This window comes from Sinohyriopsis cumingii, chromosome 3 (genome assembly GCF_028554795.1).
Source record: "Sinohyriopsis cumingii isolate HCF-2022 chromosome 3, ASM2855479v2, whole genome shotgun sequence".
Lineage (NCBI taxonomy): Eukaryota > Metazoa > Mollusca > Bivalvia > Unionida > Unionidae > Sinohyriopsis > Sinohyriopsis cumingii.
In genome coordinates, this window is record NC_142963.1 from 60,399,732 (window position 1) to 60,471,820 (window position 72,089).

At 36.3% G+C, this 72,089-nt stretch overlaps 1 protein-coding gene and 1 long non-coding RNA gene across 3 annotated transcripts; one reads left to right on the forward strand and one right to left on the reverse strand.

The window, feature by feature from the left end:
• Window positions 1-6,502: 6,502 nt before the first annotated feature.
• On the forward strand, window positions 6,503-52,723 carry LOC149802945 (sodium-coupled monocarboxylate transporter 1-like). Of its 2 annotated transcripts, XM_089952460.1 has the most exons (15): window positions 6,503-7,431; window positions 27,252-27,317; window positions 30,896-30,947; window positions 31,685-31,752; window positions 32,188-32,342; window positions 33,633-33,773; window positions 34,689-34,818; window positions 38,007-38,095; window positions 38,983-39,098; window positions 40,825-40,892; window positions 42,526-42,612; window positions 43,400-43,671; window positions 45,105-45,205; window positions 50,396-50,514; window positions 51,632-52,723. In XM_089952460.1, the coding sequence occupies exons 1-15, from the start codon at window positions 7,057-7,059 to the stop codon at window positions 51,791-51,793; spliced, it is 2,001 nt and encodes a 666-aa protein (XP_089808586.1). In that variant the 5' UTR covers window positions 6,503-7,056; the 3' UTR covers window positions 51,794-52,723. The 2 variants fall into 2 exon arrangements, with proteins under 2 accessions (XP_089808586.1, XP_089808587.1); XM_089952461.1 differs by lacking the exons at window positions 6,503-7,431; window positions 27,252-27,317 and adding an exon at window positions 27,587-27,720.
• LOC149802946 (uncharacterized) lies at window positions 7,309-12,619 on the reverse strand. The gene is made up of 3 exons (XR_016420113.1): window positions 11,857-12,619; window positions 11,078-11,241; window positions 7,309-7,407 (listed from the first exon to the last, which is right to left on the reverse strand). It is a non-coding gene; the product is annotated as an uncharacterized LOC149802946 (long non-coding RNA).
• Window positions 52,724-72,089: the final 19,366 nt, after the last annotated feature.

A 72,089-nucleotide genomic window follows, 5' to 3' on the forward strand; every position in this document is an offset into this window, starting at 1 on the left:
TAACTATCATCAGAGGGCTAATGCTAATGCTCAAGGTTATACTGGAGTATGTGTTTATAGTGTAAACAGCCCTTTTTCGAAATTCTGGGTTTTTCCGAAATTGCGCAGTGGTTGGATTTATTACTGATGTTTAGAGAGATATTTCTCAGTTTGTGCTTTTACCTTGGACACGGAAAGTGTTTGTGACTCGTTTGGAGTTATATTTTAATTTTTATTCAAATTATGTGGATTCTAAAAGATTAATTCTTTTTCTTGAAATATCTGAGTGCTCATATAGAATTCTTGGACAAAGACATTTCTCTAAATTTCATTCGGAAATTCAAACACCGCAATATTATTGTTTGTGAATCAGCAAAGAACTCTAGACACAACATCACAATACTGACTACAGTATACGTCATCGCCTTTCATTTTGAATTCTTCTTCGGGACTCGAACTCAAATTTCATTAGAACATTTCATTACTAGGACTTCTAAAATTTAATTCGTTGATTATTCATGGTTATTTTTGGATTTGATTCTTAAAACCGTAAGGTTTTATTTTTTCATTTTTTACCTTGTTTGAACAGGGAAATATATTAGTTTTCAAAAAGTTGTCATATTATTGAGAATACTGTAAATTGTTGTTGTTGTTGGGTTTAACGCCATTTTTCAGCACACGATAGGCTATGTATGGCGGCCAGTATTAATGGTGGAGGAAGAACCCGTGAAAACCCCGGGAAGAACCACCGACCCACGAGAAGCTACTGGCAAGCTTTCTCACATACCGACATTGGTCGAATCCTAGACTCGAACTCACGCAGACAGAGGTGAGATGGCAGTGATCCGTAACGGAGAGCGCTTTAAACCACTCGGCCACTCGGGGCCCCCGTAAATTGTCTAAGGCAGATTTGGGCGACTTATTTAGGGATTTTGGCACAAATGACTGCAGCACGTTTTCAGATGATCCTGACTATTCACTTAAAAACTAAATTAATCTCGGAACAACAAACATGGCGCATGACACACGGCATGTTCCGTCATCTGTATTCTTGTCTACAACTACTGAAAACAAAATAGAATTTATCCAAAGACAATTAACTTTGACATATTCATACTTTTGTAACAAGAGTGTAGTACTCATTAAGATGCATTCGCCTCACCACATTTTATTACTCTTGATATAATTGTAAGCAAAGATGACCTAAAAGAAGAAAAACCGTTTGTTCGTGAGCTAAACGCAAAAACATAACCTAAGCCAATAAAATGTAATGTATTAGTCAAACTGACCGTCGTTTTTTTCCCCCAGTAAGAGTATGATACTAACAGCGATGCATACAATCAGTAATTTTGATGATGTCATCACGAACCGAGTCTGAGAAATAAGCTTATAATGCACAACATAACCAAGCAAGTGAAAGTGTCAAATATAGGTCACAGTGGCCTACTTTTGTGATTAGGGAGCAGTGCACAAGATGCATTATCTCACCAGGTTTCACGATTACAGGTATCATAATACGTATAACAAGGCGTAAAAATCCGGGGTCTAACGTAAAATCTTCACCAGGAATGTACCACTAACATACATAGATAAAATAACTCTTTCCCTCGGGATGTATGTATGAAGAAACGCACTACAGACTTTTTAGTGGGACCTTCTTATGAAATAATGGTTGAAATATAATGAGATTAGACTTAAGTCTATGATTTTATGCTGCGGACGCCTACGGATGCTGTAGTACAATCAATGGCTTTCTTCGTACATGTGGGTTATAGTGGTGCTCTACAGTGTCGTGTTTTTGCACTTAAAGAAAAAGAATTTCACCAGGTTTCCTCTCTGGTTATTCTGGCTTTTTAAAAAAACTAGTATATCTTAGAGAACCTTTAATTTTCTTTATTTTGGTGTATGATTGATGGGTGTAATATGGGTTATAGAGTATACAGCTTGTCTTTAGTCCAGAAGTGCATCTTTCAAAAAAATGCTATCTCGACTTGGTCATTTTCACTTCATTTCAGAGGTACATTGTATGAAAAAGAGCCAATAACTGTTTTATATTTTATATATTTGGTAACTCATTCATTGCACATTCAGAAGCTGTTATTGTTTAGTCAGGCAAAATTAATTTTCACTATTTTAATAGCTGCTAAATATAGTGTACTTTAGACTAATTCAAGCTGATTTTTAAGAACTAGGGAACAGTCATTTTAGTTAACATTGTGCTTCTATCATGTACAATTTCCATAAGTAATATATCCAAAGAAAATGTCAGCCACATTACATCGAAACAATACAGACGTATGCCAACCTTCTATCTATTGTATGTGTTCTAAATGCACACAACTTCACCTTGTATACGTAACTCTCTGAAAAATATATTTTAATTGGTGAGCGCCGCTTTGAAATCCATCTCTGTATCTACCATAATTCTAACGAAACATAGTTCACATAGCCTATTACCATTCGCAATATTGAGGTCAATTTTACTGATCATGCCTCGAATGAATCTCTGATACTTAGTTCACATAGCCTATTACCATTCGCAATATTGAGGTCAATTTTACTGATCATGCCTCGAATGAATCTCTGATACATAGTTCACATAGCCTATTACCATTCGCAATATTGAGGTCAATTTTACTGATCATGCCTCGAATGAATCTCTGATACATAGTTCGCATAGCCTATTACCATTCGCAATATTGAGGTCAATTTTACTGATCATGCCTCGAATGAATCTCTGATACTTAGTTCACATAGCCTATTACCATTCGCAATATTGAGGTCAATTTTACTGATCATGCCTCGAATGAATCTCTGATACTTAGTTCACATAGCCTATTACCATTCGCAATATTGAGGTCAATTTTACTGATCATGCCTCGAATGAATCTCTGATACATAGTTCACATAGCCTATTACCATTCGCAATATTGAGGTCAATTTTACTGATCATGCCTCGAATGAATCTCTGATACTTAGTTCACATAGCCTATTACCATTCGCAATATTGAGGTCAATTTTACTGATCATGCCTCGAATGAATCTCTGATACATAGTTCACATAGCCTATTACCATTCGCAATATTGAGGTCAATTTTACTGATCATGCCTCGAATGAATCTCTGATACATAGTTCACATAGCCTATTACCATTCGCAATATTGAGGTCAATTTTACTGATCATGCCTCGAATGAATCTCTGATACCACTGGACAACAAATTTTTACAAAAGTCATGTTACTGAAATAAAATTAGTCAATTCTTATCAATTTTTATGTGCTGAACACGAATATGACAGTCAAATTGCAAAATTGGCTCTAGTTTTTTTGTAATCTGCAAGAAATTAATGTTTACATAACGAAATGCATTCCAATAGTAAAAGGTCAACTGTAATAGCCTACCTATAAAAAATCAAGTCATTGACTACATCTTAGATTTCTTCGCCTGTCTCTTGTACAGCTGTTCGGGAGCATCTCTGAGGAGTGTCCAGCAGTAGTCAGCCAGCATTGTAGTGGACCATTTTCCCTGGTATCTTTGTTCCATTGTTGCGATATCTTGATGAAAACGTTCGCCGTGTTCATCACTAACAATACCACAGTTGCTAGGAAAGAAATCCAAATGGGAATGAAGGAAGTGAATCTTTAGAGACATATTGCAGCCAAGTTTCTTATACTTCATCAACATGTCTTCTACTAGTTCCTTATAGTTTTCTGCCCTAACATTTCCGAGGAAGTTTGTAGAAACTAGGCGAAAATCATTCCATGCTTGTTTCGCGTCACCTTCCAGCAAGTTGTTGAACCGGTCATCTTTGAAAAGCTCTCGAATCTGAGGACCCACAAAAACTCCCTCTTTAATCTTTGCTTCGCTGAGTCGAGGGAATTTTTCATGCAGGTATCGGAATGCTGGCAAAGTCCGGTCAGTGGCTTTCACGAAGTTCTTCATCAAACCTAGTTTGATGTGAAGGGGTGGTAGCAAGATTTTCTGAGCCTCAACCAGAGCTGGGTGTTGGATATTCTTCTCTCCAATGGCTACATTCTGCCTGTGAGTCCATTCCTTCCTCATGTAGTGCATTTCCCTTGCTCGGCTATCCCACTCGCATAAGAAACACATGTATTTTGTATATCCTTGCTGCAGTCCCATTAAAAGGGCAACTAGCTTCAAATCACCACAGAGGTGCCAGCTGTACTTGTTATACTCAATGGAATTCAGTAGCTGCCTTAAGTTATCGTATGTCTCTTTCATGTGGACAGCATACGCTACTGGAATAGATGGAAGAATGTTTCCATTGTGCAAAAGCATAGCCTTGAGACTCATTTTCGAAGAGTCCACAAATAGTCTCCATTCTTGTGGGTCATGAGTGATTTTTAAAGCATTCATGAGGCCCTCAATATCGGAACAGAATATCAGATTACTTTCCTTTCTGAAGAAAGGCTTCAATTGCTGGTGGCGCTTTCGATATGCAGTAATTGTGACATCTTCTTTTAGAAGATTCCATTGTTGGAGTCTTGATCCTAGCAATTCTGCCTTGTTCTTTGATAAGTCCAAATCACGAATCAGGTCATTTAGTTCTTCCTGTGTTATTCTGTGTGGGGTTGATGATGCACCACAGTGAAAATCTGGATCACTGCATGCTGATGGACCAGGAGAAGAACAGGTCGACTCACCTTTGTCTTCGTCAGATGAATCAAGAGAATATTCTGCTGGAGGTTCTGGAATAGGAAGTCCCTCACCATGTGGAACTGGTCTCAATGCAGACGGAATGTTTGGGTAGACTATTCTCGACTTCTTTCGCTTCGTTATTCCGCCGGAAAGAGGAGGAACCAAGCAGAAGTAACAGTCATTTAGGTGGTTGCTTGGCTCTCTCCACACCATTGGGACTGCAAACGGCATTGATGACCTTTTGCAATTCAACCACTGTGAAAGCTGTGTTGTACATGTAGCACAGCATATATGCGGAGCCCAAGGCTTGTCTTGGTCACCAACCTTGCATCCGAAGTAAAGATGATATGTCTTCTTCACTTGAGAATTGATACTTTTCTTCTGGTTGGCAAATGTCACTTCCCCACAAATATAGCAAAAATTGTCCGCGGTATTAACACACTTTCGAGGCATTACTGTTCTTTATTGTACGTAAATGGATAAAATAATAAGTTTTATGTAACAGTAGCTTGAACTGTCTCGCACAACGTCTAAAATATTTTAAATGCTGAACCTATCTGATTGGGCTTTATATAGTACACTGCTTACGTAAGCTTCAGCAGCCGCCTGGCATTAGTATAATAGGCCTACACATGTATAGTACACTGCTGACGTCAACTTACTTCAGCAGCCGCATGGCATTAGTATTGCATTGCATCAGAAAATGATGCAATCAACTGTGGATGATGTGAGCATGATGGTATTATGCAATGTTACATCATTATTCCGGATGTTGCTGCAGTCCTACTGGAGAAATTTACACAGTGAAACATAGAAAATGAGGTATATGAATATCTTCAAAACGAGAGCCAATACAAATTTTTCACGGTTATATTCGTGTTCGGCACACCAAAATACTACAGATTAGGGCCTTTTCAAGTCAGTAATGATTTCACTGTTGACCAGTGTACTTAGTTCACATAGCCTATTACCATTCGCAATATTGAGGTCAATTTTACTGATCATGCCTCGAATGAATCTCTGATACATAGTTCACATAGCCTATTACCATTCGCAATATTGAGGTCAATTTTACTGATCATGCCTCGAATGAATCTCTGATACATAGTTCACATAGCCTATTACCATTCGCAATATTGAGGTCAATTTTACTGATCATGCCTCGAATGAATCTCTGATACTTACGATACTCAATTTGATTAAAATCTGATCTCCACTGTCCTACAGCAATAGCTTAGGGGTCATGTTGTGGTGACCTAAGTTATTACCATACTCGCTTACTGTATCAGCCAATCAGATAAGGTCTTAGATTTCGGCGTTTGGGAGACTGAGTAGTATGACTGAAGTGCATGAATGTGTGACGAACGAGTTTATTCACTTTTCAAATTTCTGAAAGGTGCGTTTCCACTGGTTAATTCAAAGGTCACCAGAACATGAATCCTAAAGGGTCGCTGTCAGATCTTCATGTAGGACAATGATTGCCCCAAAAGTTGCAAATGCATCAAAATCTCTTTTCATAATTTCTGGTTTAAGTCATACATATACATATCCAAACTGGTCCCAATAGATTGCTGCTGTTTCTTTGTAAATAATCGCCCCGAAATTCGTTTGAGGTATAGCGCTGTCAGTAAATACCGATGTGGTCCGAATAAACCTATCACCTCGTTATTTTGATCTTATCGACCCGTTTCTATTCCATGTTTAGACGCTCATTAGTCAAATCACATGCAATTGCTTTATTTGTAATACAATGAATATAATTTTCTTGTTCTAAAAAAAAGCGTATAATTTCCCTATAAAATACAAGCTTTGAATTTCCGCATAAATCAAAGCTCCTTTCTTGTTGCTGTTGTTGTTTAAAATAATAATAATTATAATATTATCTTTGTTTGAATACAAGTATAGAGTGACAACTCTAATTTCTAAATGGGTCAAAACACGTGATTATCCAGGCAACTTCAAGTTCTATGGTTTAAGTGACCATAAATGGGAAAGCGCAACGTCCTTTGTGTCATTGACAACTGTAGGTTTGACATTTTAGAAGTATATGTTGCTTTGTCCCAAATTTAAGCAGTATGTTAATGTGCTAAATTTACCTCCACCATTTTTGCAGGTAATATCATCATCATAAATCTGTAATGTTGACACGTGTTCTACATAATTAGTACCGCTCGAAAGAAACCATGCAGGTAACGCACTGGTTCCTTAATAGTGACCAAGAAAGTATCCGATTGACATCCATATGAACCGTATATCTGATGCTTTTATATATTTGCGATTAGTGTAAATAATCCTTCTTAGGCTTACGTGCTTGTCTCAATGTGATTTACCAGATTACAGTCCCACTTTGAGCTAACTAATCAGTGTCTGTATTTTTAGTGGATTTGAGAGTCACACTACAAAAACGACTTGTCCATCATGGCCAATGAAGGCAGAAGTTTCAGTTATCAAACTGGGCAAAAGAATTCTTTTTCGGTTGTGGATTACGTCTTATTTGCAGCTACATTGGTTATTTCCACATTTATTGGATTCTACTATGCATTCAAGGACAGAAATAATTCAAGCACGAGGGAATTTCTGCTGGCTGGAGGGAAAATGCACGTTTTCCCCGTCTCGATGTCGTTACTAGCCAGCTTCATGTCTGCCATTACGTTGCTAGGTACGCCAGCTGAAATGTACAACTATGGCACGATGTATTGGTGGATTGGACTTTCGTATGCAGGCGCCGTCGGCTTGGCTGCTCACGTCTACGTTCCAGTCTTCTACAATCTGAAAGTCACGAGCGCTTATGAGGTCAGTTAAAACAAGATTTAAAAAAAAATAAATAAAATACTTTATACTATTTTACTGCGAAAAACCCCATAAACACAAAAGACTGCATCATTCTGTATACAAAAACTGCGTTTATGTATCAAAATAACATTTGTAAAAATTCTCTACGCTGTTCAATGCAAAGACTGAAAACTACCAGTGTCCTTCAGAACGAATTGCAAATGACAATACATTTTGTATGCTTTATCTTTATTGAAATCACGATCTGTTTGATGCGTAATAAACAAATTTAAAGTTATATTGTGACGAAGCAGCTAGAGTAAAATGCCTTGACCAGATACATACCACGACGGACACGATTTGAAGACGTACCCTTCTGGTCAAGAGTATGACACGCTAGCCGGGGGGGGGGGGGCAAGTGTCCCGGCCATCTACCCCTAGGGTGTCTCAGTTTTTGTATATAATATTATAATACTAAGTATACTTCGTTGTGTACTTATTTGTCTTTTAAATCTTTATATAGTGAATTATATGGCCTTGTTTTGACATTCAATTCATTTTCAAATTTCAATATAAGCAGGGACTAAGGGTCGCAAGCCTTCGAAATGGCCTGTGCCTCTCTCAAAACCTGAAGGTGTTTGAGGATAACCACTTTGCCAACACGGATCCCAAGTAAATTCTCGAATTATAAGAGAGTGATGCATTTCCTTTGGTAATCAAACGGCCCTTTAATAATCGTGACATGAGCATATTTATTTATTGTTATAAATATATTTATATAAAGATTAGTTTTCTCTTCTCATCCCGGGTCTGTAACTTGAGTGTCAATTTCCATTTGCATGTTTGTCTGCCTGTCTCTCGTCGATGACTTCACATTGCGTTCATCTTTACGCCGCTAAATCTTGTCATAAATTGATGGGAACGGGCTTACTCATTGAATAGGTAATAAATGGGGTAAATAGGTATAAGCTGTTTTAATGTACTATTAAAACTTGTGCGATAATTGTTTTTTTTTTAAATTAAAAATATCGATCGAAAAAAATTTGGCACGAATTTATCAATGGGTTTGAGAAATTTATTTTTTCGATATGTTGGATCAGCATAAAAGTGCTTCCTTTTCTACAGTAAGATTCTGGATGGTGAATTCAATTCTTTTAATGATTTAAAAAAAAATGCACTTTGAAGTTAGATATATGTCATTGCTTAAAGAACCCTCATTTGAATGTATTATTCTTTTCGCCCATCGCTCCAGTCAGTGCTTGAAAATTATTTTTTTCCTCACTGAACAGTGGAGTTTTCTTTTTTAAATATTAGACTTTGTCATATGGTTACAAGGTACAAATAAAAAAAAATTCTTCAAAATACTTCACCAAGAAAGGTTGAAAATTTAAGCGGGAGATTTAGCCTTAGTCTTCCTCCACTAACGACAAAATGTGCCTCTCTACCTTTCTTGACAATTGGCTTGCTCATAAACACACACGCAGACACGTACGTGCGTGCCTGTTAGTCAAGCATCAGGAAAAATTGGGTCAGTCGTAATTTCTAATTTCATTCTGGGATATTAATGGAAATGTTTCCACATTGATCAAATTTGTGTAGCCTGTATTTTGGCCACATGATTTCATATATGCGCATCAGAAACTATACATTGGAAATAATTCTAACTGACAACAGTTCCCAGATTACGTTATTGTAATTGATAACATATAAAACTATTAAGTAAAATATCACCTGAACAAACATTTTATACTTTGAAAGTCACTTAAACGTTAATAAAATAAAACGGCAATGTCCAAAGCATTCCAAATGCTATTCTAAAACTACTTACGGCAAAGCACATGTAGCAAATTTCTTCCCACCACTAGTCATGAAGTCACATTGTAATTGTTACTATGTTACGGCTAAGTAAATGTACAATAATTACACGTGCCGTGGTTAAATTAAGAATGTGATTATTTTGGAATTGGTAAATGTTTGGTGAATTTTGAGCAATTGGAGATATAGACAATACAATGCCCCAATGAAATTTAAATCTTAATAAGGGAAGGATTAACCCAAAGGTTAATAAGACTATGTGAGTCGGCCAGGGGAGTTGGGCAGCTGCCCGCCCCTTTGCTTTAAAATAAATCAATTGTGCAGTATATAAATATAACCCTTTAATTCGGTTTGCCCCACCCCCGTTCGAATTATGGCTCTCTCCCCCACCTCGGAAACGTTCATAGCCTTAGGCCCTTATATTTTGTACGTCGTCTTTTAGACCCCCATTTCAATATTGAAGTAACGGCTCAACGGCTTTCCATCCTATTAGCCTTAGGCCCAGACATAACTTTAATCTGGCCCTAATGGTAATAAGCAAGCTGGATAATAAACATTTAAGTATGCCGTCGGGTTACGACTGATCCTAGCTTGGATAGGAACAGGGCACTTGACCTTTATCTTGTAGATCACACTGCTAGATGAAATATGAGTTTGAAAGGTGTCAGGGACCGACTATTCAGTTGTTAAAGGCGGTGAAGGTGTCTAGTATTATTATTATTATATTATTTTTTTCTTTTTTTTTGGGGGGGGGGAAACAAAATTCAGGTCCTGAAATTGCTTTAAATATATTGCTGTTCTGATTTATAGAAAATAAAGAACCTATTACATATATTTTGGTTAGTTGGGGAAAACATAATCTTCAGGTTAAAGAAAAACTAATTATCGTGGCTTCATGAAAAATAGAAACTTTCCCCCTCCTCCCGAAAATTAAATGGACAGTCAGATCATTTCCTTTGCTTCATATCATCTGTTTACCGTCTGCTAAACATCAATCCATGTAGTTAAACCTCTTACAACCGAAACCCCGGTATACCGAAATCCCTTCAAGATCGAACTATTTATTTGCTCCAGGATTTTTCCTTCTTGCATATCATCAATTTTTCACCAGTAAACCAAAACCCTTCTATTCTGAAAACTGGATCAAATTTTCGGCAGCAAGTTTCAATTTAACACTAAATAAAGACCCCAACCCCCAACTCATTCCACATTCCAAACTTAGAAATAAAAAGTAGATAATTGGTGGTCAAGAAATAGCCTATGGCACTGTAACTTCACCCTCTTAGTAAAAGGGGTGGTTAATTAGATTGGCTGGAGTTATCTAGGAAATGACCTCACTCAATTTTACAGCAGGGTGTTGGTGGAAAGATAAAAGGTCAACTAGAAAATCAGGGATGAAAATTTGAAGACGGTGAATGAAACCGATTCGGAAAATCTAACCTGTAGAAAACACTAGGGCTAAAGAACAAATACCCCGACAAAATTACTCCAAATAAGATTTTGTATGGAATCCTTTTCTAAAGAATACAAACAACATATCAGAGGATTAACAAACATACATAAAACAACTTTATTATTTTGGTTAAGTGGGGGGGACCTGTCTGGTGCCCCCCCCCCAAAAAAAATAAAATGTCAACAGAAAATTGAGCAAGACTATTGGAAAGAAATAATGCAATACGAGCCCCCTTAGACAAGAAAAATAACAAAATTTAATCAATAACAGTTAATAGCAGCTACGCCAATTGAATCTACGTTATGACAACAGATTTTAATTGCCGTGTCTAATTGGGATTTATTTCATCATGATAACGATTCGTGAAAAGAGCGCAATGTCCATGAATGATTGCATCACCTTCCTCCCTTGACCGTATATCAATGTCTTCCTATTTCTTCGAGTCTTCCTATTCTGAACGCTTCTACCTTTCCTGTACTACATAGTCGTTTATTCTGAACTCGTCACTTGTTTCTTTGGACTTCCGTCTTCGGACTGTCCCTTCTCTCCTCAGAAAGCTGTTCCTTAAAGAACAAAATTACCCCTAAATCTCTGTACGTATCACTTTCTATACGTACATAAAATTCCCTAATTTACGTTACACCGAAGCATTCTAGCTATACACTCTACATAAATTCTGGCTTAATCCGATAGAACATCACCCTCGCTTCACAGTGACGGTCCATAAATTAACACGTGAGCGGTATATCTAACATTATCGCATCTCTTTATCTATGCTACCACATGCTCGATTACTATTGCATAAAATTCACACATTTCTAGCTCACCACACTCCCGAACTTACAAGATTATTCAAACATTATAAAATCGGATATAAATGCCCGAGTATCGTTAACTCACGATAATCAGTATCGTCCTAACAGACAAAGGAAGTTATTTCATATAACCCTGTAACATCCCACACATACGAAAACTTGGATAGCATGCAATCGTCAATTTTATCAATAATCTAGTAACTGTAAAATCAAAGAAAGAAATTGCATAACAACTATAGAATTAGCAGATTTCCATGAAACTGAATAAACGATACATAATATGGATCCTAGTCATCTCAAACACATTTGCATAAAATAAACCATCAAAAATAGAAAATTACGTGAAAATTTAAAATCGTGTACCTTAATGCTATTCTCTTTCAGAAAGTGTGCGTCCTAGCACTAAATTCTGCCTTTTCTTGCAAGTCTGCCACATGGTCCCCTTTTCTCGTTAAACGAGGAAAGCACTATTCCTTTTAGGTTTCCAATGTTCATTGGTGTAGTCCCTCTCAGACTTGCATCATAGAAGGGACCCATAGTGCTGAAAGTTAAAGGATTTTATGTGTTTTTGTTTTCCCCCATCGCGTAAGTGTTGTTTGTATTACGTTTATTAGAATTTCGGTTTAATTAATTTTGATATAGGGTATATACACCGCCCTACTATAGTGTTTAGAATTTGACTCTGGCTGGTCTTGGATCGAGGTTTTTTTTTTACAAAGAGTGATCCTTACCACGGATCAGTGTTGTTCCGTGTTTGGTATATGTGTGTGCTATTTGTTTTGCAAATGATCCTTTTTTTTTCTCTTTTTTTTACGGACTGGCTATTAGAGATCAAATTCTTTAAGTTATTACTTAATTAATGGTTACGCTATGACTCGGGTAGTTCGGTGTTGACACTTGTGAGCTCTTCGTTTTGGTACCGTGCTTCCCGGTCTTTTGGAACCAATACTATAATTTTAGTGTATGTGCTTGTGTAGGAGGAAAGATAGATAGAAAATGGTTGAAATAGACATTTGCATGTTAAGCGTGTGCATGTTTTGTGTATTTATACCTCGTCTTGTTTACTAGTTTGTTCCCCGTGTTTCTGTTTTCGTAATGTTCTTGTTGCTGACCTTGCTTTTGGGGGGATAAGGTACGACCCTTACTACCACACGTGAGTCACGTAGCTTAGGCGTCATACCATCTGTTTGTTCATTAGTCAGCAAGGACAAATCCCTGTCCCTTGCACGTGTAATTGTTGTTCTAAATAATGTGTTAATTATACGAGGTATTTGTTGTAGATAGTTTGTTAGTTAAGTACAATGACCTCTTTAAGGTATATTATTACTTAAATTGCTTTAAAGGTGGATATTATTTGATTTTAAAGTCTTCCCTTAGTATATTCATTATGGAGTTAATATAATTTATTAATAATTATAAATCTTTCTGTCATTAATATTATTTGTAAATAGACTTTTTATTTCTTATCTTCAAGTATACCGTATTTATCAAAAATTGTATTGTTTAACTCCTGTCTTTTATGTTTATTTTAGGACATCTGAGTATTAAGTGATCCTTTCAATCCAAATGATTGCCGCATAATCTACAATGTGGTATAACACTTATAATGTGAAAACAGTCTAGCACGTCAGCCGCTTATCGTGAAGAGGCTGCTTTGTATGGAGGCCAATCATATACCTACCCACTTTTTCCATATGGCCGACCAGTTTAGATTTGGATAGCGACATTCTATATCTTGTTTCTTCTGGGAGGCCATATACTTTAATATAGCATAAATGTTCTTCCCTCTATCCCATATTCCTATATTATCCCTGTATTTATATATCAGTTCACTGATTCTTCTACAATATCCAGGAGGTTCTAATTGTTTAGTTCATTTATCATTTTTGTAGATTGCAATGTTAAAACGACATAGATAACCATAGATGTAAATGTAAATTGCTTCCCATGGTAGTTTGGGAGAGTTATTCAGCTGTTTAAATATATCTGAAAATATTGGACTTTTGTTTAATAGTTAAGCTAGGTAGGGCTAGCCCTCCTTGCTCATTCGATCTGCATATATGGTTTTTCCTTACGTAGCGAATTGTGTTGTTCCAAATAATGCTCAGTATTTTCCTTTCTATTAATCATGGCTTTTGTAAGTGGTACCGTGCTCCTTATATAATTTAATTGGCTGTAAATGTAGGTTTTAGCTACCTGAATGCTGTCCATTAAGTTAATCTTCATGTGCGACCAAGTTCCTATTTGCACTTCTGTCTTGATTAGTAACTCACTATAGTTCTTGTGAGTAGAGTTCTTCCCAAAACTTATTCTTAATTATTTTACTTGTTCCCTAATTGGATTAAGGGAGAGATTAGTCCGAATTTCCTCTGACCCTTGCCACCCCATTTTTGATATTTGGACATGCATGTTGGGGTGTATGATCAGAGTCCATTCCCTATCGAAATGTTGGAATTCGCCGACACCATTTGGTCTCGGCATGGGGTAGCCGCTTACTAGCCGGCCCAGCAAACATGAACGACCTTTCATCGAGATATACCTGCATGAAATCGATAGGAATATGATTTATTTTCACAGAAATTGCGATCATACATTCGTTATGTCTTTAATCAGCTGACAGATGAGAAGAAATTTGACGTGGATCTGACCATTTGCATTCCTAGTCACGTGACTACACAACTCTCACAACCTACATGTCAATGATATCAGAGGTCATACAGTAACGTGATATCAACAATAAACTATTTCTAGCGTTGCTGTTGGAAAACAAATCGAACAAACAAATGAAAGTCACGTAATTGTTATCGAGAAAATGAAAAAAGTTTAAAAAAACAAACTTCTCAAAATATTTATTGTGAAAACAACTACCAAAAATCTGTAAATGTTGCAGCAATTTGAAGAAAACCAGATACACTAGGCAGAGAGCCCATGTCAATGTGGCAGTCACGTGACACCAACAAAACTATCGCTGAAACGTGCTCGATACTTCCCGAAAATGGTTTTCTCCACCTGCTGCGACATGGACATGTTTCTGTTCGTTGTTTTCAGAATAAATATGTTGAGAATTAAATGTGCATTATATTTATTTCCAAACATTAAGTGACTTCTGTATAATGTGTCCAAATTCTATGTACAACAACTTTGGAAATGTGTTTATTGTCGATATCACCCGACTGTATGACCTCTGATGTCATTGACATGTTGGTTGCTAGATTTGTATAGTCATGTGACTCGGGATGTAAATGTCCAGATCCAGGTCAAATTTCAGCAACGACGTACTTTCGTTTCGTCTGGCAGCGAATTAAAGATATGACGAATTGTTTTCACAATGTTTGAGAAAATATGTCGTATTCCTATCGATTTCATGCAGGTATATCTCGATGAATGGTCGTTCAAGTTTGCTGGGCCAGTTAGTAAACGGCTACCCAATGCTGACACGAAACGGTGTCGGCGAATTCCAACTTTTTGATAGGGAATGGACTCTGACCCTTCACCCCAACATAAATATCCAAGTATCAAACCTGCAGTAGCAAGGATCAGAGGAAACTCGGACTGGGGGGTGGGGGGAGACTAGGATGGTTACACCGCCAGTTGCCTATTAATAAGATTTATGTCTTTTCATGGTTGAGTGCTGAACCAGAGGCCTTTCCAAACTGAGTGAATTCATGATGTAAATGTTTAAAAGATGACCCGTCTCTGGTAAAGTTATTGCAGTCGTCTGCATGTAATATAGTTTTTAAATCTTGTTTCATATTTGGAATTTGTATTCCCTGAATGTTAGTGTTCTTATCAATATTTATATTCAGAGATTCTATTACTATCGTATATATCAGTATAGACAGGGGGCAGCCCTGTCTTACTGAGCGTTTTATATTTATTTCTATTGTAAGGGTACCTATAGTAATTAGTCTAGAAGTAATATATTTATACAAAGCCTTAACCCAGTTAATACTGTTTAAGCCAAAGCCACATTTTTCCAGGGTTTTAAAAATGAAGCCATGTTTTATCCGATCAAAGGTTTTTCTTGATCGAAAAAACACATGCCTCCTTTCTCGCTTTTAATATTTAAAAAATCAATTATGGCAGATATTGATATAGTATTATTTATAATGTTTCTCCCTATCCCCCCCAGCTTTGGTTTATATAAATTATTGTGTCAAAACAATTTTTTATTCTGTTAGTTATCATTTTACTTGAAAGTTTATAGTAATTATTTAGTAATGTTATAGGTCACCCGTTTTTGGTTAATTTTTCTTATCCCCTTACTATTTTATATATTTAGACTGCAAGAACAAACTTAAAGACCTAATAGTGTTCCCTACCTTAAATATTTTCAGTATGTTTTTTTATGTCTTATAATTTCATGGTGTTTGTTTTTTGTAATAATAATAATGCTGTCGAGCATGAGAGCACTGTTTATTTTCCACACACTCTGTCCCCACTTAATTGTATTCGTGAGATACAAGTAAAGTAAAACCAATTTATGATCATACATTTGTTCCTGTATGATAACACAATTTTTAATTGCATTAATTTCCCTTTTGATATATAGAATGTATCTAAATGGCTTCTTTTATTATTAAAGTATTTATATGTATATTCTCTATTCTTTTTTATGTCTAAAAGCATCTATGAAATTGTTAGATTTTATAAATATTTAGATCCATTTTCGCAGTTTTTTGTTATATAGGATTCCGTGAGCCCTTCGCTTTTATCTAATTCTGTCATTATCGAATTAAAATCGCCTCCTATTACACAAGGTTCTAAAGCATATCTCTGAATACAGTGATTTGCACTGGTAATGAAGTTAATTTCCTTGGATTTATGCCTCCCGGTGGTACTAATATGTTGAAAATATTCCATTTGTTCATTTTTATATGGAATAAGCGCCCTTGTAATTCATTTTGGTAATTTAAAATTTTCAAGGTTTAAGCCCTTGGTGGTCCGCCAAACAATTATAGCCACCCCAGCTTTACTTTCTGTTGGGTGATTACTGGTAAAGACTAAAGCGTCAAGATCTTTTTCTAGCTTCCTCACCACATGCTCTGGCATTCCATGTGTTTCTTGTATTAAAATGATGTCATAGTTTTTAGATTGTACTACAACTTTATCGACTTTGTAATACCAATAATGTTCTTTGTCAAGATTTGCAGGTGTAATCCCTCCATCTTGGCTATGTATTTGTATTAAAGTTTACATAAGTGTTTACAGTATAAAGTAATTAGACATTGTGTAAATTTGCAAGTATCTGAAAACTTAATAATTGGTAATTTCTAGTGGGCAGTTCTCTCTGCTTTATATTCATTTAGACTGATGATTCTTTTTTTTTTATTTTCATCTCTCGCCAAGGAGACAGTACGTCTAATTTGTTCCTTTCCTTAGATTCCCGGCTAGACTCTCTTTTCCGGTGACTTGTGGCTCCTTATAAATTCTAATATGTCCGATTCAGAAGGAGTTCTGGGGGTAGTTTTGGGGTATATACCTTTCTTTTCTTTTCAATGGTATTATTGTAGTAGACGTGTCCATTTTCTGGCCCTGGTTTTCATCTTTCCCTTTCTCTTGTAGATGAGTTGGGGATTCTTCTTCTAATTGATTCTTACAGCTGGTGTTTCTTCTTTTCCTTTTTCCGGACTAGCTTGTATGCTATCACGGGCTGTAACATCTGGATTTTTATTGATCTCTCCAAATTGCTGTTCTTCTAGAATGAGGAAGGGAGTTGTGTTTTTCTCTATCAGCTTTCACTTGGTTTGACTCTTTTATTTTTATGCTTTGAAGTTTCTTAACTCTTGCTTTTGCTTTCCTCTTCTCACTTTGGCTTGTTGGTCTGCTGACTCCCATTTATCCGACTGGTCTTGCATTTGATTTTCTATACTGTCTAGCTGTAAAGATGTAAACGTCTCCTCTACTTAGTCTTCTATCGGTTCCGGCACTGTTAGTAGCGTCTTTTCCATCTCAGTATCCTGTTTCCCTGTTACCGTTTTGGTTACTGCTGCGGCATATGTCTTCGGGGACGTGTTTGTGGAAATGTTTCGTTGTGCCTGGTAGTTAATTCCCTGGGTAGGTGGCCGGTGACTCCAGATTTGTAATGTTGGCGGTGGTTCTAGTATCCCTTGTACCAGGACTTAAGCATGAATCCCATAATGTTGAAAAATGGGGGAATCTTCTTAGCATCTTCTATCGAAAAGCTTAATACTCTAACTCCAATGAAAACTGTAGGAAATCCCTAATAGGTGACCATATACGATCGTAGTACACTGTCCCTGTATTTCCTTTCCACCTTGCTCGTGAGTTCACTAGTTGGTATTTCTAGGGGCAGTCCAGAGAAGTGCACCTCTACAGCTTTCTCTTCCAGAACCTTGATTAGGGGTGGAGGGGCATATATCTTTACTGCTTTATCTTTAAACTCTATCCTCTGATTATTTCCATACAGAGGAGTTTCTCTCTTCGCAAAAAGGAAACAGAGGCCTTGATCTCCATTTTGCAGACCTCTGATGTTACATGGCTTGGTTTCTCTCGTCACAAGGTACTGGAGGATTTCCGCTGGGCGTGGTCTCTCAGCATCGGTAAAAGTGGTGAGATCTAGGACCTGGCATCCAGCCGTTCTATGAGCTAGTATAGTAGGAGTATTTCTCGATCTGTCACTTTCAAATTTCTGGGGAAGTAGCTGCTTTTTATCCCACCTTTCTCTGCACCGTTTAGCAAGTTAGCCATAGTAGAGCTTTGAAAACTACCCACTATGAGTTGTTATAAGTATTAGGTATAAGAAAATACCTTCAGATAAATATTTACCAAAATTTGCAAAACACAGAAGATACTGAAATTTTACATAGTATAAATAAAGCAAGATTTACACAATGTAAATATACCTTTTTAGGCTTTCTCGGAGCCGACCTTCTTCTCTCTCAGGAAATTTAAGACTAAAGAATTTCGACCAAGGTCGTCACTTTAAATTCACATTACTTTCAAAGTGTACGCCTTAATTAACTCTGCCCAGTCGTAAGCAGTGGTTCCTAAATTATCCGAAGATAATAATTGCTTTCGTCAGATTTAGATAGCATAGACTCTCTGAACTACGGTGCATATCAATTTCCCTTTGAAAATGATAATTTGACACGAGTTCCTATCAAGCGGTTATGGTTGTTAGTACAAATGTTTTCTCAGGAGAGCGTTGCAATACCCTGTTCAAATCTCTATGAGTCATGAATGCTAGCTAGCCTTACAAGTTTTAACCCTGGCACGGGGGGGGGGGGAAAGAAGAAAGGTCGAAGTGACCTTTCACAAAGACTTTTCTGGCTTAAATGTGATAAAATTTTAATGCTCAATGCATTCAACTTCAAGGTTCAATACTATTCAAAATTCGACACTTTACAGGCACGCGTTAAATAACATACACCTGACACGCTGGTACAGAATATTTCCCATTCTAATATATAGTAAACTTCTGGGTAAGTCAATGACTCGGAAGTGTCACAAGTGAAGTAAAACTAGTAAACTACACGTGGGGCGACACTGATTAGGGCCGACAATAGGACAGTTTCAAGGCCTTTGCCAGCTTTAAAAGGTCAGACTGTTCATAACTAAACTTTTGTTAGCAAGTCATTAAGAAAGGTTTGATTATATGCTTATTACCTTATCGTGATTGATTGTATTCTTATTATAATGATCAACAGAATTTTGAAAAAAATATTAAATATATGGGTTAAATAGCCAGTCTCACGGGTTCCTTGCAGAAGCATATCGATAAAACAGTATTCCGAAAGAATATACGCTGTCCAGCTATTTTTTTCAGTAAATGTTAATAAAGCAAACATCTTTTTTTTTATGAAAAGGTTCTTACTCTTATAAGCACAGACACACACAGACGTGTATGTTTGCTCATAATTATATTCTCCCTCCCTCGAGTCGCATAATATTAGTTTGATTGGTTTTGGTAATCTAAGGGGTGGGGGTAAGGGTTGTCTTAAAAATGTATGCTGGTACCGATGATGATGATGCGCTTGTAAATATACTTATACATACATACGTACGTACGTACATACATACATACAGCACGCACGCACGCACACACACACACACACATACACACATACATACATACATACATACGTGTATACGTACGTACATACATACATACATACATACATACATACATACATACATGTATACATACATACATACATACCGTCTTAGTTTTCATTTTGGAAGCACGTTAGAAACCAATATCTCTCTTGATGATTACATTTGTTTGGAAGAATTTTTATTAGTAGTGTTCCCGTGCAATTATTGTTTTCACATTTTCGAATATTTCTTCAATATGAGCAATTTAGATTTTGACTATATGTATAGGTCGTGGCCTTTTATACCCCATTATTTTACATACGAGTGCATATTTTACGCAGGCGCGCTAAGATGTGAAGAGCCACCTCAACAATGTGAACGAAGTCAATTTACTGAGCAGTCAGGCCTGTATTTTTGATTGAGGCTATACTACACGTTTCTTTCCACTGTAGGAATGAGATTATTGATCACCACTACACTGTTTAAAATATTCTCCGTGTCAGAGTTAGTGTTATAATATTTTATACTAACTGGGTCAGAAACAGTATAAGGATAATTTATACTGACTGGAAGAGATGGCGTGAGAATATTTTAAATTGAATGTGGCAGATTTAGTGTGAGAATACATTACATTGACTCTTGGTTAACCAGTAAGAGAAGCAGAAAATTGGATATATGAAGAACAACCCAAACTGGAGAGCTTCCAACCGCAGTACTAACAGAACAGTGTTATATGCATAAAAGCAAAACACAATTGGAAAGAATTTTTGAAAGAAAGAAAACAAAACACCGAAAATATCGAGTTAAAAAACAATCAACACAGGCAAATAACTAAATCAGTTGTTTAGAGAAAAGGATGTAACAATAATTGATACAGCCAGAGCCACTGAAGTAGGTTTGACAATGCCAAGTATTCCTTGTTTATACAATTTTTGTTGGAGGTTTAATGGTAGCGGGGTGGGTTGGAGGTGGAGGACGTTGCACTACATTATTAGATGACTGAGATTAATACATATTAGTAATTATTTGCTTCGGTTTAAGGAAATAAGCATTGCGTGAAATGTAATGCTTCTGTAAAAGCTGACCTTCGAAAATAGCTGGCAAGGTGGTTTCTTTCCAGGCCGAACCTGTCATTTTATTTATTTGGGATTGGTGGGATTACTACTTGCATTTTAGGGTTCATAAACGCTTTTGAAAAGTAACTACAACAGTTCTTGCAACAATTAAGACCAACACAAATGATCTTTTTTTTTTTAAATTTAATAACACAGATTTTTGGGGCATTTCTAAATTATCAAGTGTCATTTATAAGCTCAACTAGTTAATTGTGACAGAGACATCCGGGGATGCAATATTACTTTACACAGGCACTGACAGTAGGACTCTCCTCATTTGAATCATGTTGTACACTTTGTCTTCCTATGTTTTTCTCTATAATTTCTTGTAGCGTCACAAATTGCCTAACAGTGTTTGGAATGCCTCTCTTTTTTATGCACAAGCATTAACAGTAAAGTTGAATCCAAGTTTATCCAGTCACTGGATGACTTTAAATTGTAATTTTGTCCTACGATACTTCCCAATTTAACGACAAAGTCACTCACTTGCAAAAACATACCGTCACCACAAACAGCATTGTTTTATCTTAAATTGGATAATGATATATAGTCCTGGAATTTTGTTGCCATGTTTTTAGTTGATTCGTCACTTTCGTTGTCCTAAACTTATTAACTTTATTACGTATTTTTGCAGTTTATCGAAAAGTTGTACCAGAGTAACGCAAGTTTTCTTTCTAACCATTATAAAACTTTAGATGCAGATTAGACATCTCCTAAAGCTTTTATTCAATCATGCTATTTTTTCATCTCTTAATCCGTTAATCAGTTAAACAGGAGTATATCTATCTTGTTGCAACTCGTTTAGAAGTAACGGTACTTTAACCCAATCCCTCCGTCACTCATCACAATGTATATTATTATAGTCGTTTCGATATATTTCCTTCTTTCGGTAATAGTCTTTATGTCAAAGGATTTTGAATACATAATATCATGTACAGTTTCTTTGTTCTTGCCCTTCGTGTATCTCCAGGCATACTTTGCTGGAAGTTTAACATTGTTAAAAATTAAATTCTTTCCGATCTATTATAATGATGATGTGAATATTAAACAGTTTTACACCAGGTAATGGTATTTCACGTTCAGACAGCAGTCGTCATTTTTGAAAATAAACGTGCAGTCTGACTTTACTAACTGTGGAAAATTGTATGTGTTAAATGAATGTACGATATCCTGCAATAAGTAGGAGCCCTCCATACAGCAGTTTACTTGACTCTGATAAAAAATCACATCATACAGCACCAGTATGCTCAGGACTTTGGCGTGATCTTCAAAAAACAAGTTAACCAAATGTTTCCTGGTTTGTAGGTGAAAAAATACAGTTTCAGTCTCAGAGTCAGCTGATGCTTTGAATATCTTATATGGGCATAGATAAGATGTTAATTGTTTTTTTTTTATAATAAAATAATCAGAAGTTCACCGCGTCTGAGACAAAATGTGACTAATTAGAATCCATTCCTATAGAACTGTTCTTAGGACTACCCCTTAAACGTTTTCCTGTGTTCTACAGATGAAACAATGTAATGTGTCTCCACACAATGTTCATTATGTAGATTTGCCACAAAATAATATAAAATTGACTTTTCCTGTGCAAATATACTACGCCTATATTAACATTTACTTATTTTCTTTTCATACGTTAATATCGGATATATTTCATCGTGTGGTATCAAAAGCATAATATTTTAACAAGTGGAGTAGCCACGAGTTAAAATATATCGTTTTAAGATTAAACTCGCTCTTGAGCGCAATCCCAACCTCTTCAGCACACCCCAACCCCCCTTGTTGTAAATTTGCTTCACTTCCATAGGATGGTCATATAAATATCAGTGACGTAAGAGATTAGTAGGATTGGGTTAACCTAATTTGTCGCAGTAAAGTATATTTTTGACATTTTGTAAATAATTTGACCCAACCTGAAAACAAAGCATATCCGATTCAACAATACATGGCAGCCAGTGTATCGTTGTTGTCAAGAAAGTAAGAGCAAATATTTTCAGAGAAACGCGAAAGGCATGTAGTCAGATTTCTCCAGCAACAGTTAATTTTCATTGCCGAAATATAATGCAGATTATATTTATTTGTTTTAGTTCACAAGATACTTATTTTCGTTGCTGCAGGTATAACTTCTGCAGGCACACACAATCATGCATCGCATGGCATGATGGGAAATCTTACATATTTAGATTTTTTAAAAAATTTACATTTTACATGTGAAAATATAGGTTGAAATGTATTTCAATCATTTCGCCAAAACGTTGCTACATTTCAGACTTAAGTATATGATAAATGTATATCTTTGCTGATCTCTCTCTCTCTCTCTCTTCGTTTCATTTTTCATTTATTTTTTTTATTTTTTTTTTTGCAGTCTTAACAACTCTGGTGTTTTGTATTTCGCTTTCTCATTTCCTGTACCAATTTTTCTCTGATTAACTTTTAACATTTTGCAATTGAGTGTGCTTTGTACACATGCATATGACTTTATTATGTCTCCTATTCATTTGTATGTTCAGTTTCAGTTAGGCTAGATGGCAGATGAAAGTTGTGAGACAATGGTATTTATAAAAACATACCGACTTTATGGCCAGATTTTAGTCTATATTTACTTTCGTGTTAGTAGACCAATATCATGTCATCCCTCAGTCTGAACTAACTAAAGATAAATCAGTAGCGTACTAACGGTGGGAGAAAGGAGGAGGCTGCCCCGGGTGCCAGAGGTATTGGGGCGCCAAAACCCCTTTGGGTCATCATCATCGCATCTTCACTAGGCAAGATTCCAAAAACCCTATCTACATCTTAGCGGATCGAACAGTTATTTTGCTTCTTTGTCCTAGCGACAGCTGTTGGATTTCATGTCTTGCCTTCCTTAGTATGTAATGCCAACTAACCAATAGCGTGGTGCATTGTACCTTGGCCGAAAACGGTGGTGGCAATTGACCTAAAACGGATACTTTGTAAGTTTGCCATCGAAAGAATGACTATGTATGGATTAGTATGGCTTAGTGACTAAGCCACTACAGGTGTATTTGAGTGAAAGGTATTTGTGCAAACACGGACCGGCACTGGAAAATTGCTTATTTATCAGATCATTAAATTTGTGTAGCCCCCCCCCCCCCCCCCACCGTCTCGATGACGTAAGAACAGTGTTCAAATTTGAACAACTTAATTTTGATTGGATGCGGTGGCTTGCCGCCGGCGCATCCAATGAAATTCACAGACCCGAAGCACAGAAATATTCGTTCGATATGTCAAGGTGGAGATAGGGTTATCGGAACCATGGCTAGCGAAGATGTCATCATCGCCATAGGCGCCATTTACTCTTAGTAAGTCACTGAAATAAATTCTCACATTAACTCATTTTCCTTACACAACTAAATTAGTTTGTTGTTTGATGCACTTCAGCATTGTCTTTTGTTATAGAAGAAGGAAGATGACGTAATTTAAATTTAGAGGAAAGGTTGTGTGCCTTATGTGATGCAAACAATATTGGAGTTGAATTTTAATATATACTTGAAGAATCATATTTTAACACACACAGTAAACTATATTTGCATAAACAAAGTTACAAACACAATATGGTTTAAAACTAACTTGACCAGTTTCAAATTACAAGCGGAAAATGTGTAAGATCTCTTTAGCAGATTCACACAAAGTAATTATAGCCAGAGAGGACAATGCATTAGGCTGTGTTGTACAATGACATAATTTACAACCGAACAGGGATAGCAAGTAAACTGAGAGTTTTGACGCCAAATCTTTAACAAATAAGCAGATAATTATTAATCGTTGTACATCGCACTTATCTAGATTAACTTTTATACTTCCTGTCAAAAGTCTGTCAATTTAAGCGCCCTACAGTAACGGATACCCAATACAGGGCAACGCTACCCACGAAACATGCCTTGTTAACGTGACTAGGGCCGAGGATATGTTGTCGCTATTGCGTTCTTTAAAACATATTCAATATGATCCATCCATTATGTACCGACAACCCATCTCAGTATTTTGGTAACTCAAGCATTCTATCGTGCGAATTATTACTGGATTTCACCACTTTTGTGACACAAGAGACTGTCTGTACATAGCATAGTAAGGAGAGTGTAATGCAATATTAATGCAGAGAAATTGTTTGTCATTGTTTTGTTACCGTTGCCCTACCTACCTCACGTAGTCACATTCTGAGGTTAAAGTGTACCGTCCAATTTCGCCTAAAAGTCGGATAAAAAATGCAACCTTAACATACGTAGATATGTCGTCACATTATGCGCCGTGTCATTGTCGTTTGTTTGGATTAATCAGATAAACAAACAACATATATTTCGATCTACCGACGCATCATGTGCCGGCAGGTCAGAGTCTATGTTGTTTGCATTATAACCCGACTTGTATGCGATTACAGTCGGCATGAATGATCACCGAATAATTATGAACAATATATTTTTATACGCAGCAAAATCAAATGGAATAGTTTTTTTTTTTTTTTTTTTTTTTTTTTTTTTTTTAAACTGAATTCAATGCATAAAAATGTGTCTTGAGGCACTAAATGTAGATGGCACCAGTGGCGTACTATGGATAAATGGCGTGCGGGGCCAATGGCGTAAATGGCGCCCAGGCGACGATGCTAGCCCAAAGGGCCGAAGCATGGGGAGGGTCGTTGGGACCTTGTGCCCCCTCCCACGAGCTAGGAGCTTAAATGGAGCGCTGTGAACTTTCTCAGCGGGGCTCGGGGAGGAGCCTCGGCTGCTAACGATTTTCCTGCAATTTAATGCCGTTTGTTGGCTTTCCCTGGCATCAAAATTCTATTACTAGCAAACAGTCAGGCATCACTGTATGCATGTCTGTCATTTCCACGTTAGGCCCCTTAATTTCACCTCAATCCTATTACTGTTAAGCATGTAAAGAACCCATACATTTTAGCAAGGTCCATTTATTTATGGACTGTTTCTTTACAAAAATATAATCCCCACATACCCCTTTCCATAAATCTTACTAGGGGTTATCTGACGGATTTGAAGACAGACGTCTATTTTAATTTTTTGTTCCCAGGTGATATCATTGGTCTTTGTCTGAATCCCTCTCACTCGCTGTGATGCGAAGAAGGAGTAGCGTGGTGTTTGGGGGCACCGATGGATAAAGTATCAGTTTGTTCATGAAGAGCACATTGGCAGCAGAAATGAGTTTGCAACTTCTTTTTATACACCGGCACGTTATGCAGTTTACTGAATGGCCGGGATTCAAGAGTAACAAATTTACAAACACACAATTTTGGTAATTTTCGAGAAGAAAAAAATTGTCATATATTTTGGCACACCAAGCTCTTTGGCGCCCCACCCACCCACCCCCGTTAGTACGCTACTGGTTGGCGCTACTTACTTGACTCTCGCCACGGCGAATGTTCGCGCCTTTTATGATATCTTCCCCAAACTCTTTCCTGCCGCCGTTTACTTTCCAGTTACAGGATGGTATCACAGGGATATATTTTTGACTGCTGGTATAATGTCTGATCGAAAAATAGTTTCAAATATGTAGTTGTTATTGTTTGCACATTTGACGATTGAGGCCCTTCTAGAGACCCAAGGGCAGGAGAACAACAATTATAACCCTCTCACATATGATTACGACGAGGGGAACCTTAGTACACGTTTGATGAATTCCACCCACCGGTTTATGAAAAAAAAGGTGTTAGGAGAGACGGACGGAACGATGGACAGACGGAATGTATTGCAATGCCTTCCGCTAAAGCGTAAGAATATCGAGAGAAATAAGATGAAATAGCGTAGGAAAATGATTTCATAATCCACATAGCTCAAACACAGTTTTAATGGCTAATACACACAATTGTAAAATTAGAAATTCATTATATTCTGAGAAGTATAAGAGCGGAAACACAATACAATTTATACCAAATGAGCGTTTATTTATTTTTAAATACTCACAAACAAAAAGAAACACACACACACACACACACACACACACACCATCATCATCATCATCATCATCATCATTTACATGTCCTTAACTGGTTTTGGAACAGTTCATTGTTACTGACACCAAACCAGAATGTCAGATTGTCGTTGTTATCATATGATACTATGGGGCTGGGAGAGGCGGATTTTTTGTTGTTTTTGTTTTCCTTCATGTGGATATTCTTGTAGATCTTGAACATGAATTTCCTTTACGAAGCGTGGAGAAAATACGTTACGCCATTGCGAATTTCAACCGTCGACGTCTGTTTCCAAAGATTTACACTCTCTATCTCAGGTAAACGTAGCTGCAGATATCACACGTAGCTTGTGTGCAATTAATGCTTGTTATTGCATTGATATTGCAGTTTTATAATGTGATCAATACTTTTTTAAATTTCATGATGGATTACCGTACAGCATTCAGAATATGTTTACACTGTCTTAGAATCATCGAGATGAATATCAGTTAACGTTGCAAAGGTTTAAAGTGTAGGTCCATATTACTTTTATGAAAAAGTGTACTGATGCACACGCACATGTGCAAATATAATTTATGAATTTATTACAACTAAAATACTTTGCCATATTATACTATTTATGACCATATTTCCCTGTTTTACAGTATCTGGAGAAGCGATTCAGTAAGGGTGTACGGCTGTTAGGGACATGTATTTTCTGCACACAGATGGTGAGTTAATATCAATGTTAATTCATTTATTTACTAAAATTGGAATACATTTCAGAAACTGTCTGAAAGGCACCTTTTATCTTGTATTACTTTATTTCACCATACCTTAGGAAACGTATGTTAATATGATAGGTAAATAGCTGTTCATCTTATACACGCATACGTTTAAATACGTGCGCATTTACGTGCATCCCCAAGCGTCAACAATACTGCCTTATCCAAATTTCACCTTCATTTGAGTTCACCAGGTTATACATACTGTCTAATAATGAGATATATTTCACCAACATAAAGACTTCAACCGTTTAATTGGTCAAAACTGGGGCAGACTTGGATTTTATCTAATGAAATTACTGGATTCTAGCAAGAGATGAATTTCTGCCAATAGATGACATCCAGGCCTGTATGTTCAGGTTTAGTGACCTTATTTTTAAGAAGCTGCATTCATGATGCATTGTTTGTCACGTATTTGTCAAAATCTGCAAATATCATCATCGTAGATTTCAGGACTAAATTTGATTGAACTGCAAATAGAAAACCGTGTCTTTAACACCGTTCATGTTAGCACATGAACTGCTCTAAAAAATATCTGATGTAAAGCGCTGACGTTTTATTTTACTTGTAAACAAATTTAAACCAACTTTGCACATGATGTTTGTCACTTTATTCAAGCTAGTTTCCGTGGCTTGAAAGTAATGTATGTCATGTTCATTCATCTAGTTTGTAATAAGTCCATGGCTCGAAAGTAATGTATGTCACATTCATTCATCTAGTTTGTAATAAGTCCATGGCTTGAAAGTAATGTATGTCACATTCATTCATCTAGTTTGTAATACGTTCATGGCTGAAAGTAATGTATGTCACATTCATTCATCTAGTTTGTAATAAGTCCATGGCTTGAAAGTAATGTATGTCACATTCATTTATCTAGTTTGTAATACGTTCATGGCTGAAAGTAATGTATGTCACATTCATTTGTCCAGGTTATAGCAAGTCTATGGCTTGAATGTAATGTATGTCTGATTCATTCATCCAGTTTCTAGAAAGTCCACAGCATGACAGTAATGTATCTTAAATTCCTTTATCCAGTTTATAGTAAGTCCATGACTTGAAAGTAAAAAGTATCTCACATTCATTCATCCAGCGTCTAGTAAGTCCATGGCTTGAAAATAATTTATCTCAAATTCATTCATCCAGTTTATAGTAAGTCCATGACTTGAAAATAACATATCTCACGTTCATTCATTTAGTTTCTAGTAAGTACATGGCTTGAAAGTAATGTATCTTATATTTCATTCATCATGTCTCTAGGAAGTCCATGGTTTGAAAGTAATGGTTTAAAAGTAATGTATCTCACAGTCATTCATCAAGATTCTAGTAAGTCCATGGCTTGAAAGTAATGTATCTCATATTTCATTCACAAAGTCTCTAGTAAGTCCATGGCTTGAAAGTAATCGATCTCAACATTCATTCATCTAGTTTCTAGAAAGTCCATGGCTTGAAAGTAATGTATCTCATATTTCATTAATCTAGTCTCTAGTAAGTCCATGGCTTGAAAGTAATGTATCTCACATTCATTCATCCAGTTTCTAGTAATCATGGCTTTAAAGTAATGTATCTCAGATTCATTCATCCAGTTTCTAGAAAGTTCATGGCTTGAAAGTAATGTATCTCATATTTCATTAACCTAGTCTCTAGTAAGTCCATGGCTTGAAAGTAATGTATCTCACATTCATTCATCCGGTTTCTAGTAATCATGGCTTCAAAGTAATGTATCTCAGATTCATTCATCCAGTTTCTAGAAAGTTCATGGCTTGAAAGTAAGGTATCTCACATTCATTCATCCAGTTTCTAGTAATCATGACTTCAAAGTAATGTATCTCAGATTCATTCATCCAGTTTCTAGTAAGTCCATGGCCTAAAAGTAATGTAGCTCACATTCATTCATCTAGTTTCTAGTAAGTCCATTGCATGAAAGTAATGTATGTCACATTCATTCATCTAGTTTCTGATAAGTACATTACTTGAAAGTAATGTATCTCACATTCATTCATCTAGTCTCTAGTAAGTCCCTGGCATGAAAGTAATGTATGTCACATTCATTCATCTAGGTCTGGTAAGTACATTACTTGAAAGTAATGTATCTAATATTCATTCATCCAGTTTCGAATAAGTCCATGGCTTGAGTGTAATGTATCACATATTTCATTAATCCAGTCTCTAGTAAGCCCATGGCTTAAAAATAATGTATCTCACGTTCATTAACATAATTTCTGGCAAGTCTATTGCTTACATATAATATCATTAACTTTCCTTAATGTAATTTCTAGAAAGCCATTGTCTTGAAGGTATTAATTGCCATATTCATTTATCTAGCTTTTCGAAAAAATGTGGTTTGAAAGTTAAGTATCTATGCTTGAAAGTATGTTCTGCCATTCGTCTAGTTTCTAAGAAGTTCATAGCCAAATAATGTATCCATGGCAATGTCTATCACAAGATTCGTCAGTCTTGTTTCTAGCAAGTCCATTGTTATATATTCATGATTTGAAAAAATTGTCTGTCATACTCAATTATTTTGTTTCTAGCAAGTCCATTGTTTGAAGATAATGTATACCTGATTTGAAATTATTGTCTGTCATATTCATTCATTCAGTTTCTCGCCAATGGCTCAAATGTAATGCAACTGTACCTTGAAACTATTATTACTACTCTATGGTCTTAAACTAATTAATATAAAGGAGCGAAGACCAAAACGTTTTCTAACATTCAACTTAATGTATTTCCCTAGAGTACAAAGTAAAAATTAAAATAAAAACAACAAACTTACAATATTGCGAATTAAATCCTAAATAGCCCGAAAAGATTAATAACCAGCAACAATGAACAAAGTTCTACCTCCATTCCAGTGATATTCGAAATAAAACTCAGCGATGAAGGTGTCGATGAGCATGTAGTCTTGAATGTTCTGATGTACCAGTAGCCTGAAGTGTGAAGATGTACTCACAGTCTTCCAGTTAAACACAATAATATAATCCAAGATGTCATTGTCTGCATTCACTATAATTCCAAATTAATATTTGTGTCCCAGAACATTATTTAAAAGCACTTTGTATTTCCATCGAATAAATAATTTGAATGAATACATTCCACCCAATTGAAATACTGAACACAACAGTAATACTGATTATGCCTAAGGTATAGCAGGAATGAATAATTTCTAGATGATACGGCAAATGCATGGCTTGGAAGTAATGTCTCTCGCATTAATTCATATAGTTTATAGCAACTCCGGTGCATGAAAAGTAATATATGTGGCATTCTTTCATATGGTATCTGGCACGGCAATTACTATGTCACATTCGCTCATAGACTTTCGATCAACTAGCAAGTCCATGACTTAAAGATCGTCTGACGTGAAACGTAATTGATTTACTTCTAACAATAACTGTACAGATTAATTTATTTTGACTCGTTTTTATATGTTCATCTGAAAACTTACGAGTGTTACATGACGCGCATATTTCATTCCTTGAATCTGCTATGATATGAATAATTTGCCGTTTGGGGCTTTTTTGCAGATGGTTTATATGTCCATTGTTTTGTACGGCCCATCTCTGGCTCTAAATGCTGGTAAGCTTAAAATTCATACTTTCAGAACTGATATTCTCCGGCCATATGACACTCCTAGCCTCAATCTAAAGTGCAGATTTCATCAGCATAATAACTTAGTAAATATCATTCTAAAAGTATTTTCATCGAGTTAGTTTAAAGATTTCACTTTGAAGTACTATCAAGATGAAATATGGGAACGGCGCTGGTTGAGGCTGCTAGTTCACATGAAATGAAATTATAGCCAAATTATCATGTATTCCTTCCTTCCCTCTTTTATTTCTTTATCTTCTATCTTTCTTTCTTGCATCCGTATTTGTAAGGTTTGACTCAAAGAGAAACGAAAATATGTGTGTCATTATTAAGTCCCATTTCCGGAATTGTTTCAACCCACCTCTCTGTATAATCAGTTTTTATCAGCTTTTTTAAATATATGTTGCATGAAACTCTTAATGTAATTTTGTTACCTACATACATGTGCACATATTCTTTCACTTGTATCAAGAAACAAACATAAGGCTAAAAGGCGTGCACATTTGCGTTTATTTTCATAACAACCAAGCAACATATTTTATTATTATTACACATTCTAACAACTGAATTACGCCTTTATATCATTACTTCTTTAAATTTATTACCATTCTTTTAACAATATCTGGCGACAAATACAAATTCAGAAACTAAATCTTGAACAAATGCATGTCTCTCCACTTCTTGAGTATGAGTATGTCAATGACGTTTTAAAATTTTCTTTTCAGTTACCGGTTTTTCATTATGGGGAGCTGTTGTCTCTGTTGGGGTCTTATGTACCATTTACACTGCTGTGGTAAACGTTATTTATATTTGCTTTTATTGAAAGGTAGATGCATGAATGTGTAAAATGCATGAACGTAATACATGGCGCATTATATTACGTGTCATCTATATACATTGTTTGACGTGACAATCATTTTATTACAAACCATGAAATATTTCATTTTTAAAACTGATCTAAGACGTTTAACGCCAAAGCTATTTATTCCATATATTTTCGGATGAATGTGACAAACGCCATAGTGAGGATATTTTAGTTTTTATTCATTTAAAGGTCATTTTACTTGAGCATTTAAAATCCACCTTATAAATATAAATAGCCTAAAATAGGTATGGTTGGATTTTGTGCGTTTATTGCAGACGGATATATATATATATATATATATATATATATATATATATATATATATATATATATATATATATATATATATATATATATACTCAGGGCGGGATGAAGGCTGTGCTGTGGACAGACACATTCCAGGCAATGATGATGGTAGCGGGTCTCATGGCCACCCTCATACAGGGATCCATTGAGATGGGGGGCTTCTCTAAAGCCTGGGAAATTGCCGCCAATAATGAGAGGGTCTACTTCGATGAGTAAGTAGGTTCTGATGCATTCTGCGTCGTAAGATCTAGGTCTATGCTACAATGCGCTGTTAAGTCTTGGTATACACTAATGCACCGTCAAAGCTGCTGTGCGCTTTAATGCGCTATCAATCTGATCAACATTGAAATGCACCGTCAGGTCTTTGTCTGCGCTGTAATGCGTCGTCAGGTCTTTGTCTGCGCTGTAATGCATCGTCAGATCTGAGTCTAAGTTGTTCGTTCCACTTGTAATTTCAGGCAAACAGCTTAGCCTCGATGTGAATGAGCATCATGCGACGGCATATCTAGGTTAATTGCAGTTAAGTACACCAGTCTTTATGTAATCAGTTCTTCTGATTCTTCCACAGGCTAATTTGAAATTTGCAATTCCGATGTAATGTTATGTTCATTGTTTATTGTCTTCTTCATGGAAGAGCCGTATGGATGAGTGGAAGCTCTTTTCCAGTTTGCTCCTCTCAAGTTTTGATAATAAAAATCAATCATCTTCCTCAGTTATTAATACAATAATACATAATTGTTAACACTGCTTTTCTGTAATTGTATGGAATGAATAATACATAATTTAATTCAGTTCCCCGATATAATTTTTAGAAACAAACAAAACCTATACACTACATTAAAGAACAGAGACTAAAAATTATTTATAATAACGCCGTCACAATAAATGATACACTTAGTTGAGCCTCAACACAGCATAGATGAAGCATACATTGTTTACATATAAATGAACAAACACTACATACGTACGACATTAGAATAAGGTATAAATAACGAATAGAAACTTTGATTACCTTTATCTATTGCATAAAAATAAGGCATTTGCTCTTGTCAGTATTTATATTACTCTATTTGTTAATGCACATAATATCTCTATGTTGTCCATACTGATACTACTATCTTTACGCATACACATTTTTTATATCTTTATTTTTCCTATTGATACATGTTCATAAGTGATGAGTATAGATGGATACAAGTAGAGAATATGGATGGATAATATGGTGGATAAAAGAAAGGAATGTTGCTTTATTTACGACTCAGTGTTAAAGCTAGTTACGGCAATAATCTGCCTTATCTGAATTTATTATGTGATTATGTACCATTGTTTGAACATATTTGGCTATTCATTGCATCCAATTTATCTGGTCGAGGAACAACCAACTGTCCATGGAAAGCTGTTGGTGTAAGCGCTCTTCTAGAACAAGGAGCATACAGAGTTTTGGAATAGCACATCTTATCGGTAATTATTCAGCATTTCTTACAAGTGGTGTTCGATTTCAGTTTCAGTTTCGATCCGAGTGTGCGGCATAGCGCATGGGCTCTAGTGATAGGTGGCATTTTTCTCTGGGTCTCTGTGTATGGCACCAACCAGGCTCAAGTGCAGAGGACGCTGACGTGTGGCAATCTGAGGGATGCACAGATGTAAGCATCTACGCTTTTGGACTGCTAGGCACTTCAGGAAAAAGGATCCGCGTAACTCATCAAATTATCATGCATGAGCGTGACATGTTTTTGAGGCTTTAAGATCTATTATTGGAGAAAGAATTTAAAATATGTCTGGTTTCTGACATTATATTTGCATGAAGCGTAAATAAAAATGTCAAATACAATTCGACAGTATTAATATTGTTCCAAGGGTGGAAACTGTTTTCTGTTTACTACTCGCCACATGAATGCATTTTTTCCAACATATAAATATCTAAGGGACTCTTTAATTGATAAATAAAGAATAACTATTATTTCACCTATTGCAATAGAAAAGTATTAAGACATCTCCTTCTCACATATACATTCTTTGAAAAGGCCAGGAGTTTGCAATCAGATATGACATATTTTTAAACACAGATTCCGCGTATCCGTCTCAGCTCAGAATAATAGATTCAAACCCTTTAATATAATGCATGCATTGTAATTTAGTAGGAACTGAGGACACTTTATTATAATGTATGTGCTGGGATTTAATATGAACTGTTGACACTTTAATATTTTACATGTGTTGTAATTAAATAGGAACTGAGGACACTTTAATATAATGGGTATATTGTAATTTAATAGGAACTGAGGACAAACTCGGATATTTACAGAAAATCTATATTTACAGGAAATCTCCGATTGACAATTCACGCACTCCCCGACATTAAAATTTTGAGTGAAAGAGCGAACTATGCCCGTATCTAGACTAACTTCAAAATTAAAGCTTTTTAAAAATACTTTCTGCTTATTTTAATTCCATTCTACTCCATTCTGCGTTCGGATTTGGAATAGCTTGAGGTTGTGCTGGACGTGCTTTGTTTCGGTACAAAGTCCCCTTGCAATAAAGAATCGTCTCTTTTTCAGAGCGTTATGGTTGAATTTCCCTGGCCTCTGTGTCATTCTGTTTCTGTCTTGCCTCGTAGGCATCGTCATGTACGCTTTCTACAGTACCTGTGACCCGATTTCATTTAAATTGGTGATGGCTTCAGACCAGGTATGTATCATATAAAGCATTCAATACTGATAAATCATCACGGAGCAAATAAACTCTTACACTGTTGTTGTTAAATTATTTTTAGTATTCGTAATAGTTAGCTGCAACTTCTGTAAGTATATTGCTTTTCATAATGTATAATGTTTTAAGAGCTTTACATTTTTGTTCCTTCCTTATTATATGCAGGGACAGGTCCGGTGGCCTAGTGGTTAGAGCGTCCGCCTCGGATGCGGGAGGTCGCGGGTTCGAACCCCGGCTTACAAAAATGGTACTAGCAGCTGCCTCGCTTGGCGCTCAGCACTAAGAGGTTAGTGTTAGGACTGGTCGGCTTGGTGTCAGGATAATGTGACTGGGTGGGACATCATGCTATATGTCTGCGGCATGATGCCCCAGTGCTAGACACCACTATAAACTGTCACACCGCAGACATAGTAGCGATATGACTGAAAAATTGTTAAAGCTATGTTAAAAATCTAAATCACACACACACACACACACACACACACACACACACACATCATATGCAGGATAGACGGCATAATAAGCAGTTTGTCGAACACGATTCATAGTTTGTTCCGAGCAAGTAGAACATTTTTGGTTTAAGCATATTTTATTTGCTAAATTATGCATAATAACGTTACTTTAAAATGAGTTTTCAGTAGCAGCTTTGAAAATGGATGAACGGATTCATTTTTGCCTGATCGGGTTGGTATTGACGCGTACGAATATATGATGTATATTGCACAGGGGCTCGTATCGCTGCTTAAAATTGACCTATCATACATGTACTATATAATAATTACAAGGGAGGATACTTCTCTCCTTTCTCGCGCGACCCTTTTAAGAATAAACGCTGTTATTTCAAGCCACATTTCGCGTAGCGTAATAAATTTGTTACCGATGTTTAGCTCAGGCATTCGACTGTGTACCCCTATCAAAAGTTTGACTTAATATTATACCTTTAAGTAATGCCAAATCATTTTCCCAAGGTACCGCTCGACATGTACCTGCTCGCGCCCGTTTAATCTGCAAGAAAAAAGCGCTAAATGGAATACTGTGCTCTCATTGGTTAAAGGAAAATGACGTCCTGTATTTATTTATAACTTTTTATGTTCAGTTGGCCAATGAGAATGTAGTATTCCATTCAGGGCATTGTTTTTGACGATTGTATATAAGTTATCCGTCCTTATAAGTCTCTTCGCTTGTAGGTCACGAATTCTTAAAGAATTTATTCTTTAATATTGTAATTGATAATTAGGAATAACAATCACTATGTACAAATCTTTCTCGGAGCATACGGCAAAGTTAGGTGGGGTTTAACGCCATTTTTGACCAAATGATATGTTATACATGGCGGTCAGCTTATTTGTTGGAATGAGAACCCAGGCGGCCCCAGAAAGATACACCTACCCGCAGGAAGCTACTCGCAAGCTTTCTCACATGTCCATGGTGGCTGAGCTGAGCTGAGAGACTCGAACTCAAACAGACAGAGGTGAGATTTGCGAGTGTTCTGTGCGCGCGAGCGCTTTAGACCACTAGATCACCCGAGGCCGTCACACAGGAAAGAATATGAACCCTGGGATTAAAGTTCCTCTCGCTTACTCACACAAACGTTTGAAAAATAGCAAAAGTTTTTTTTAATCCAATATCAGCTGCATTAAGTTTGATTCTCAGTCGAAAGGCGGCATGTTATAGTTTGACTCTTGTTGAAAAACCAATATGTGACGAGACTGCGGCAAGGTATGAGGCACTGTAGTGGACAAAAGCTGGTCCAATCAGAACGTTGCCGTTGACATTTGAATGTCATATGTCCAGAATTCCAATTTCACGTGTTGTATCAAAAATACTTGTCCTTAAAATTCTATTTTCCTGGCTAGATTTTAGATTGCATATATTTAATTAAACAGTAGTGGTTGAAAGTTATATTTTCTATGTCGAGGTTTCGGATTGTGTCGTTTGAATTACACGGCGGTGGTTGAAATGTTAATGGCATACGTCGAAAATTCCTAATTTACGTATTGGTTCAAAGAGTTTATTTTGAAAGTTCCATTTCATATGTTGAGTATTTAAATTTCATCTGTTGAGTTACGCAGCGCTGCTTGAAAATTCTATGTCCAATGTCGAATTTTATGATGGTATTTTCTGAATTACACGGTGGTTGTAGACATTTTAATGTCATATGTCGAGAGTTTCAATTTATCATGTTGATTCACATTGATTGTGCTGAAAGTTCCATTTCGTATGTTGAGATTTTAGACTATATCTGTTGAATTACACAGCGGTGATTGGACATTTTATTGTGCTTGTCAGAATTGTCATTTTTTATATGGTGAAATGACGTGTTGGTGTTAAAAGTAACATTGCACAATGTCCACTTTAACAATTCAAAATAATGTCGAGTATTAAGATACATTATTCGTGTATTCAATTATGAGGCACCATTACATTTTATGCATTTACAGTTTGAAAGTTACTATTCACAGGTCGAGAATTACTATGTATTTCTTCGCTAAAGTCGCTCTAGTGAACGGACCGCGTTATTTTTAAAGAAGAAGGCTGCTTCTTGTTACTGTGAAATTCAACAGATGAAAAATAAATACTCGCCATATGAATGGAACTGTCATCACAAACAGTTACATACAAGGTGTGAATTAGTGATTCTCGACATATGATATTGAAATTTCAACCACCGCCGTGTAATTCAAAATATACATTGTAAAACGTCGACATAGGAAATTGAACTTTAAACCACCACCGTATAATTCAACATATAAAATCTAACATCTCGATCTAGAAAATAGAACTTTTAGGACACGCAATTTGATTCAACACTTGATATTGGATTTCTCGACATACGACACCGAAATTTCAACTGCAACTTTCTCATTGGATCAGTTTTTTTCCGCTATGGCGCCTCATAGCAAGGTTATTGTTTGACTGAGTGATAAATGATAGACAGGGCTTTCAAAATCATATACAAGCATTTTCAGCTTTAACCTGGTTCCCTGACACTGTATAGCTACCGCACATGTGTCAAAATAATGGCAAGGACCAGTCTATCACAGGAATATAGTTTTAGCCTTTCATATCAACTACGGTCATCACTATAAACATGTTTTTATTTCATGAACCATTATAGCCTTTCTCATAATATTTAAAAGAATCTATTTTCATTTTTTATTATTTAGCTTTACCCTCTGTTTGTGATGGATGTGTTGAGTCACGTACCCGGCGTCCCCGGATTGTTTGTAGCATGTATTTTCAGTGGTACATTAAGGTGAGTTCTCAGGCTACTTATTTTATGTGAATGTTAATTTTTTTCCTTGCTATCCTACCATAAACAGTTGGTAAGATTGTTGTACAGTAAATCAGTCTACCATATACATGACAAGGTGTAACGATTTATTCACCTTGAGCTGGTGTAACATAGGACACGCAACAATATATAAAATTATACATACTTGATGTTGATAGAGGTTATTAGTTTTCGTTCCATTGTTATGCACCTAGGCACAAAAATCAGTATTGAAAGAAACTAGTCTGACAACTGAAACTGGTAAAAAGGCACACACTTCGATAAACAACATAGCTTTTCCACGTGACCAATCATCCATCTTGTTGTGCATCATAAAAATCAGCTGCAGATGAATCTCGGCCTACTTCTGTGCTCACACAGTATGCAAAATTTCAGGCTAACAATAACGATGCACGAAAATACGATCTCCTAAGGAAGTGAAAAGGATCACGGATAAATATACGAAATTAAACTGGGGCCAAAGGGAGAATTTCTCTTGCAAATAATTTTAAAACAGCATCATTGTTGTAGAGCATACTGTTAGGTTTAGTTTTCCCCTTATTTAAATCCATTCAAGTACTAGAAGCAGGCATTCATTAGTATATACGAACCTATTATGGTACATTTATTTTGAAAGAAATATTTAACATTTATGTAAAATAAAGAAGTCCATTTAAGAAACATATTCAGTAAAATTAGGTATTTTTGTCCTTGATGCATAGTTTCGAAGGTATTCGATGTTTCCTGTGTTGAATGATATTTATTGCAATCTTGCAAAATGGAAGATCATATAATACAGAAGTTTGATAAATATAACACAGTTTGATCATTGTATAACAAATTTAGACAATTCTCAACTTTTATTTCAGCACTATTTCTTCAGGTTTAAATTCTCTTGCCACTGTGACCCTGCAAGATTTTGTAAAACCTTACATATCATCAAGTCTGTCAGAGAAAAGAGCAACAAATTTCACCAAAATCATGGGTAATGTATCAGCTAACATAGACCACAACTTTATCATCCAATAAACCCCACTCTTTATCTCGGTGTTTTTTTTAAAATTCGTATTTGTTTCTTTTAGTAGAACAATTTTCTCCTCTTTATTGATTTTTTTAAAACTTTAAAACAAAACATAAAATGCAATACATATTTACGGACAAGCAAACGCAGCATGTACAAACAAATGATCAGTCTTCTATGTTTAATCAAAATTTTAATATATCTCTTGAAACCTAATTGTACTGACCTTGTCCAAAACATTGGCGAGACCGTCTATAAAATAGGCTAATTATAATACATGTCAAAGAAAAATGTTCTTATTTACTATTCAGAGCATGACACGAAGACATACAATTTTTCTCCTTATCTTGTCTCGACCTGTCTTTTAACTCATTTCATTACTTAAACGTCTCAGTATACATGTTCACTTTGTGCGTAACTGCAGAATGGGACTGTCACGACATTACTTGACAACAATACTTTTTATCTGTTGTATCCAGTATGCAATTATATATATTCTATCCGACCTTCGTTTATTTGACCCCACCTGTAATGCAACGATTCAATTATGAAAATCTTTATTGAATATTGTTACGGTTAAACGTGTTTTTATCCGCCACTTTTGTTTTATCCAACAGTTTTTGATGGATCTGCTTTCGTATGATGAAAGAAGATATAATGTGCTGAAGTGTAATGAAAATGTCAAATTTAGAAATGTTAATTATACAAATTATTCTTTTTGAAACGGTAAATGACAGTGATAGTTATCCTTCAAATTTTAGAACTGTATCAAAGTCGATAATCGCTATAAATAAAATCTCGTTGATGAAATATACCGCCATCACTTCAAGATATGATGCTGTGACATAAGTCTCATGTTTTGAATGAAACAGGACAATCGTAAAACTTCTCATCAATGGTAGCAGTTACATTTTACATCAGTTAACTTTTGATAGATGGAATAGTTGAAGTTTAATGCATCTCTAAATGAACATTATCAAGTTAACACAGAACTCCATGGCCCACATCTGCACGAACAGTTGCAGACAACTACAAAAATACGTACAATAATCCTTTGTATAATATGTGTACCCCCAGCATGTACTCCATGCTGAGCAAACGCCGCCTTCGATGGCTGGGACACGTCCGACGCATGGAGGATGGAAGGCTGCCAAAGGATATCCTATATGGACAGCTGGCCACTGGCATGAGAAGAGTCGAACGCCCCTCACTCCGTTTCAAGGATGTATGCAAGAGGGACATAAAGGCATGCAACGTTTCACCCGATGGCTGGGAAGAGCTGGCCGAGGACCGAGACATCTGGAGACTGACGGTAAACAATGGCATATCAGTCGCTGATGCGAGGAGAGGCCAGTTGGCGGCAGAGAAACGTAAGAGAAAGAAGAACGCGGCAGCAACCACAGTAACACAGACTTCCCAGTATGTCTGCACCAACTGCAATAGGGACTGTCACTCACGTATAGGCCTGCACAGCCACAGCAGACGATGCCAACAGAAACAGACAACACCCCAAGGGCGCTATTCGCATGGTCTTTCGAGACTTAGTCGCCAATGATGATGATGACGCGCGCGTGCTTTGAGTAAGTGTGTTTAAACGATATAATGCCTAATATTATTGACGCTTTTATTTTTTCAGCAAATCTTTTACTAAGATTTACAGTCAATTAAGTCAGTTCTTTCCTTCTTGCAGCTCTGGTATACGGCTTGATATGCCTTGCCCTGACGTATGTTGCATCTCTTCTTGGAGGAATTCTTCAGGTTCATTCGTCCTTTCTTTTCTTCTTTCCTTATCTTAAAGCAAACAAGCACACAAACACACAACCAATCAAAAACAAATCGCAGCATGAAGAAACAAACAAAATAGAAGTATAAAGTGAATAGAACATAAAGCCTAGATGTTTGATTTTATGAAGATATACAGAAAGGTTACCCGCATTGAAACCTCCGATTCGTGAATGTCTCTCTTGCTCCAAGATGGACTTATTTAATTGTTGACACTAGAGTTTACTTTTCACACGCTGGCTGGAACTTGAAAAGGCGTACTGGTGAACATTGCTCGATAATAATAATAATAATAATATTTATTTGTAACATAGGCCATTGGTCCTAACTACACGCATGTATTAAAAATATGTTACAACCACAATACATTTCAATTCTAGGATAAACACACCTATTCTCTCACTCCTAGAGAATATGCTAGATAGATAAACAACAAAATTATGTAGGATATTAATAATTATTATTGATTTTCTTAATAAATCTATAAACCTTGATGTTATTTCCATTACAATGAACGTAGGAAGAACACACGCCTTTCTCAAATTATCATACATGGGACATTTAACAAGACAGTGAAACTCATCTTATTTTATACTTACCTATATTTGCCATTGAGGGAAACTTTCCATTTCTGAACACGCACAGCACTCTAAAACTGTACGAAGAGATCAAATAATCATTATAGTATTGACACTTCAGATTGTTTCTGATCTTATTAAGAAATCATAATCTATCCATAAAATTGAACTCTTCTTTCAGTTTAAAAATATCTTTGCAACGTTGTTTAAATTTAATAAGAAAGAGTTTCTCCTCAAACACCCCTTGATTAATCCAAACTTCTCCCATTCCATATGAAAATAGTAGATTCTTAACTTTATTCATCCAACAGTCACAGTGTTCGCCGATATCAGTTGTAGGTTATTGCCTTGTTTTGTGAATCTATCATCAGTTATCTTTAGTAATTTGAACAGTACATAATAATTCTTACATATCTTACTACTTGCATTGACATTCTACCCAACTCATTGTAGGTAAAAGTATTTGGTGTGCATTTTGTAATACTAATACTATATTTGCAAAATGACCTATGTACAGACTACATGTCTGCGTCATGTTACCCCAGTGCTAGACATCACTGTTAACTGCCACACTGCAGACATCGTAGCCATATAACTGAAATTTTTTAAAAACTGCGTTAGAAATCCATATCACACACATACTTATTGATTTATTCGCATATAATCAGCTAGGTTATGCAGTTGGAATTTGGCCCGTTCTCCATATCGGCCGAAACATATGTAAGTGCAAGGAAAAACGGAATTAAAATTACAATTAAATTATAGAGATTATTTAATCATTTAGCATTGATAATGTATCTAATTAAAAAAGGAACTGGAATTGGAAACAAATGCAGGTTTTATGACTATGTCTTATAACCTGGAATAAAATATATCAAATTTCATTTCTTTTAAGCAAACAATTCCGCAGACAATTTTAATCTCGTTAATGTTTCTTAGTAAATATGAAACCACGCAATGTATGAATATTTTCTACAACACTGAAAACAAAGAAACAAACATGATATCTGTTTCATGTGTATTTTATCCAGGCAGCTCTCTCCCTATTTGGAATGCTAGGCGCACCAATGCTTGGACTTTTCACGTTGGGAATGCTTTTTCCGTGGGCAAATTATAAGGTAACTTTGCGCGGAGGATTCAAACTTCTTCTTTGTTATTCCTTATATGTAAGGTATTATTTTTATTATGGTTGCAAATTCTTTATTGAACATTTTTATCAGGAAGAGCACAACAATGATAGAGAAATTTATAGTTCTGCCATTCACTGTGTTCTAGGACACTTCATTAAAAAAGTTTATATGTGTGTGTGTGTGTGTGTGTGTGTGTTGATCTTAAGTCTGCTGAGAATCTAAACCAAACAAACCTTTCATATTTATGATGCGAACGTAAAACAAGTGGAAATTCAAATCGTTTATTTTATTGCCTTCTAACACCACGCCTGTGTAATAGTGGACGTCGCATTATGAAGCCTAAAACGGTTCTATTCAGAAATTTATAATTATCATATCGTAGAGCAAATTTTAGATGCAGGTGAAACTTTAGAAGTGAAAACTACGTGCAGAATTATACAAACCATTGCTTCTTTGAATGTCCAAGGCCTAGAATGGGTCTTATGACATCTTCACAAGAGGTGGGATGGGATTCAAGTGCAAATAAGAGTCGGGGACAGCGTCATCCATGATGATAAAATCATGAAAGAAATCTTTGGATGATATGGTAGAAGCCAAATATAGCTTAACACTGCCCCCCCCCCATAAATGTGCAATTTAAATCTGCATTTGCAAGATACTTTTAAGTTCTGGGTTCTTATTATGCATAGAAAATAATAACAGAGGAGATATACACCATCACACAACTCAAACACTGATCTAAGTTTTAAAATATCTCTTTGAAATCGGGCAACAGGGTGCCTATGCCGGATTAATTTCAAGTCTGGTCACGATGCTATGGATCGGAGTTGGGACCTACATTTACAAACCCAAGAACTGGCAAGCATCAATCAGCGTGGAGGGATGTAACTGGAATTTGACAACTTTAGCGACCCCTGTTACAATGAATGCCACGATTGAAAATGTTACATCAACGATGTCAAGCGTTTTTGATAGAATCACTTCAGCGGTCCCCGGTGCTATGACTAATGCTACCGGTGCTGTATATACTGCAGCAGAATCACATTCGTAAGTAATGTTGTTTGTCAGAATTAATTTTAAGTAATATTGTTTGTCAGGTGTAATTTTAAGTAATATTGTTTGTCAGGTGTAATTTTAAGTAATATTGTTTGTCAGGTGTAATTTTAATTAATATTGTGCAATTTTAATTAATATTGTTTGTCAGGTGTAATTTTAATTAATATTGTTTTTCAGGTGTAATTTTAATTAATATTGTTTGTCAGGTGTAATTTTAATTAATATTGTTTTTCAGGTGTAATTTTAATTAATATTGTTTGTCAGGTGTAATTTTAAGTAATATTGTTTGTCAGGTGTAATTTTAATTAATATTGCTTGTCAGGTGTAATTTTAATTAATATTGTTTGTCAGGTGTAATTTTAATTAATATTGTTTGTCAGGTGTAATTTTAAGTAATATTGTTTGTCAGGTGTAATTTTAAGTAATATTGTTTGTCAGGTGTGATTTTGTCAGGATAAACCTCTCTCACGCATACAGGAGAGAGGTGCCATTCTAGAGTAATACTCCAGATGTGTAGTTGCTATTTAACCTATCCAGGTTATAATTTCCACCATCATAAGGTCCGTTAATTAGTCAGTTATAGATCCAATGTGAAAGCTCAGAGTTCAGTGCCAGAACTGGATGTCCTTGAAGCATGAACTCTTACTATCATGCGTGTTGTATTGTTTACTCACCATTTATATTTGACACCAAAAACGAACATGAATCCTCCATATTTTAACAGAAATGTTTATCCTACAGTCTGAATTTGAAAGAGTGGTTCTTCATTGACAATGGAACTGCGTTATATCCAATCATATTTCTTCATTGACAATGGAACTGCGTTATATCCAATCATATTTCTTCATTGACAATGGAACTGCGTTATATCCAATCATATTTCTTCATTGACAATGGAACTGCGTTATATCCAATCATATTTCTTCATTGACAATGGAACTGCATTATATCCAATCATATTTCTTCACTGACAATGGAACTGCGTTATATCCAATCATATTTCAAGTGTATGGTTAAGAATCAAGGAAAGAATTTTTTAAACAAATGATGAGTTTTAGGTTGGTGTATGTAATCGAAAATGTTGGTTTTATGCGGTTGTTAGGTACTGGCGCATTTAATTTGTTCCATTGTTTCATTGCTTTTAAAATATGTTCCTCCATCTGTACGGTGGATAAAAACAACATGTGAGTACAGTTTGGACGGTGGGTAGATTGTACATTCTTTCAGTAATTTGCCATTCCTTAAATCAGTATCACATCTTTGGGATTTATAAATGATGATGATGGTGCTGTGTTAGACTCTTTGCAGCTCTTGAACATTGTATAAGCTAAATATGTTTTGGGATAGTGTGAAGAAGTCATGAAGTTTTCGATGCATCAGATAGTTTGGAACTTTATTTTCATCCTAGTTTCCCTTTTTTTCAGAGATCCATTTTATCCGTTATACACCTTGTCGTATATGTGGTACAGTTTGACGGCCGTCCTGATCGTTGTGGTGGTAGGCATGACAGTCAGCTTAATCACAGGTAATCTTTATATGTAGGGTCACTCTTGGTTAACTGTATGTATATGTATGTATGTATGTATGTATGTATGTATGTATGTATATATATATATATATATATATATATATATATATATATATATATATATATATATATATATATATATATAATCTTGTCGCGGTTGGCGTGACGCGTAATAATTAACATCGACGTAAGGGCTAGTCTCGTTATAAACCGCCTGCCTGCGATGGCTCAACATTGCTGGTTTGGTTGGGATGACGGTCTGACAGACAGAGACGCACTGTTTACATGGGGGTTAAGTACCGGGTGGGTGGGGGGGTATGTCAAAGTGGAGACAATCCAGAGCCAATTGTGAGCCCTTTGAAATAAGTGTAATGAAATTTTTTTTTTTTCCCCAAACAATTATTGAAAACAGTTATTAATAAAGGCGAAATAGAGAGAATTATTCTTTCTTTGGTGGGCGTTTTAAATCTTTGGAGGACAGATAAAATTATCCGTGATTGTTAAACTTAATGAGGAGTGTGTGTTTCCAAGACGAAATTCAATGTTATAAGTAATTTCCCTCGCGAAATTAGTCAGTCGAAGTTTCTGCATGGAGGCAAGAAGCTGAACACAGGAAATAACAAGTATTCTCGTTAGAAATTGTCCAAAAGACGTGTGACTGGAAGTTGAGGGACACGGAACCTTAGAGGCACACAGAGATTCGGCTGCATAGGAAAAAGAGTCTCGGAAAGCACAAGGTTTGTCTCAGTCACATACAATATGTTCAATGAAATTCATATTTCAATTTTTCTCGATTTCGGTAGTTAACAATTTGCATTTATTTGTCTTGATTCTTATATAACTGATATATTCTTAGAATGTCATACAATATTACATTGATATGAATTTTGAAAGAATTGTTCGAATTTACTCGTGTGTTATGTAATAGGAATTTCATGCCGAGAACTTGTGAATATGAATCATGTAAGCTAAGAATTGACTTTACTTTATCTAAAAATGGTATGCCAATGAACTGAAGGTTAGCAAATAATACACAAAATACTAAGAAAACTTTGCATTGATGGGGAACCATTGTCAGAATATTATATGCAACATGTGGAAAAATCATTTTGAAGACTTACTCAATAGTGTTAAAAATGAATCGAATAAAAAGCATGTGCTCTCAGCATTGACTACCTTTTCTACTCTTATTGAGGTAATTACATTATCTGAGATCCAAAGTGCAATTACAAAACAAAAAGGGGGTAAATGTCCAGGATCAGATTTTTTGTTGTGGAACATTTTAAATTTTCAGATACTGGACTTCATGTGCTATTTATGATTTTATTTCATTGTATGTTTGTGCATAATTTTATACCAGAAAATTACATGAAAATTACAATTATGCTATTACAAAAAAGCCAAATTGGTAACCTGGCGGACAAAAATAACTACAGACCTATAGATCTTACGACTATTATTTCAAAATTATTTGAATGCATCATACTGCAAAGATGTGAAGTCACAATCTCCGATAATCCATTTGGTTTTAAAAAGAAGCATTTCACAGATTTATGTCCATATGCCTTTAAGGAAACGGTCAGCTATTATGTAGAACATGGCAGCCCAGTGTTTGCATGCTTTTTAGACGCTAGTAAGGCTTTTGATAGGGTCAGTCATTTGGCACTCTTTAAAAAGTTGATTGATATTAGAATACCTGTCTACATAGTTCAGCTAGGGCAGTGTTACGTGGGGTTAAGTCTGCCACCAAATATGTTCTTTCTTAAAAATTTTAGTTTTGCTGATGATACGTCATTGATAAGTCCTTATATCTCAGGTTTAAGGAAGTTATTAAAGATATGTGAACCATATGCATTTGAGAATGATATCATCTGTAAAAAAAGAAACACAGTATACATGATCTTTCAACCAACTTCTTTCAAATTTCCATCTCCTCTCCCCTGTGCATCTTAACTTCAATCATTTTTACGTATATCCACAGTTATATGTAAGTGGGTTATATTTTATAATCCAATCGGTCAGATAATGAAGATATGATGAGACATTACCGATATTTGATTACTCGAACAAACATGCTTCCACGTAAATTTAAGAATTGTTCATTGAATATCAAAGTTAGATTATCTAAACCTTATTGCTGCACTATGTATTGTGCTCCTCCGTGGACAAACTTTAGTGAATGTATGAAAAGAAAACTAGTTATTGGTTATAATAGTAGTCTTCGTTTTCTATTAGGTCTTCCTAGGTGGAACAGTGCCTCCAACATGTTTATAAATTATAATGTATTCAGTTTTGGTGAAGTTATGAGAAAGTATGTATTCTCAATGATGACAATAATATCTAGTAGTAAGAACTGTATTTGTAATCTCTTTGGAACGATGAAATTTATTTAAATTCTCATATTATTAGCAGATGGAACAAATTACTCTTTAAATGTGCCATTTAATTTCATTCTTAACAATGCAGGGCGCATTTGATTGTGTAGATGTATCTGTATACTTGTCCATATCATATATATGTGCTTTTATGTTTACAATGTTTTTAATTTATATCTATATTTATATCTATATTTTAATTCAGATGTTTGGACTTCGTAGCTTGAAATAAAGAATTCTTATCTTATCTTAACTGAGAATCAATGGCATTTGGCCTTAAATGCCCGCCAACCGACACATTGTCCAGTTAATGACATATACCCCAATCAGGAGGGCGTATTACTATTTACAAAGATGTCTAGTTATGTCATGGTTCCATTTAAGAACGCGGCTAACTCTAGGGAAAGACATTAATCTATTGACAATAACGTTGTGTGTTTCAGTGTTAGACTGCGAACTGAACCATATTAACGCTAGTTTCTGTTGAATTACGATAAGATGAGATCTGACTTAACAAGAGTAATGATTATGGTTTGATCCATGAGGTAAACAAAGTCTGACAACTATTTAGGTGTATATTTATCTATTTTAAAGGGAAAAATAGGTCCACGCAGTTGGAAAAAAAGAGCAGACAACCATGTTACAGCTGATGACTCGAAGAGGATGGAGAAATAGAGGGAAGAGGAAAAGGAATACGAGTCAGACCTTTCACCAACATTGAATTTGTAAGGATCGGAAGCAACCAGATTATGCAGGCATGCGGTGCAAATGAGTTCCATCGTTCATTCCATTTCTTTATGAAATTTGTTTTATCGGTATAATGGCATTGCTTATCAATTTCGTAATTTTATTTCTATGAGAAAGTGTATCATTCAAATGTCATGTTCATTTCATTTTGTTTATGTAATTGATTAAATTGTTATATTTTACATAAAGTAGTTCGTTTTGTTCTATTATATATCTCTATGATCAAATCGCTGTTATTCCATCCATTAATTTCATATTTTATTATATTAATTACTCGATCCGTGGTTGATCACCTCTTAGATAAAGATATGCAAATAAAGTTCCACATAACAAGTGGGACGACCCCTAACACACACGGACACGTATGCATGTATGTATGTATGTATGTATGTATGTATGTGTGTGTGTATGTATGTATGTATGTATGTATGTATGTATGTATGTATGTATGTTGGAAAATTCAGGTGCTACCCAGAGATTTATCACGCAAGGGTAACCATATTACACGATTTGTTGTGTGCAGTCGTTTGCTGGAGCATTCGGAAAGATTTTGAAACCCTCAATATTGAACTCTTAATTTGTACTGCAGCAAATGTTTGCATAGAGCAAACGATGTATCATACCTATTGTGACCTACATGCGGTATCAAAAAAAGTAAACATAATTCCAAAATCGCTTTCTTACTACTAGCAAACATAACTCCAATAATGCTTTCTTACTACTCAGTTTCGCGATTTGTATCCCTTCGAACTCGTATTGTATGCATCTCCATCGCCCAACGAGAAATGTCTTTGTTTCGTGCAATTATACATACATCGAGAACAAGATCTTCTCCTTCATAGTTTGCACAAAGGCAGCTGTTTATTGGTCCCGTATAGTTAAAATGGTCACCGTGATCGTAGTGGTTTGCACGCCAACTAAATGTTTAAGAGTACTACCTAGTCAACGAGTCACAATGACCTGCTCGTGACACCGCTTAGTGAAAGGGTCATAGGACCTGCTCATAACGGAATAGATAGATTTATTTATTATTCAGTCAAGTTAATGTCCTGTATCGCTAAGGTATGATACTACTACTACTATATTTTATTCAGTAATTTAGGCCACTGGCCCATATTACAAAATGCAAGTAAATGTAATGTGCGCCATGGTGAAAAGAAGTTACATAGTTTTCGTCGTGAGTAAACATACATAATTTCCTATAATTGGTGCATACTATTATATAGATATTACTACTTCTAAGAACAGAGTTATCAAACATTGTCTAAGACGAAAAGCCGAATTCAAACAGAAAGAGAGATTTAAAAAAAAAATTAATATATTAGGGATACAATTTTTTTCTGGAGACGGATAGAGATAATAAACTTCATTAACACCGCCTAGTTAAATGGTCACCACGACTTCTTTGTAACACGTCAATTTAAAAACTAGCGACTGTTGAAGACATTTGTCCTCCGATGACTTTAGTTATAATTAATTAGCCATATGATTGATACGAGGCCTTTTTAGTTTTTATTATTTTAATTTTTAATTGACTTTTCATGTATAAATATCTATCGTTTTACTCGGTTTCTTTTATTTTCCCTTTTAAACCATCTGTCTTCACTTAATCTGTTTAGCCTGTTCAGCTCTTTGATGTTACTCTCATCGAGTCTCAGCAATGTGTCGTACAGGTTTCCATACTTTTTATGTTTAATTTCTTTTTTATATATCTTAATCTCATGATAAGATGGCTTTATAGAAGGCATGCGCAACCTACGGCCAGTAGGCCGTGACATGGTTTTATCAGCTTATTTCCTTCATAGGACGTGGCTTTAAAAACCTTTTATCCAGTTCGCTCCAGGAGGAAGTTGTTCATGCCTTTTTAGAGTGTAACTACCTAACCTCACAAGTATGTGTTAGTTCTTGCCATTTTTCTGTTGTTTCTATGACATTAATTTAAATTATTTTTATTTATACTTATACTTACGTTTGTAAGGTTTGGAATTTTCTGTCGGTATTTTTTCCCCTTCTCTGTGACACTAATTAAATTCTTTATAAATATTTGCACTATTCTATATTGAAGGTCGACAAGATCCCAAGACAATTGATGCAAGACTGATCTGCCCTATTTTCGATGCCTTGTTCCCATATCTCCCTGAGAAAGTTTTGAAACCTCTTCGGTTTGGCGTCAACCATAAATTGGTATGAGTGGTTGTTTGTGATTATAATCATAATAACATAATCGATTGTATTAATTATTATCATTTATTAATTAATTGTTTTCTTTACATATTGCTTTTTCTACTAGGTCATTCTCGGTTATCTATACAATTGTAAATATTCATTTGTCGTTATAGTTTTCTTTCGTAATAATTCTTGTTATTTTCGGGGTGGGGGTGGGGTGAGGTTTACGGGAATTTTAATCCGTTATGGGCTATCTTTTGTTTCTGAAAAAGGACCTAATTGCATTTCCCAAGGATGCATTAAGGCAGCCGAGTTGGGCGTGCCTGGGCGGGCATCAAACCCGCGACCCTTGAATTAGGAGTCAGGAGCTCTACCAACTAAGCTAAAGCGACTTCCTATTCGTAAGGAAATGAGAGTTCCAAGGGAGACGATCACGTTCTAAAGTTACGTGATAGGGATGAGTAAACCTCAGAATGTCAGTCTTGTTGACATCCTCAAAGAAAAAGTTACTCAAAACTTTCTTGGCCCATTTAATGAACTGTCTACTGACGCTATGCTGGGGCATACTTTAAAGGGGAAATGTAGAATTCAGTACACGAGTAACTGTATTGTGAACACTAAAGATAATCCGGCGTTTTCCACAAAATTAGTGATTTCTGATTTGGGGTAAGTAAATAAAGTCCTAGTCAAAAAGAATGTTCTAATTTACTAATAATATTGTCTCTTTACATCATTGGGATGTAAGTTAATATATTGATCTCCATCCGAATTACTTTTTGATGCCACACCATTTTTTTTATTTTTTATATTTATTTACTTATTGAAGTTAAAATTGTCATGTACCATGCTTCCTCCTAAGTGCAATCACAAAAAATGAATCTATTTACGAAAGTAAGAAAATACACTTCTTTAAAAATACAACAACAACACATATCAGTGGCGTCAATAGGGTTGGTGTCACCCAATAAGGTGATTCATGGTGTCACCCCCATGGACCTCCTTCCTGCACAAAAATTCAAATGTTTTTATAGACAGTCATTTTGGTGTCACCCCCTCTGATGGTGTCACCCGGTGCGGTCCGCACCCCACGCACCCCGATAGTGACGCCACTGACATATATTTTGTCTTCTTCCAGAAGTATGATATGTCAGACGCAAAGGCGGAAGAACTACCTACCGTCAAGAAAAGGAAATCGGAAAAACTCTACATAGCTCGGGTCGATACGTTTGACCTTGAACTGCAAGTGAACGGCAAACTTCTACATGACGAGAATGAAGAGACGACTGAAAAGGAGTAATATAATGTTAAACAAGCAACTTTGGACTGGAAAGTCTGTGATGCAGTCTGATGCATAGGATTTTTCTTGATATAACTGTTTGGTCCCTTGATATCCGTTTCATTTTTTTGTTTGTTTGTTATTTTGAATAAAGACGCATTTCCATATTTAGTGGACGAAAGATGACAGAAAAGTGTTTAATTAATAATGCTTATAAAATAGTGTCTCATCTTGACTATCACAAGTAGTGTAATTGAAGGACCACATGGCGCATCTTTCAAAATACTCAGCAGCTTAATGGTACATCTTCTAGAATACTTTGCAGCTTTATGATCTCGGAGTTTCCAACTCAGTTCAACTCTATTAACGCTCAGGCCATTGTTTAACGTATATACGAAGTACATTTATAAATATTGTTAACAGTTTCATGATTGTAAAAAGTACATGGATTGCATCTATTTCAGTCTTGTAAATAAATAATTAAGGAGACATGCCAGATAATTATTTCTCAAAAGTTTACTGCCGAGAACAATCTGTCTGACTTAAGATCTGAATGACCGCTCAGGGTTCATGTTCTGATGCCTTTTGTTCGGAACACATTTATCTTCTTCAGCCATGTTCTTCACTTTCCCAAGCGCGAAGTTATTAGACTTCGTCTGATTAGCTGATAAAATTTACGATTATTTTAATAACAAAGGCAAACAGAACATGACCCCTAAGCGGTTGCTGTCAGATCTTCAAGTAGGACAGCAGAAATCTGATTTTCGTCAGATTGCTGCTGAGAACTAAATTTATATATTGCTACTTGTATAAATCTGCTGATGCTGCTTGTTAATATGTCATTAGCACTTTTAAAAAGGTCACGAAATGTAATTTCAAATGATGTTGAAAAACATATACTGTATTCGATATATTCTGAAACAGGAACATTTAAATAAACAATGAAATTCATCATCGTCTGAATCACAGTCTTTCTTCTAACTTTTGATTACGTCGTCTTTCTTCTAGATGCTATTTTCTTTATTTACATGGCAACATTTTAACATAATCTTCAAGAATTCAGTGGGTTTTTATATAAGAGCTGGCTACTTCAGAGTGCTACATTTGCAAAAACAGGTCAGTTACCAAAGTTACTTTTACTAATAAATTTGTCATAGTTGTCAAAACTTTGATGAATCCAGAGATATAAAAAAACACACCCATGACAAAACCTTTCAATGCGCTTTAACCATTTGCTATTTAATCTTCAATATTCATACAGATAAGAGATTATTCATTATCCTTGATAACTTTTTTCTTCTGAGGAATTAAAACTAGAAATACATAAAAAAGAAACATTCCCTTTCTAGCTTGTGAAACCAGACGTTTAACAATATTTTGGAGGAGCCTTTTATTTCAGGAGTAAAAATAACTCCATGATGTTTTCATTAATTTACCAATTGATGTGGAAGTTGTTTTGGAATATGTTTTCTACATTCTAATCAAAATAGTTTCAGTAATTTTAGTTCTCTCTCTCTCTCTCTCTCTCTCTCTCTCACACACACACACACACACACACACACACACACATATATATATATATATATATATATATATATATATATATATATATATATATATATATATATATATATATATATATATATAATTTTTTACTTCATTTAGAAACAAAGAAAAATGTATTGTAACACTGTCACCCTGTATCACACCCTTTGAACAATTAAAATCCAGATATTTAGCACCACAACATCTTTTATTATTAATAATAAATGTTATAATTTTATTATTATTATTGAAAACTACATGAGGAAATTTTCTTTTAATACCAAGAAAGAATTAATTTGTCCAAAATGCTATTAATGAAACATTATCGAAATCTATTTTTGAAATTCTATAAATGCAAAAATATGTGTAGTACAAGCTGTGTGATATTCAGTTAGGTAGTATAAGGCAATAACATTAGTTGGTATCGAATAAGATTATTTATCGCAAGTTTGGGAATCCGAGAATAAGTTAAAGTTATTGGTAAACTATCAGTCTTGGATTTATTGTAGAGATTAAACTTTAACCAAACAAGAAATCAGTGTTATTTGCAAGTAATTTTGATGGATTTGCTTGGATTCCCCTTTTATAATTATCGATTCGATACTTTCGACAGTCAGGGGATCGGGAATGATGCCTGTATTTAATGCTGCGTCAAAACGAGAAATAGAGAAGAAAATAAAGGCAATAAACAATGCAGCTAACGATATCAGAATTTGTACCATGAGTCATCTATGAGATTCTAGGGTAGTCTTTAAACTCCATTTGTAGATGGTATAGTTTAAACCTTTAAATGAAGAAATGAAGCTTAACGAATCAAACTGAGGAGTGAAAGAAGCATCTTTATGATTAGAAAAGAATAATACTAAAATATCGTTACAGTATTTAGCCTAGTAACGGCGCGAAAGAGCGGTGGGGTGGGTGAGACAGGACAATTGCCCTCGCATACAATGCGAAGGGGGTCTGCGTTGAAAGCTTATGGGGGACAGCTGGGAGTTTCATAGTATTTCACTTTCACTTTAGTGTACCGGGGGCAATTCTTCACAAAACTTGGGGTGGGGCAGGTTGGATACAGACATAAAAATTGTTCACTGCTACAAAGTACTGGCGCCATTAAAGAACATTGTACCCTGGTGTCTCAGGCCCTGATAGATTCCGATTTCCTACATTTCCAACTGGAATCTGTATCAAATGGTAAATTTTTGTATTTTCAATATAAAAAACATTATTTTCATGATAAATTAAATTGTAAAATATTTGTATTTGGTTTATTTGTTTCATCATAATATTATGGTAAATGGTCAATTAGGTTAATCTAAATTAATTACATATGAAAATATTGCAAATAGGAAACATAAGTACGAGACAACGATAAGGTTCGTACTTTAAAAATCGTCATTTAGTGTATGCAACAAGCATATATACTATCACACCTGTCTATGAAAGTGACACATTTTAATTTTAAATGTTTCTGTCCTTTATTTATATTTAAAAATGTACTTCTTAGCTTACAAACATTACTTTTTCAATCTGATATTTAAATGTAGGTTGCTTTTCAACAAAGATGATCATTAGCAGCAGAGGGGGTGAACCTCATAACTTTTAGGAGGGTTTATTTTTTTTATTAAAAAAGCTTCCTACGAAAATGCAAATGCAATCGTCAATAACGTTAAACATCGGGAAGGGTGAACAAACCAGTTTAGGAGGGTTTATTTAAAAAAAAAGATTCCTACGAAAATGAACAAAACGCTAGACCGAGGCTTCTAATTGGGTTATTTTTTGTGTGTTACATTTATTTACCCGGGACCGGCACCCACCCACCCACCCCCGCTGCTAAAAAAGCGCGGTCAGGTGGTGTATTTAAATCAATATTATTGATATAATACAGCATACCGAATTGGTGATCGATTTGGTTTTGTTAATAGTGGTGTCATGACGTTATTTAACAGTGCCACATACATGATTGACGGAAAGAATATTGAATCATGTCTCGAAAATGTTGATGCTGCTACGACGATACTTGGTCTTGCGAGATATAGCGATGATTACTCGAGGTCAGCTGGTCCGTCAATGATGTTCGCAAAGGATATCACTGATCAACCCGAGAGCAGGAACGTGAGACTGAATGCCGCTGGAACTGAAGTTGCGTCAATGAATGAAAATTTCACATTGGGATTTGCATTGCGTCGATCAATGTTAAACGGTGATGAAACTTTTTCATTGTGTAATTCCACTATCACATATCTTCGAATTCTGCAGACATGTTAGAAAAACTGTATTTAGTGCTAAACACACCATGGTAATTGTGACAAAAGCCACCGATAATGATGCAATATGGTGTGCTGCTGGGGTTGATGCAGGTAAAGTAATACTAACAAAACTTTCGTTGTGAATGCCAACATTGACTCCATCTCTGAATGAAGAAAAACGGTTGCTCTCTTTCATTGACCAAGGTGGTAAATCAAAGTTGTCATGGTTGACAATGATCACAGACAGTATTCAAAGTAATGTTGTTGTGTTATTCACATAGCAGATAGCATCACAGAAGGGAGTGTCAGCACCAAGACATATATTCATCGCGTTTCAGGAAAATGTCAGAGTATATTCGCAGGAACGAAATCCAATGGTGTTTGACACGCTTGGGGTTCGTGAAATTTCTTTGAGAATAAACGGACACCAAGAACCGTCTGAAGAAGTGTTGCTGAATTTTGATACTAATCATGTTGCACGTGCTTATCATCGATTGATGACATTTATGGGGCGTGATCAGGGCGTTGATTCTGGTTTACATATATCCCAGTGGGATTTCACAATTATGTATCCGATCTATTATTTCTCACTGGAACGGTTGGATTTGTTTAGACAAGCAGTCGTTGTTATACATTTGCGAGCTCCTGTAACACGACTGCCCGCTGGTGGCTACAGAGCAATCACTGTTATACTCTCAGACAAAACAATGCTGCTTGAAGTAGTTGGTGGACGAATGAGAATCATCGATGCCCCAGTGGAAAATATGTAATTGGATCGCTTGCGATCCCGAGTGTACGATCAGTAATTAAATCGCTCATGATATTGTAATGTCCTATCATCATGTTAATGTTACTCTGACTCCTGGTCGGGTTAAAAGGTTACAATCAGCATCAAAAAAGAATCCTGGAATAAAAATATTTCTGAAATCAGTACAGATCGCTAGCGATCCGAAGAGTTCAAATAAACTATCACTGATATAACGTCAACTCAGGCACTTCAATAACGCCAAACGATTAAAGACCGATATTAGACTTGATCTTGCTGCGAATGCCACTAAAGACATTGTTAAGACGGGTGGTATATTTCCATTTCTTGCAGCTATACCAGCGCTGATAGCCCCTGCAGCCCCAGCTGTTGAAAAAACAAATGCACTTGGTGCTGTTGGAACAGCCGCTGGGATGGAATTAAAGAAAGCTACAGGCCAAGGACTAAAAACTTCAATAAGAAAGGGCGCGGTCTAAGATTGCAAGGAACTCCCCATTCGTGGTACGGTCGAGGTCTGAGACTGCCCGGGACACTTCGCTAACCATGCTTCGCATGTCCAATTGTAATTTACTTGATGCTGCAAAGAAATTAAAGATAACAAACTTCAGAGGTGTTTTTATGCGTGATCAATTACCAAAAGAACCAAACCGTGTTGAAACCGTTATCATTAATCTCGATGGAAGTTCTGGTCCAGGTACTCATTGGGTTGCATATGTGGTTGACCAATATGGAGTTGTTTATTTTGATGGGTTGGAGCCACGAAAGGATTCAACATTACCAACAAAGACAATAAATAATCCACCATTATGTAGCCGTGAAGTACTCGCTGTGCTCGACGCTGTGTCGACCGCATCATAACATCGTGCACGAATATACCAATATACGACATCAACGTTTTAAACAGGACTTAGTGTAATATACAATGGTAGATATTTACGGAGGATCTGCTAAAGGCAAGACCAAAAATGGCTTATCCAAATATGCAGCCCTTGACGAGGTCAAGAATGAGTTCGCTGATCTTTTGCGTCTCACTGATGTGGACCAAAATGAAGTTGTTGTTTTTCAGGATCATCAACGACGGTTAAAGACAAGTAATGTCCCTTTGACAGATATTATTCTGCGGGTTCCAGGTGCGACCGAAGGTAACTTAGTGGTGTTCGCTAAAAACGGTAAAATTAAAATCTCTGTGGAATCACTTCTAACACTCATGGGAGAGATTACTGGACGTATCAGAAGAAATGGAGATATTATGTATGGCGATCTCAACATGAGCAAAAATACAGTTATCAATGTGAGAGAACCAAAATCAAACGATGCCGTGACAATAAAAAATACGTGGACAACAATGACGCCACGATCAGAACTGAGAACAGTAAATACGTTGCTAAACTTGGTGATGCAATGACTGGTTCTCTCAATATTGCTAATAATAAATGTACTGGTCTCAGATAACCAGAATCAAATGACGCTGCAACGAAGAAATACGTCGACAATAGCAACATCTCGATGATGGCCTCGTTAATGAAAATCAATGGTGGAATGACCACGTGTAGATCTGAATATACTAATCATGTAACCTCGTTTACAAATTTTCGTAGAAACACAAATAAAACCATTAATGATTTTTTTTAAAGTTCAGAAGTCATCGACTTTAAGCTGTCTGACATCAAAAAGATTACAGATGGTATAGCATATACAGTAGCGTTTGGATCAGCATTATGGACACCACCCAATAAATCCATCAAACATCGCGCTGAGGTTACCGGCATATACAGGTTCTGAGTACTCGGCGTTACAACAGTTACAATATCTACCATAATTTCACTGCGTTATCCACTAATTGGATCTTCTGAATCTATGTTAATAATATTGGAGAAGCATTCGTGGTGAAACCCGAAGTAAAAAGCGCCCTCGTGTTGTATTATTGGTGTATTGAATTCGTCGCCAACATACCGCCTACTTGAATTGTTACTAATCTACAGAATGAACCAATCGCCGGTAACCACAACTGACGTTCAACGTTTCAGATACAAGGAATCATTCGAGTAGCAGCGCCAACTGAAAAATATCATTGATGCACGTACAGGAAAACAGCAACAACAACAACAAAATACCGCAAACGTATATTTGTTACTGACATAATTGTATACTCTGTATCCGCCGTAGTTGCTGAAACAGTAACTATAATTGGAACATTATCAGCTACATAGATAATAGCACCAGTAATAGGAATTGGTGTTGCAGCTATAACCGGTGTTGCTGGTATTCTTAATATCATCGCAAAAAATATATATATACGTGTGCGGCTGATATATTACATGAATATACAAAGTTGCTATCGGCGGCAACGCGCGCCCACTACAAATTAACATCGTTGATATCATTAGGTCTCAATGGTGGAGCAATATCAGATCGGGAATTCGAGGAAATGATTAAGGTTTACCATAAAGCAACTGGAAACCAACCTCTTGACTCTGTCAAGGTAGAATCGCCGCCAACTCCGACAAAGACAGATATTTAAAATCAGGATTTAAATAATAATGTCGCAAAATCAAACACTGCGATTACTACAACATCATCATCAACCACGATGATATCAGCGAACTCAACCAAACCTGAGTTTGACGTTAGCTTTCTAACGGCAATATCAGCCAAGGAAATAGCTCTTGCACAATTGAGAGTATATTACGGTTGTAAAATCTATCACTGATTCGCTGTTAAATACATCTGTGAAATTTTCTTAATTATTTATCTCGACAGCATTATATATATATTTTCTTTAAGTATAGGGATTGGTTGACGACTTTCATCTATGGAAGCCAACATAATATGTCTTTTATATAACATTGAATAATAAATGAGTTGCATAAAACGTTCAAAAGGTGTATATTATTTGCCCTGAATTCTTTCTTTTTTACCTACATAATTTTGAATCATTTTACTGACAATAATGGGGTGAAGGTTCATAAATTCATACATTTCTTCGTCATCGTCACTATCTATTTCTTCGTTATCTTTTGTGAAGTCATTATATTAATTTCTTTATAAATGAAAATTGTGTTATCTTTTCGAATGATCATAACTAATTTTTATTCCAATCAATGTGGCCACTCCAACAATGAATACTTTTATCTTTTTACTTGTTGTTATGTAACTCTGAGGGTCTGGTGGCGGTCCAACATATCTTTTTGCAATTTCTTCTGAAGTTGCCTTGGATAACTGTCAGGGATTTGTTTACAATCCGTTACAACCTTCACTCATTTTCACAATCCACCCACAATAGTCAGTGTGTTTACAACCGGACAGATTTTTTTCATCTGCCGTACACGAGCACTCGCAGTCTTATTTGTTTCGTATTTGTTTGACAACTCTGATCTAATTTTCTCAGTCGCGTGTGCGAGTAGAACTAATTGCCGGACGATATCGTCTGCTTGCGTATCATCACACACACAAGCTAACGATTGTAGTAATTTAATAAACCTGTATCCGGCTCCTAGTGTATTTAACTTCAGATTTTTGGTCTTGCAGCGCTTCAAAATCATTTTGATTTTTCCAGGATCAAGTTGTTCAGAAATACCGGTTTGTAATTTTTGAATTACAGAGAAAATAGCAATAATATTTTCGTGATTCAGTATATAATAAATAACCGTTTAAAATATTTTTAAAAAAATTGCGTTAGTAATTTTTGAGGAAAGTATGGATAGTACAATGCACATATTATATACTGTATTGTATATATACTTAATTCTAACGGACAGTACAATGCACCTATTATATACTGTATTATATACATTCTTAATTCTAACGGACGTCACAAAACAGATATTATATACTGTATTATACACATACTTATTTCGAACGGACAGCACAATACACATACTTAATTCTACGGACTAAACAATACACATACATATTTCTATGCACGGCACAATAATACTTAATTCTAACTGACGGCACAATGCATATATTATATACTGTAATATCTACATATTTAATTTAAACGGACAGCACAATACACATATTATATACTGTATTATACACATACTTAATTCTAACGGATTGCACAATACACGTACTTAATTTTATGGACGGCACAATATACATACTTAACTCTAATGGACGGCACAACACACAATCTTAACTCTAGTAGCATATTTCAGCATTTTATACAAATGCAAGCTATTTACAGCATTAGGCTGTTGACAGCATTATATAAAAATTCAAGCTGTTTACATCATTATATACACAAACCACCAACCAGGGGTCCTTTTCTACGATCAACAGATTTATGCTGGTAACTGAAGTTTTTTGCCCCCCCCCCCCCATCAACCCCGGTGAGTGCAAAATAGCTCCAACCATATTGTTGACATGGTGCGGATTTGTACATGAATTTTCAGTTATTATTATATTTTCTGTTGAATTTTGAGCCTCGGACGGAGCCCCAGTTGTTATATGTTTCAGAAATTAGTATAAAGTCACCAATACTTGGAAATCCAAAAAGCTCACCAGAGGGGCATGGCTTATTTTTATCTTTGTTTGTTGTTCACTTTTCCCTGACTATTGTCCCTGACAAAGTCGGTGGGGGGGGGGAACTAGGAACTTGACAAAGTCAGAAAAACAAAGATAACCTAAAAATAAAACAACCAAAAAAAAAATAATTTCATTTATTAGTGGAAGTCGTTTTAAAATACAAGCGAGGTTACTGTTTAATCTCTCTACAAGTGTGGGAAGAGTTATCTGACAGAGTTATTTCCCTTTTCTGAATTCATATGCATTTTCCTGTTTTACTTCTTTGTAAACTTCAGGAGTGAGATATTTAAATATTATTCTTTGCTTTTATTTGTTTGAAAAGGTTGATCTGGATATATTAGCTGCGACAAGTTGTACCGAAGCTGCGAAAATACAGAAATGTTTGGCACCTGCACATATCGCTTGAAATTCTATTTCTTCACATGTCCCTGTATTTACAGATATAACTGATCTTGGAGATAACTCATATTTTCAGAATTCTGACAGACGTGTCAACACGTGTTTACAATTACAAATAGTAGAGTAGAGCAGACATGTGCTATCGTAAAACTCAATTAACAATTACTAGCGGAAGAACAGGGACAGTTTCAAAATGTTGACTATGCAGTATATAATTTAAATATTCTAGGAATATGATTTTTTCCCCACCATATTTCTATTGCAGAATAAATTACCATTCACAGAAACGTACAAACGATATAAAAATGGAATGGCCGTTGAACAAAATCATGAAATCCACATTACTATTATATAAATCGTGGACCGAAAGGCTGACAGAACATGTAATGGGCAGAGTACGTAATGGGTCGAGTTCGTTTTGTGGACCGAGTACGTTATGGGCCGTTTTGGGTAGTCCGAGTACGTTATGGGCCGAGTTCGTTCATAAGCCGACTCTGCAATGTGTTGAGTAGTCCCGCATTCGATCATGTTATGTATAGCCGTTCGGACTACAAAAATAATCCGGGGTATGACCTATAGGACCAACAGAGAAGCTGTGTACGAGTTAGTGCGTGTAAGAGTTCATACTAAGACTTATCAGTAATCACTGGTTGCCAAACTCATGTATGTTATCATTCGGAACCGATGCAGACTCTTTCCAAGAAAATTTTATCACTTTCCAACATTAAGATTTGTAAACGAAAATGTCAACTACGCAAAAAGAAAAATATTAAGTTCTGGACCATGCAATTGCTCTTAGCTTAAATTGAAACTGGGTGGAAATACTGTTTCTATTTGTAAGAAATTTAAACACCAAGTTTTTTTGTTTTGTTTTGTTTTCTCTAAAACTTGATGCGAGTTTTAGAATCTATAAATAGCAACGTTAAAAAAACCTGAAACCCATGCATCTTTTTTATCGAAGAATAAACCATCTGCACATTGCAATCGATGTACAGTTACAACTTTGTATTACGCAGTTAAGACTATTTTGCTGTACGGATATGATGTTTTTGGTTTAGAATATACACAGCTTATTGAAAATGTTCGCCTCGAATTCCTACGACATAACTAAAGAGCACACTAGATACTTTCCTGTATTTCGAACTTGACAGGACACAAATGGACATTAAAATTAAAAGTCGCGTGATTGGAATATTGATCTTAATAATAAATACAGAATACTCCAGAAAGGTCCAAGAATACCTTACATTATCATGTTGAGGGATGCGTATTAGATCTGTTGACGTTCCAATGTATTTCCATACGATGTACAATGTACGGATTTTGTATTTAACAATGCTTTGCGAGAGAGAGAGAGAGAGAGAGAGAGAGAGAGAGAGAGAGAGAGAGAGAGAGAGAGAGAAGGGGTGGGGTGGGGGGCGATTTAACACAATGCGATGTTGCTGGAATCTCTCTTTCCCCAGCTTAGGTTTGATGATCTTAATACAGTTCTCCATTGACCAGTCACCCAGTTTTGTTTTTGCATGAAGCTGACATTGTTTTGATTCTTCAATTTATTTCGGCTTACGTAAGGTGCGGAATAAAAATAAATTCTCTCTCTCTCTCTCTCTCTGGTGGCGTATGAACCTCATTCAATTGTTAAAATGTTACAAATAACCAATCGGGTCGTATATTCTGACAAACTTTTAATCTACAGTCAGGTCACTTGTTGCAAATGTCGTATGTATTCCTTACATTTAAGACATGCAGTGCAAAACAGTGTTGCCAATACTCAAGTTAAGAATGAGTTTATGTTTTTTTGAAAATCACAGATCTAATGTCAAATCATTTTTTTCGTGGCACGCTTGATACAATAGTTTATAGCCAAGTCAGATTCACTTGAGAATTTGGCTTGATTGAAGTTTAGATTTTTCTGGTAAAGTTGTTAATTTGTGGGGTTTTGTGTGTGTGTGTGTGTGCAAACGACAAAAGTACACACAGTCTGCTACATCATTTACTTGTTTGGAATAGGCAAATTTTAGGTACAGCAAATCAATATGATATACACAAACAAAGTTAGAGAGGGCATGTTCAAGTGACCGTTCCACTCGATGTAGACAATTTTTACGCGTGACCAAAAAAGTAACAACATAAAACGTTTAATAGTATTGAGGTATTGTTACATTTAATATATGTATGCTATATAAAACTGAACCATAAATAATTAATATTGATTACAAGAAAATGATTAATTTTCATTAGTTCCAGTTTGGATAATTTATATTGTAAATAATGAAACGATACTGGGTACACAGCTCTATATAGACATAACGAAAGTTACATGTAGTATGAATGACGTGATCATATTATTCATGGGTAATTAGAGATCTGTGTCACCATCCTATATAACTCTCCTTTTCCTTGGAGGAGTTGAAACTGTTTGTGACTCACTGATGTTATAATTAATATTGATTGTTAAATTACCTCCGTGTCCGAGAAACCCTCCAAATACAGACTCTACCGGATAACCATGTGCTGAAACTTACCAAGTTCACGGTTTCTTGGAAAATGTATATTTTCTGTCTTGGAAATATGGCAAATGTTGCTATTAGTAGTGGAAGGATATGCTACAGGGTAATCTGCTTGTGGAATAACGTGGGGACGGATAATTGATTCCTTCTGACTGATAAGTGCATTATTTGTCATCTTGCGGGTACATGTTTGACTCAATTGGGGCACAATGGGGTAAACATTTACGATTTTGCTCTCCTACCTTTAAGAGTCAAGATGTTCACTAACCTGCAGTCCATTTTCTTTTTGCTTTATCTCATCGATCTTTTTTTAAATCTTTTTTTGTAAGTTTTTGTTTCTCTCCTCCAAAAACTTATTTTGTAAATTTCCTTAGGTGTCGGCGTTTGTTTGACGGGAAAACAACCCCATCAGGCCAAGCAGAAGACAACAATGGTTGCCTCCCGTGATAAAGTAGTCCCTAGCGTGTGGACACCATGCCTGAGACGACTGGTCTGAGATAACCAGACTGAGCTAGGAAAAGTAAAGTTAGTAAAACAGGTAGATTTCTCTGTTGCATGGATGAGAAACTGATTCGCCTAGTGCTGCGTCACACTGATGATTGTCAGGAGACATCATATAACTATCAACCGATGAAATAGGTACCGATTTCTTTCAACATTTATTTATAAAAACTCAAGGATCCTGATTTTATCGTGACTCCGTGAGATCTCCAGCAAACTCAAGAGGTCCAAACTGTCCCCTAGTGATGTAACTAGGAGCCTTTTCCACCTTTTCCCTCGCATGCCAGAAAAAACCTGGTTGTACATAGAGACCATTTTAAACTGCCATCATGTCCAAAGTTCGTATTAAGTCATGATTACCGAATGATGTCACAACGACTCGATTTCATTTCATCGGTAAGAGCATCGTAAGCAATAGCTTTATGCTATGGAAACTGAATACATTCTCCATATATTTTACTGAAATATGCCGGGCATCGCACGAAGAATTAAAAGTTCAGGTAATTTATTGATGGTCGAACGTCGTGAAAAGTTATTTTGATTGTGCCACAAAGGGATGGAGAATAGACCCAATGTTGTAAGAGGCGATTAATGGGGACAAGAGCCGTGGTGTGGTGGCGCAGTAGTTAGCAAACTGATCTAGATATCGAACGTGGTTTCAAGTCCTACTAAAAGATCAATCCGGGTCGGTTACAGTGTCCATGACCCAGGTACTTTTGTCCATTTGTCTCGGCACTAAATATCTTACTTATGTTATTTCAGAACCTCTTTCTTAGAATCGAACTTATTCGAATCGCACCGGAAAGTAATGAGCATGTGCCGAATGCAGTGATGTCGGTAAACTACGACTGCGTCACTCTCTGCATATCTCTAGACCAGGGTGGTCCCACATCTTCAACACGGTGGGCCACACGGACCAAAAAATGTCAAGTTCTTGGGTTATACGTGATATAAGAATACTATAATTATAGAACTGACCTTTTGTGTGAACGCGGGTCACATTTGGTATGCGGGACTGTAGTTGGACCACTCTGATCTAGACTATTAATATCTCGTTCTTTCAGACTATTGTTTGACTACAAAGTATAAACAAAGTATAAATGTATAGTCTACAAAGTATAAATGTATAGTCTGGTACGCTACCTGTCTTTCTGCATTCTTAGTGACGAAGAATTCAGGGTACCAATCTACTTTTAAATAGATACATAACGTAACCGTAAGTTACCGTAGATCTTCCCCAAAGGAGAGCCTCATAAAGGAACCCGTGTTTCCCTTGTGACACCAGAACGAAGCTTTCCGGAAGTGATTTGATTGTCTGGTGAGATGAGATAACATAAAACATTTTGTTGACTAGAAACGTGGATAAACTGGCTAATTGAAACACGCTACCTGCAGCAGTGTCTCGTACTAAAGTAATGTGTAATGACATGCTTTTAATGCTTACAATATACTTTTTTTGCGCGAATAAGTATGTCAAGAAACATTTTGAACTAAGAACTGTCTTTGTTGTTTAACATCTACAAAGTATGACCGAACGCCTTCTATCGGTAACTGCTCAATGAAGCAATTTACCAGGCACCCCAACATTGTGGAGATTCGCTGACTATTGCGTTATATTTCAGGTGGTTGTGAGACATTGCCAACACTCTGCACCATCGCCGCTCAGTAAGCGTTTCTGCTATCTGGCGCTTTACTATCCATATTTGGGTATTATCCCTATGCCCACCAACTCGGAGGTCACGTCTGTATGTTAAGAGAAACGAGTTATTTCCAGACACGAAGTTCCATTATTTTGTTTATTTTGATGACTTGCTAATGCCAATATAATATGTCCCTTGATTGTAATATAAAGTAAGCACAATTATTCGTTGAAGAAATTTGCAACTGTGCGTGTTTTTAAAGCGTAAAATTGGCCATTCTAAATGGAGTACTTCCGTTGTCGATTTGTTAGTTTCGGATGTGCATGGTTTTGCGGTTATTAAGCTCTTCAATTTCGGATGTAGGTGAATCTCGCATGTAGTCCACAATCCCATAATGCCTAAATGGAAGTGATCGGTTCTGAGAAAAACCGGACTTACGAAGTTTAATACTGCCGCGTAGCCGGATACCGGCGCAATTGCAGATATCTCAGAGCCATGCAACAGTCTGGTTGAATGAGATTACTACTGTTTCAGTATTTTTAACCATCATTCAGCGCTCTGTATGTGAAGTTACTCACAGTGTACAGAGAGTACTCAAAATTGCCGGAGTGTGCGTAACATCAAGTTATGAGAATGACGTCACTAAATAACCAATCTGGACAGAGACATTTTTGAGATAATTGGTATCAGGCACTGACTTACCCTGTTACCAACGAAAGACCTTGAATGAGTTTAATTTCTGCATTTCACAACATTATTTTCAGGAGTGGTGCCTCCTGATTATCTGTCCTATTGACTTGGTTTTCGCAACATAGCATTACCAACGACTGATGGATTCAAAGGGAATTTAGTATGTGTCCTAATATTGATGCGACTTTGAATGAGTTTGATTTCCAGGATTCCACTACGTCATTTAAATATGTATGGCCTCTGATTTGTCATCCTCCTATAGAATTCGCACACTAGTAGTGAAGTGGGGCACTTTAGCGTCAGTGGGAATTAGCATTACATAGACCCCTGGGTCACTTTAGCGTCAAGGGAAAATTAACATGGAGAAAAATCGTGGGTCACTTTAGAGTCAAGGGGAATTGAACATGGGAATAAATCGTGGGTCAATCTAGCGTCAAGGGAAATTGAATATGGGATTTTTTTTTTTAATAAAAAAAATAAAAATTTTTTTAAAAAAAAAAAGGGGTAGGCAATTGAAAGTCATTCTCTTTTCGAGAAATATGGGTGGCCCTGAAAAGGGCCTTTGGGTTTTTTCTTCTTCTTCTTCTAACTCCTTAACTTCTTCCACCGTCCTCTTATTTTTTCCATCATTCCTTTCTTCTTCTTTTCTGTTTCCGGCATCCAGTCCGGGTGACCCATGGCTCGGAACTTCTCTTGGATTTTTATCCAGTTAGCGTTCAGTTTTTCTAGTTCTTCCTTTTTCTTTCTATTTTCTTCTTCTTTTCTATCTTTTGCCCACCTGTCTTTTATTTTCTCCACTTCTTCATCTCTTTTCTTCCCCTTTTTTCAATCTTTCAACAGTCCTTTTGACAAAGGGCCACTCTGACCTTTTTTCTATCTCTTCCATAAACCTTCTTACTTCTTCTACCTTCTCCAGGGCCTCTTTTAATGTTCCCACTCTGACATAAGGGGGATTTATTAGCCCTCTCAGTCTCTTCACTTCTTCTTCAATTAATCCTTCTACCATCTCCCTGGCTAATTTTAGTTCGTTCACGTAGTGCACACTGGTTCTTAACCTCCAATCTCTTTCAATCCTTTCAACTCCATATTCACCATCCACCATCCAAAAATAAACATGCCTTAAATCATTGAACAGTTGGGACACTTCCATCTTCTTTTTTTTATTCTTTGTAGAATGGTTTGAACGACGAATACTGTGGGTTCTTATAGTGAAAGCGCGGACGTGATGGAAAACATCCCCCTAAGACATAAAAATTGATCTTACCTAGATCATGACCAAACAACGCGCGGACGTGAAGGAAAACATCCCCCACTTTCTCATTTCATATAATAAAACCCAAACTATACTCTCCACATACGCTAAGAAACAATAAAGAAACCCATAATCTACTATTCACACAAACATACGACAACGGTTACAAACACAAACACTAACACACAAACACATACACTCGCACTAAAAAAAGAGTTAGTGTTTATATTCACACTACTCTACCTACACACATTGGCAAATTGATGTTTATTTCTTTTCTAGAGTATTGGGTAGCCCTGAAAAGGGCTGTTTTTTTGGAACTTCATGGACACCTGGTTAATGGTGGCACCTTCCAGGCCTGGCGCCACATACACATCTTGTTCCCCAGTTGCTTTTTACTTTTTTTTTGGGAGAGAGCAGAGGCAGGGTATGTGGCTTCAGAATCCCAATTTTCGGTCTCTGGGATTCTGAAATTTCTTCTTCTTCTCTCCTTTTCCTCCTCTTCTTTGTTTCTTCTCTCTTCCTCCTCCTCTTCTTTGTATCTTCTCTCCGCCTCTTCTTTGTATCTTCTCTCCTCCTCTTCTTTGTTTCTTCTTTCCTCCTCCTCTCTCATCCTTCCCTCTTCGACAATGGCCTCCGCGGCCACTTCGTTCAACAGGCGCCTGGCATATTCCAGATGCACATGAAGATCCAACAGTTTCGCCAGTCTCGTGTTCATTCTGGTGTTGATCAATCAACAAGGGTAGCTGGACTGCCGAACGAGTTTCAATTTATGCTAAAGGTGCGGACGTGAAGGAAAACATCCCCCCATAAAAACATAAAATTGATCTTACCTAGATCATGACCAAAAAAAAAACAACGCGCGGACCTAAAAGAAACACTCACTCACTTTTTTTATACTACACATTCCTATTCTAAAATAATTTTTTCATTAATCACTTCAATAGACTATTCACATACGCAAAGCAATCCAATCCAACCCCAAATCTACTCTCCCCACACCTCAAACACCAAAAAAAAAATCATCTTAATCTACTATCCACACCAACGTACGTGAGCGGTTACAAACACAAACACACAAACACATACCCTCACACTATAAAAAAAGAGTTAGTGTTTATATTCACACTACTCTACCTACACACATTGGCAAATTGATGGTTATTTCTTTTCTAGAGTATTGGGGTAGCCCTGAAAAGGGCTGTTTTTTTGTTGTTTTTTTTGTTTGCTATGGCAATCTTTTAGTTTCTAAGAATGCGATGTCCTCTGAGGATAGACTTTCTTGCGATAGGTCTGCTTCTTCGGAAAGAGAAGAAGAACTCTTTGGTGTCGATACGGCAATCGAGAAAGCCTCTGTAAGGTTCAGGTTGCTGCTGTTGTTGTTGTTGTTGTTGCTGTTGCTGCTGTTGCTGCTGTCTCTGAAGTCTGTACTTCTCTGTCCATTCTTCTTTCTCCCTGTTCACTTCTTCTCTGAAGAGCTCTTCTATCAGGTCTTCAGTGACTTTTAACATTCTCACATTCTCTATCTCTTCTGGCTTCGGTATCAGACTGTGTCTGACCCTGTGCAAATTCACGTAGGCTTCGTTTAGCTTAGCTAGTTTGGAGCACATCTTCGTAGGAGGATGAGTCGACAATGGATGGTTTGACTGGAAACTCCCCCCGGTTCTTAAAGTCAAAGCGCGGACGTGAAGGAAAACATCCCTCCACGGTTTTCGAGCCGCAACGTTCAATGAGTGTCATGAGAGGGATAGTAAGAAGTGAAAGAGCATGAATCAAACATTCTTATAGCCAAACAAAAGACAAAGGCATTTTTTTTCAAAACACAACATTTTTTATTAAAAAATCACTTAACACTAACCAACAACAACTCTAACATTTTTTAACAATAATCCAACACTATAACATCAAACATTTTTTTCTAATCACAAACATTTTTTTCAATTTACAGTCTACTTTAAACAGGGCTGACAACGTTGTGAATGAAATTGTGATTTCCACTGTTGGAAATCATTAGGCCATTGATGGACACTACGTTTCCTAGCTTGAGACAAAATATAAGCATACTGGTCACAAAACCATCGATCTACTTTCACATCGTTTCTTGAAGAAGAACGAGGATCAAAATGAGTCACTAAATGTTCTAAGGAATAGCCCAGGCTGCGATGATGCAGAAAATACACGCAATATTGTCCACACACCAAGGAATCTGTGCCTTGTAATTTCACATTATTGAATCGGGTGGTCTGAGCATTTCTTCTCATAAAGTCGATGATATCGTCTTCCAAAGGGGGCAATCCGTACGAATCGAAATATTCCACACATCCTTCTTGAGGAAAGTAAACGGCTACCCAGTGGGTTCCTTGGAGATGACTGTCGTCCGTGTTGATCACGTAAGCTAGATGGTCTTGAGGTTTGCGATGAGGGAGTTCATCTTTAGCACAGACGACAGGATTCAAAGAAGCCGTGTACGAACTGTGGTTCAAAAGGTAATAAAGTTCCCAGGTATCCATTGATTTGTGTGTGTTTTTTTTTTCTTCTTCACAGGTAATAATAAGTCATCAATTCGATCCTGACTTTTTGCTTGAAAATGTCTGACGAATAACCGTTTCTTCGTTTCGTCTCCTCACTCTGATTCATTAGAGCTTCGATACGATCGATCTCTTGAATGGTTAATGGTGGACAAGAATGTTCACGCAAGTCTTTATACCACTGATGCAACACGTCTTCGTCCGAGATGAGACTCCAAGCATCGTCCAGATACTCGTCCAATTTTTCTTCTTGACTCATCATCAGGCATTTATCGTGTTGAATTTGACTGGGATGATCGTTTTGACATACATAGCAATCTTTCTTCATCAATTCCGTCATTTTTTCGACCAAGTGTTTGGCAAAACAGGAGACTAAATGGGCTTCTTGTTCTGGCCATCTCGACTTCATCATGACAACTTCTTCGTCATTGTCTTGGGATTCTCCTTCCACGGTCTCCTCACATTCCATGTCTAAAGTTTCTCCACTAGGTAAAGAGGGATAACAGTCTTCCATAGCTTCTAATAGTCTAGAATGACTTCTCTCAAACTGTTGATTTCTATCGTATTATCGAATTCTGCATACAGGATGACGTTCACTGTCTTGTCCAGTGGTTCTGCAAACTGAAGTTCCACACGAATCTGGCCGGATTTTATAGGGTGAAAATGTCCCTCGTCGCTGCCTTGGTCTGGAGTGAAATCGAAAGCCCACAAAGCATAGCCTCCTGCGTAATCTTCGTACGTAATGCCGTGACTGGTGTTGGTCCCTAACTGGCCGGTGGCTTCGTACAAGGACAAGTACGATCTCAAGTAATTCATCTTCGTGTCACTTAAGTCAGGTTCGAAAGGTCTGGTACACAAGGTCTTGCCATCGCGACTGACTTCGATTTTCTTCACCTTAAAGTGTTGAAAGTTGAAAGGATATTTTTTGAAGGCTCCGTTGAAAGCTTCATTCTCGACCATACCAAGGATTAAACGTTTGGGTAACTGTCCTTGAAACAGATGATCTTCGATCATGGAATGATGGCTAGCGGGAATGGTGAACGTTTTCACTTCCACCCTTCGTATGGGACACTTGGCGGTCGTTCCGCTCAACGTTTGACTGATGTCGTTTCCCACTTTGGGTAACACTTCCACGCGTCGTACGTAGAGTTTGGCCTCCTCGATTTTGCTTTTAGGATTGCCAGCATCAGTATCAGCCAACAAATGGAAAGCGTCACTGCTACGATTCAGTCTCAAGCGGACATTGACCCCGTTCAGCAAATATTTCTCTTGCAACCACATGTCCAAATGCAAACGATCCATCAGTTCTAAACTCTTTCCACCTAGGATTTTGCTTCGTCTTTCCAGAAATCCGTCATTGTCTTTATCTGTTTCCTCAAACGCCTTCGCTTCGTCAGGTTCCCATAGCACACAGGCATTGAGATGATTATTCTTGGCATCTATTCCGTATGTCAAGAGATTTTCCAGGTAGGCACGGTAAGGGTAAGTATCCATGCTGCTGATGACCAGTTTGTTGTTCAAGTACAAGTCCACTGAGCTGAACAAGGAATGCATGTTGACGGGAGCTATATTCTCAGTGCCTTCTACTGCACCATTATCCTTATCTAGAACTTTGATTTTCAAGTACAAGTAACTGCTATTCAGATCGATGTAATCTTCGGGTTGTCCCTTGATTTCAAACTCGATGGGAGCGGAATCTGCCAATGAGGA

What these genes read in the sequence shown, in the direction of transcription:
- LOC149802945 (XM_089952460.1), top strand. Translation starts at nt 7,057, where the DNA reads ATGGCCAATGAAGGCAGAAGTTTCAGTTATCAAACTGGGCAAAAGAAT. An exon ending in AATCTGAGGGATGCACAGAT is followed by an intron (nt 33,774 to 34,688) that starts GTAAGCATCTAC and finishes TCTCTTTTTCAG; the next exon opens with AGCGTTATGGTTGAATTTCC. An exon ending in ACTGCAGCAGAATCACATTC is followed by an intron (nt 43,672 to 45,104) that starts GTAAGTAATGTT and finishes CCTTTTTTTCAG; the next exon opens with AGATCCATTTTATCCGTTAT.